The 69,427-nt window shown below is 41.3% G+C and overlaps 2 protein-coding genes across 3 annotated transcripts; both read left to right on the top strand.

Annotated features, from left to right (window-relative positions):
- The first annotated feature begins 13,553 nt into the window (after window positions 1-13,553).
- On the top strand, window positions 13,554-14,635 carry LOC130928001 (transcription factor Adf-1-like). The gene is made up of 2 exons (XM_057854166.1): window positions 13,554-13,871; window positions 14,252-14,635. Exons 1-2 carry the CDS (start codon window positions 13,554-13,556, stop codon window positions 14,633-14,635), a joined length of 702 nt encoding a protein of 233 aa, XP_057710149.1.
- Window positions 14,636-26,142: 11,507 nt separating this feature from the next.
- Window positions 26,143-61,352, top strand: LOC130928547 (zinc finger protein OZF-like). 2 transcript variants are annotated; one of them, XM_057855242.1, is made up of 3 exons: window positions 26,143-26,533; window positions 40,436-40,546; window positions 58,092-61,352. In XM_057855242.1, the coding sequence occupies exons 1-3, from the start codon at window positions 26,398-26,400 to the stop codon at window positions 59,411-59,413; spliced, it is 1,569 nt and encodes a 522-aa protein (XP_057711225.1). In that variant the 5' UTR covers window positions 26,143-26,397; the 3' UTR covers window positions 59,414-61,352. The 2 variants fall into 2 exon arrangements, with proteins under 2 accessions (XP_057711225.1, XP_057711226.1); XM_057855243.1 differs by lacking the exon at window positions 40,436-40,546.
- Window positions 61,353-69,427: the final 8,075 nt, after the last annotated feature.

Raw genomic sequence — 69,427 nt, 5'->3', positions numbered from 1 at the left:
ACTACAGTTAAACAAACTAAATACTATGAAAAACCTATGTTATTTGTCAATCTAAACTTTTTGCTCAAAGTTAACAATCTAACATCATAATAATGACCGCTACAGCCCAGAACTCACATTGCAAGTCTTAACTTCATATGTGATCTGACCAGAAGCCCCCCAACTCCCGTAGTTATTCACAACAAAAGGCGTGTGTGTGGCTTACCTGGAGTCAATGTCGTTAAAAATCCCAGTCGACGCATTTTCAGCAAGATCCTTCAATGGAGCCTGGAGAAAAAGCCATTGTCTGACGTAGCCACGAAGGCTTAGCAAGTTGCATGCCGTTTTGGCCAAATTCCTGCCCTTTTTCTCCCTTGGACAGATGAGAGATGCATATAGCATCGTTTCCATGCCTTTTGACTACATTTCGAATGCGGTTTTCTTATCTTTTGTTCATCTTCGCTCGTGTCGTAGCTTGACACGGTCGCCGCCATGTTGTTTGTTTTCCAAACCCATAGCAACAATCCTCGTCTCCTGTTAGTGCACGTGATCTAAAATGGCTTCACACACTGACGATACGACTCCGCCGTATCAATATCACTGCGCCACGGGGAAAAAAAAGACCGACACAAAAACGCTAATTACTAAAAAATGACTGGAAACCGTGAGTAGGACTTTTTTTTTTGTACTAGTTGTACATATGTATATTATAATGCAGCGGTCATGTAGATCCATTTCAGTGGAACGAAATCTATTTTCTAAGCACTTTTTCCATGGTGCCAATACAGCCTATCTGCTGCTGTAGCCCATCTGCCTCAAAGTTCGACATACTGTGCTTTCAGAGATGCTCTTCTGCCTACCTTGGTTGTAACGGGTGGTTATTTGAGTCACTGTTGCCTTTCTATCAGCTCGAACCAGTCTGGCCATTCTCCTCTGACCTCTGGCATCAACAAGGCATTTCAGCCCACAGAACTGCCGCTCACTGGATATTTTTTCTTTTTCGGACCATTTTCTGCAAACCCTATAGATGGTTGTGCGTGAAAATCCCAATAGATCAGCAGTTTCTGAAATACTCAGACCAATCTTTCTGGCACCAACAACCATGCCACGTTCAAAGTCACTCAAATCACCTTTCTTACCCATACTGATGCCCAGTTTGAACTGTAGGAGATTGTCTTAAACCATGTCTAAATGCCTAAATGCACTGAGTTGCCGCCATGTGATTGGCTGATTAGAAATTAAGTGTTAACGAGCAGTTGGACAGGTGTACCTAATAAAGTGGCCGGTGAGTGTATGTATATATATATATATAACAGAAACGGTAACAGTGGCAGTCAGCTACCATTGTAATTCTTTTTAGGTCATTCATTGTCAGACAGAAGCAGGACGGCACAACGTTACGCTAAAAAAATAAGTTGAAAATATAAAAATGGCTTACCTCTTTGTCCTCTGAAAGACCATGCCAACCGTTTACTGCATATGAAATGTGAATGGATTCACCAAGCTGGTGTTAAAGTCCGTGAAGTTGACTCGGTCTTCACATTTTTTCCTCCCGAGTTTTTGCTTTCCGGAATCAATGAAGAAAACATCCTTCATTTGTCGTAATGTTTAGAGTCGTTTCTACAAGTTCCAAAAAAGCAGTGCGTGATCGGCATGTTTGTTTTTGAAAGATTACCGGCGAAAAGTAGCACATATTACGTTTCTATGTGAGGGCGGGTCTATAATGTCCCACTTCGGCTTTACTTCCGCTTTACGATGCAACGTCACGGTCTAAAAATAGCATGCGTACGGTACGCCATTCAGATTCTACACTGAGAATACCTTTAAAATTACGCCCTTTATGAAAAATCTGATTGGCAATGAATAATTATTATAATTATTATAATACTATTATATATAGTACTATACTATAATATTAATGCTAGGTGTTTTTTTAAGAATTGTTTTGAATCATGTTGGAAAGGCAAAGTCAGTGTTCTGAATCTGTCTCCATTACATTCTTTTGCACTAGTTAATTCTATCAGCATTTGAACTCATTGTTTATTTGTGAGTTATTATTTTTATTTACGTGTTTATTTGCACTTTAATAAATAACCTAAGTGTTCCAAAATGTTTATGTGAATTGATAAGCGTCAACAAAAATTTCATTGCTAAATTTGTAAAAAAAAAAAAAAAAACATTTTTAATTATTAATAGATTAGTCGACTAATCGTAAAAATTGTCGGCTGACTAATCGGGAGAAAATTAGTCGTTTGGGACAGCCAGACCTCCTTGCTAAGTTAATGGTACCTCCATGTGCGTTTGTGTGGAAATGTAGTTCACGGACAACAACAACAAAAAAACAAAACTAGTAAAAACTCTTTCCACGGCCATTAGAATTTCCCCCACTCCTTGAAATCGGTCCGTTGACAGAAGTACTCATATTGTTGTGGTAATGTAGTACGTATTCGGGCCAAAAAAAAAGGAAAAAAGACTACGACGGAGGTCTGCAACCCGCGGCTCTTTAGCGCTGCCCTGGTGGCTCCCTGGAGCTTCTTCAAAGATTTTTGAAAATGGAAAAAGATAAGGAAGGGAAATATAAATATTTTTTCTTTTTAAGACTGTTTCTGTAGGAGGACACTGCATTACCACTGTTGTATTGAGACGTGAGTGTCTGCACTTCACTCGCGGCGACGAAAGGTCTTGTCTGAGGATAATTCACCTGTTGCTGAGTGTGGTGAGAGTGACGACGGTGCTGCGCACTAACGGAAGATAGCAACGTGGCTAATGAGCTCGTGAGCACAATGGCATCCAATATACCAATGATGAACTGGTCTGAGACGGATCTAAGTGAAGCAATAATGCTGTTTAAGCAGAAAATGTGCCTATATTTGGATGATGAGGGAATCACAGAAGATGTTAAGCGTGCCAGAAAGCTATGTAGAGGCATTGGTGATGATAGATTAAGAAGACTGCGTGCAAGTGGGCTCAGTGATAATAAGAAAAACCCTCAAAAGTTGTGGACATTTTTTTAAGATCAGCTCAAATTAAATGTGAACTTTAGGATTCACAGACTCCCCCTAATGCAATCAGATGAGACTATTGATGATTTTGTGACCAGAGCGAGAACTTTGGCACTGAAATGTCAATTCACTGACACCGAGCTGAATGAACACCTGATTGAATTGATAATTGCTAGTACACCGCATGATGCACTGAGGAATGACCTATATAGGAAACCCCAAGGTTACTCTCTGGCTGATGTATTAAAAGAAGGGCGTAAATATGAAGCACTATCAGCTGGTAACGCACAACTGACCCAGCTTGGGTTATCCAAATCTGAAAAACTGGAAAATGTTCATTCCATACAAAGGGGCCGAACATGCCCGAAATGTGGTACAAACCATCAACCGTGTCAATGTCCTGCGTTCCATGATACCTGCAAAGCATGCGGTGGAAAGGGTCATTGGGCTCGATGCTGCAAAAACAAGCAACTACGACAACAAAAAGTCGACACGGTGAAAGGGGGCAGGTCACGTCCATCCCAAAACACAGTGTCCCAGCACCAGACTTATAAAAAAGGGCACAAGTCACTGAATGAGTCCAGAATGGATATAGTTGACAGCTACGACACAGAAGGACAACTATATCAGCACGAATTCCACTCTGTGACTATTAGTGACAAGAGCATGTACAGCATTGACAGCAGAGAACCTCGTGAGGAGGCGTATACTGCACTGAATGTAAAACCACCAGACGTTTCCGGGTGTGGACACACACTTCGTCTAAAATTGACACAGGTGCTTCCGGAAATACTCCACCACTTTGAACATTTATACAAATGTATGGAAGTGGAGCAGGAGAACTTAAACGACTGAGGAAAAATACCAGGAGGCTTTCCACCTACAGTGGGCATTGGAATCCTTGCCTAGGTACCATTAAAATTCCATGTCAGTACAAAAACTCAAAGTGGGTAAATGCATTGTTTTATGTTGTGGATGTACCAGGGCCAGCAGTAATTGGACTGTTAAATATAGTGACTTTGCATGTTGACATTTTGAGAAATGAAAAAAACAAAGATTGTGAAAAACTGGTCAAAATATCAACCTGCGATGACCTAATAAGGTGTCAGGGAAGTTCAGTTTGAACCCCGAGAAAAATACCAAAACATAGCTCAAAATGAGAATGACGAATCAAACAGCCAAGGATTGCCTTCTTCGAAGATTTTTATATAACATGATATATCACGGGTACAGACGCGGAGTAACACACAAAGCGCCTCTCCGCATGTGGACAAAAGAGAGATACAGGGTATCCCTCTATTTATGGGTTGACACCATAGAAACAAAATCGAAAGTTAGTAAAAACATCTCAAGTTACAGAAAAACATCTCTCATAGGGGAAAATCCACCTTCAGCTATAACCTTGAATCAGCAGCTGTGGCCAGGAAGAAGTTTGATAAGCCATAGTTGCCACATTGTATTCATTCAGGGCATATTGGAAACAACAGGAACATGACAGTCCATATTTGGGCATATTGACTCCGTCTGCAATCGTCAAGGCTATGAGGAGGCCCATTCAAAAAGATTACAACAGATTGTTCTAACAATGACACTCTATGCCAGGGGTCGGCAACCTATGACACGCGTGTCAGCACTGGCACGCGAAGGGTTAACCAGTGACACGCGAGGGCATGGCAAAAAAAAAAAAAAAAATGCGTGTTATGTTTATTGTCGGTTGTATCTTTATCACTTGCTCAAGCGCCCCATCTTGTGGCCGTTTTATTTATTGGTTCTAAAACAATAGAAGAAAAATGCAAATAGGAAGTTCTTCAAATGGGATTCAGTGTGTTACATGTCAGCTCCACTCTCACAACTTGAGTGGCATTTGTGTTCTTTAGAGCAACGTCTGTGAGTATTTTGTTGTCAAATTGAGAATTACACTCTTTATATTGTCTTTAGGTTGCATGTTTGAGGGGAAATGTGTTTGATATTTCTAATTAAGAACTACTGAATACAGACTAATTCTGTTTGCATATATGGATGGCATTTTTGTTATTTGCAACATTGTTGCTGATTGCATGTATTTTTTCATTGTTTTGGTTTCATAAAAAAGAAAACAGACACATAAAGGATTACTGAAAACATCCGGAGTGTGAACCTTTTCATGTTTAGCTGTTTGGATAGCGGAAGCGAGCCCATTTACAATGTGCCTTTTTACCGGAAATTAAGGCATTTTCAGTTGCGCGCCCTGTTATTTAGGGGCTTTACGGGACCGCCCCTCTCACCCACTCTGCCTGTGGCGTTATATGCGAGCAATAATGGATTTTGAGCACACCTCCAGCTCTTCCCCAATTTCTCGACGCCTGCGCTTGTCGTTTTTTTTTCTCTGCGCGTTTAATTCAGCCCACGCTACTAACATGTCACGAAGCCGACCAATCAGAGAGCTGGCGGAAGTACACTGTGTTACCAATTGGACTTTTTGGTAATTGCAACTCTGCACCGTAGGGTGTAGTGGACAGGCGAATAACTTGGCTTGTTGTCGTCGATTTGCCCAGTGCTTATTACTTCAGAGAGGTGGTGATGTGTATAAAAACACAGTGACACGTTGGATGGTATTTTGCTGGAGACTTTTATTAACAAAACTAAAACCAGCATGGGACACAGCCACTTTTCATGGCGCTCTTCGCACAACTCTCTCAAAACACCTTGCTCCCTGCCTCTCTTTTTCTTACGCTTAACTAGTACGCTGGTCATACTGTAGGGGAGAGCGGCCCCTTGGGGGTGCCGGTAACAACTGGTTGGCTGGTTACTTCCGCTTGCTCTGTGCATTATGCCTCGGGAGCGTTGTGTGTGTGTCGCACAACAAGTGTCAAACGCAACTACGAGACGAAACATGAAATTCATGAAAAACAGGGCCAGGGATCACATTAAGGTAGGCATCTTTTGTATTTGTTATATAAAGTCTAAAATTGTGCATAGAATTCACTGTTAGTGAAAAAGACAAAGTAGTCGCCTGACTTTGAAGGTTAAAACAGCCCGCTCTGTACTGTGAGAGACCTGCACTGAGAATCACGCTCTTTCCCCTTTTCTTGCTGGGTTGTGTGTGTGTGATATGTTTACATAGGATGATGCTCAAGTTTTGATATTTTCTACAATATACTTTTATTTTTTAGTTATTTGATAAAGAAGAATGGTAGTTGTAAGATTTCAACGTATGTTCATGTTGTTTTCTTTGGTGTAAAATTACAGCTCTGTTGGATATAAAAATTCGGATGTGCGTCATTAATCTTGGTGTGGCACACTGATTGACAAGAAAATTTGAAAGTGGCACGCCACACCAAAAAGGTTGCTGACCCCTGCTCTATGCTATAATGTTCTCATGCAAGCATAACAAAAGCATTCAACGTATAATATAGAATAGTTGTGTTTTAAGCATGAATAAATCCTCTCACAATTCCCACCTGTTTATCATGATTATAAACACAATACATGACATGACACTCATTGCTTGAGTAGGAAAGAAACCCATCAAAAAAACTTGGCAAAGGAAAAAGATGGAAACCAAACTCATTATACGCTGTTTCTTGGTCCTATAAATGTATGTACATTGCACCATCTAAAACCCCTGAAAATGCTTTTCGGTTAATCCTTCATAAACCATAAGCTTATCTTAAAGTTTACACACCAGTAAGTTCATCATCACTAACAGAACCTTCAGTGGGTGTTGGGGTGCGTGTGGGTGCTCAAGTCCCTCTTTTCTTTGGGTGCGGTGTCATCCTCAACGAAGTCTTGGAGGTCTGGTCGGGTGCCCGGCGCTGGGCCGTAAGAACACCTTGTTGTCTCACGTAGCGGGGTTGTGAGCCTCACATACCCACAACACCCGTTCCTATCACTTGACCGCTGTAGGTGTGGCGATGAGAACCATGTAGGGGCCTTCCCAATGTGGGCTGGACCAGGGGCCTTCTTTTGATGGCTTTGATGAAGACTTGGTCCCCTGGAGCGACAGGCTTGGCTGTGGTCTTTCGTAGGAGCGGACGGGCTGCCAGCAAGGCGGAAAACCCTTCCACCGCTCTTGATAACTTTAGGTGAGGTCGGGACATTTGGAATCAGGGCCTAGGGACTGGCGTCGCTAGGTCCTTCTGGGAACCGGCAGAGCTTGCACTGGGATTGATGAGGCTACCCTGTGCGTTCGTCAACTTTCACTGCAGTCGGGCTGACGCCAACCATCTCATAAGGACCGTACCAGCGTTCACTGTCCCACCTGGCACGCTGCAACACTTTCAGGAACACCAAGTCACCGACCCGCACCTTGATAGTCTGTGGATCAGAACATTCTGGCAGATCATTGTTGTCTCGAACTTGTCTGGGATCAAACTGTTTCCTTATGTGAGCTGGAATGCTGCCAGAACAAATAACAGGTCCTGGGGTTAATCTGGATAATTTCAAAAGGTGGCAAAGTCTTCCCTTCCGCACCAGTCTGTTATTAATTTGTCCCAATTGTCATTTCCAATAGTCCGGCAGACTGGGGTCAGTACATGCAATGTTTTTTGTTTTTTTCCAAGTCAATGTTTAACAGTCTGCCCACTTCCATTACACCCTCAGCTCTGAAGTGGGGTCCATTGTCACTTCGGACAATGGCAGTTATGCCAAATGTTGGGATAATTCTATCACACATTGCATTAATCATTGTTCTTTCGTCCTTATGTGCGCTACGAAAAATCTTAACCCATCTAGAAAATACATCTATTATCACCAGGCAATATCTTTTCCCCAATACTCTATTTAACTCAATATAATCCATGTGTAATGTATGAAAACACTGTTTGTAATGTATGAAAACACTGTTTGAAAAAATTTTGTGAGTATGAATTGAATTGAAGCCATACGTATTATCATAGTGTCTATTAACCAACTATTAACCAACTCAGTCCTCCCCCCAGTAGACACTTGACAATCGTGTGGCTCAATTCAGCTGCCCATTTGATCAATGATTTTGGTAACCATGGTTTTTGGTTAGGGCCTACATATCGGCCGTCGATAATTGTTAAACCTTTCATTGCCCATTTTTGCTTTTCTGTTTGCGATGCTCTGTTTTGATAGCCTTTAAATATTTCATCTATTAGTTATTGCGGTTCAGTTTCAGCCAATAGTTGTATTTTAGCTTTATTGTGTTAATTTAAATCCGCCATCTCGGCTGCTTAATCTGCTAGTCTTGTTTCCGACTGACACGTTATCAACGACATTAGTTTGAGCTTCGCATTTACAAAGGGTTAACGCTTTCGGTAGTTTGATTACATCCAGTAATTGTTTTAACAACTCGACGTGTTACCGTTTTTCCGCTTGATGTTTTAAAACCTCTTATGTTCCATTGTTTATAAAATTGATAAGCTGATCCGAATGCATACTAGCTATCAGTATAAATGATCAATAAATATTGTTTCGCCTTTTGTCAAAGGTGTTTCCCACACATCTGGTCTAGGTTTGTAAATAATTTCCGACTATGCAATGCAATTATGTAGTTCGCCGTCGGTTTCTATTGGTAACAGAAATGCCATAATTGTTTGCAATATCAATGCTGAGACCACGCATGGCACCTTAAGAGTTGACGGATGGAAAAGCACCACCTCCCCTGAGGCCTGCACAGCCAAAGCTGCTGCAAGAAAGAGCTCGGACACAGGGAGATGTGGCTCTAGCCACCGGATCAAGTTGAGTTGAGTAAAATGCTGCTATGGGTCTCCTTACTCACTTTGCTTCTGGTCTTCGCCAAATATTTTAATTAAGCCAAAGTGTCTGTTCTGCAATTGTCTTTTGTTGTTCCCGCCACCATGATGTCATCCACGCATACATGTACTCGGCTGCCAAATGGTGGGGTAAAATTACTCCTTAATGTAATAGATTGGAAATATCCCATGATTGATAAAATTCATAAATATGTTAATTAAAAAGACATTTAAAAAAGTGGTAAAATGTTAAAGTGCTAAAGAAGGGGTTAAAAACAGATTTTGAAATGGATAACAGTATTAGCATTTATTGAAATCATTTTTAAAATAACTGAAATGATGTGAGACCTGCTCTCCTAGTTTAGCCTCTGTGAGAAAAGTGATCGGCGATCGACTAGTAGTGTCTGCTGAATGAAGGAAAAGCTCGCCACTCTGCCTCATTCTCCTTTGAGCTATTGGAGGCAAAACATTGTGGTTTGAGTGTTCATTTTGATATCCCTATCCAGGCTGCAACATTAACACATCAGGGACATCATCAAGGACATTTGGAGGGGGATTTTGTTATCAACTGAGGTGCTTTTAGCAGGCCAGCCAATAGTCTTGCATGTTTACAATCGGAATACTCAGTCAACAAATTATTCCAAATCTCATATCAAAAAAACATAACCTAATCTAACAGCATGATCTAAACAATTGACTCATTATTCAAAACAGGAAACCAAGTTAAATTAGCTTTTATAAACTCTACTTTAAAACATAACCACAAAATAAAGCAAAGGTCAGTTCAATGAAAGTACACAAGTAAAAACATCAAAAATAAAAGTAATGTATTTAAAGTCCAAAATCAAAAATTAAACTTATCTTGGGAGAATTGTAATCATATACCATAAATTCAAGAATAACGAACAACCCATCTCTAAAACCCCATAATATTACTGTTATCATTACTATTACCGCATCAAAAGTGTTATGTTTCATAAGTAACCCAAAGTTGCAGAATTACAATCCTCCCAGTATAATCATTTCCACTTGGCAAAGAGTGCCAATATTTGCTTCCCTTCCCAAATTTTTCAGTTCCGTCTTCTGTAATTTACTGTAATTACATCCCATTATTTATGTATATACCATACATTATAAATTTTTCCGTGGTCACTCATTACAAAATTGGCCACTAATCCCCTCTATAATTACGTATAAACAAAATCCAGAATTGTCTCAACTATTTGGGTCACAGCCGAACAAAGATAGCCAAATTCTATCAGCATGTGATCCAAAAGTAACAAGCCTAAGCAATAGTTGGCATTTTCAATTCCCTAAAAAATTTAAGTCAATTTTTTTTTACTTTAAAAAACAACTCATGACGGTGATAGTACATTAGTAGTCCTACCACACCTCAATGTTCACTGATGCATCAAGATGAATTATCACTTTATCACTGTTCCCATTAACGTAGTTTGTCAACACTATCAATCAGTAAAATTTGTTCATAAACATATTTCAATTTTTGTTGTTGTTGATAAAACCCACAAAAATAAATGTTTGGATCTTTTTTGTTTTGAATGTCTGGGCGGGAATTGGAACACAAACATTTGTTGATCAAGCAAATGCTTTGTAGACTCCTTTTCCTCCCAATCATATCTCGTATAAACCTTCTTCTACAGCTATAATTCCTCTCGACAACAACTGTTAATTAATCAGTTAATCAAATGTTTAAACATAGTTTAATCCATGAGCTCGTTTATGATCAAATTCATTATCCTTACTGCTGACTAAACCATCAATATCATTCTTATAATAAAAAAAATGTATTTCTTCCCAAAATGTTTCTCTTTTAAGAGCATTCTATAAGTTACAATTGAGCTCAATAGTCTATTTTTATCTGTAATGAAATTCCATTTCAAAAATCATTTTTGTTTTCTCTGTTTTCCCAATTTTTTTCCCCTCAATTTTATCCTAAATAATATAAGGGAAAGGCTGGAATATTCCCAGCTACAATAACAACCTTCCTTATAATTAATTTGGGCAAAAAACCAGCGGATGCCGTCGAGGACCCCATGTTGCAAATAGGGGCCACCAAAGGGCCGCACTCCTCATGTTGAAAAACATCAAGTTTTTTCTAATTTTGCGCAATAGACAGTCAGCTATTTACGCAATAAACGGTCAGCTATTTACGAACAATTTCCTCACTTATCGACGCTCCTCTCACACACCCAAAACTTTCTCAGCCCTACTTTCTCAGCTCCTTCTTGTCACTCCGGACTTCCACCAAACAACCAAACACATTCGCCACCCATCTTTACTTAGACTTACGGTTACCTCTGTCCTCAATACAACTTACTCAAACTTTCAACAGCACTATTCAACAATTATCACGATCCACACAGAGTCATGAAAGAAAGCCACAACGCAGTCTCAATCACTCTCACCGAGACAATAACATATGCAAAGTAGTAGTTCAGCAGATGGAATGCTTCCCATAATTTCACCCACTCAAACAACAGCCACATAACAACAAAGCTCCCACTTACTTCGAAAAGAACCCACATAACGATATCAGCTAAACAGTAAACAACCATAAACATTCACAATGACTTATCATACAAGACAGTACAATCACAAAAACAAATCAAAGTCACCGTACATTCTACTAGTAGTTCACACCAGACCAAAAAAAAAAAAACATACAAACAATTTGAGCTCAATGACAACCTGTCAACACAAATCCATGGACCGTCCCTTTGTTCGTTGGTGCCGATTGCGTTTGGATTAATGGTAAATGGTTTTATACTTGTATAGCGCTTTTCCACCTTTCAAGGTGCTCAAAAGCGCTCTACACTACAGTGTCATCCACCGATCAATGCAGCAGACTTATCGACTTCCTTCGTACGCGGGCACACCTCTTGTATACAAGTACCGAGACTGGTGGGCTAACCGAGTCTTTCTAACCAACCTGGCAAAATGCTTTTGTCAAACGTCGGACATACGCTTCCGATACGTTTCCTATGTCATGTATTTAAAAATACAGACAAGTAGACTTCTTGTGGTTTTTAAGCCTTTACCACGTCTATCCGACCTGAAGGTCTCACGTGCATGGGACCTACATGGTTTTCCCACGTATCCACATGGGGCCCATAGGTTTCCCAAACGTGTCCGAAATACAATTAGACTGTGGTGTCGACGACCAAGTCTATCCTGACGAAGAAACTCGTCTTGCGTGGGACATACGTTCCCAACGTATCCAATTACACGGGACATAAAAATCCCAGTGTATCCTGTTGTATACAACTTAACCTGACAAAATAAATTTGTCTCACGTACGTGTCCAATTACACGGGCCTTCCCAGTATATCCTGTGTTAATTACAACAATTGACACTAACCTTGTTCAATCCTGGTTCCTGGTTGACTCATTCTCAAGTTCAAATGCCGTTTGCAATTCACCGATGGAGGACGTCCGCGTCCTGTTCCCCGGAGGTTGTAAGGCTCCGGGCGGTGCGCACCTGTCGGACGTCGTCGATCATCCACCGGCGAAGGGCGTTGGCATGCGGCTCGGAGGACCAAGTTAAAATGTCTGGGAAGTTCAGTTTGAACCCTGAGAAAAATACCAAAACATAGCTCAAAATGAGAATAATGAATCAAACAGCCAAGGATTGCCTTCTTCGAAGATTTTTATATAACATGATATATCACAGGTACAGACGCGGAGTAACACACAAAGCGCCTCTCCGCATGTGGACAAAAGAGAGATACAGGGCATCCCTCTATTTATGGGTTGACACCATAGAAACGAAATCGAAAGTTAGTAAAAACATCTCAAGTTACAGAAAAACATCTCTCATAGGGGAAAATCCACCTTTAGCTATAACTTTGAATCAGCAGCTGTGGCCAGGAAGAAGTTTGATAAGCCATAGTTGCCACATTGTATTCATTCAGGGCATATTGGAAACAACAGGAACATGACAGTCCATATTTGAGCATATTGACTCCGTCTACAATCGTCAAGGCTATGAGAAGGCCCATTCAAAAAGATTACAACAGATTGTTCTAACAATGACACTCTATGCTATAATGTTCTCATGCAAGCATAACAAAAGCATTCAACGTATAATGGTTGTGTTTTAAGCATGAATAAATTCTCTCACAAAAGGGAATTTCCATACCAGTTTGATGAAATTGGGAGCTTCAAAGGTATGGCAAAATTACTCCTGAAAGAGGATGGGGAGCCATTTATTGACCCCCCACCCCCCCACCACCCCTCGCGAAAGTGCAGCATACACATTAAAGACAAACTTAGCGAGGAGTTGAACAAACTTGTGTTAGAAGATGTACTACGGAAGGTTGAACAACACACTGATTGGTGTTCCAGTTTGGCATTCAGTACCAAAAAAGATGGAAGCCTAAGGATATGCCTTGACCCCCAAAAACTCCAGCCTAAAAAGATGTCCACACAGGATACCGACGGTGGAAGATCCAAACCTCAAGTTTGCAAATGCAAAAATATTCAGCAATCTGGATGCAAAAGCAGGATATTGGTCAATACACTTGGAGGAGGAATCGCAACTTCTGACCACGTTTAGCAGTCCATTTGGCAGATACTGCTGGAAACGCTTGCCTTTTGGACTCAAGGCCGTGTTATTCTTCCGCGTCAGACCTACGCCGTCAAGGAAGAACCGAGTTACGACCCTACGCCGTAGCCTGACGCGCGCCTCTCGATTTTTCTAACCTTCGTGTCCCGTAGACGTGAATGACGTGGCGAAAACGGACTGTGATTGGTCCGCTCAGACTTGTTTCCGGTTCAGACTTGTTTCCGATTCAGTGCGAAATTACCGCCATTTTTAAACATTGTTGTTGTGCTGCTAGTGCTACACGCAAAAATGAATCCAGTCGACGAGATGCTGATTGAAGAGGTCCGCAAGTACGACCACCTCTATAATGTGTCGTCAACGAATTATAAAGATTGCCAAATGGCGAACAACTCATGGAAGGAGATAGCGGCAACTCTGGGGTTGGAGGTATCGGAGTGTACGAAGAAATGGAAGAACCTCCGCGACAAGTACGTGCGAGTGCGAAAGCGAATGGCCACACGAAGCGGTGATCCAGCCAGCCAAAAAGTGCCCACATTTTACCACCTGATGTCCTGGCTGGCACCAAACGTCAAGCACCGGGAAATGGATTCAAATTACGTGGACGAGGTATGTGTGTTTATGCCTTCTATTGAGACGAGAAGCATGCGTGGCAAAAAGGTCCGAGTAGCTTTCGGCCATTTTGGAAAACAACAAACTGAGAACAAGCTCAATTACTATTAAAAAAAAAAAAAAATTAAGTGTTGAATTGTCACCTGATCGATTATACACTAGAAATTAAGTAACTGAAAACGAGACTTGGTGCTTTTTGCTATAGTGAAGTACAAAATGTTTTACAAATGTTCTGTGGCTACAGCAGTCTCATTTAGGAAAAAAATGCAGTTTTGGGGGTTTTCCAAAATGGCCGAAAGGTGCGGACCCAAAAAATCAGTGGTGTTTTTAAACCAACACATTGTCTAATTTAAAGCTTTCTCTCTTGCATTTAAAAGGTGTCACCAGGCTCATCATCCAAAGATGAAGGGGAATTTTCCTCATCATCATCATCAGCGCAGTCCCAGTGCTCCACACCGGACCTTCCATCTCCATCCGCATCCCCTGTTCCTCCTGCATCCCCTGCTCCTTCTGCATCCCCTGCTCCTTCTCTTGCCCAAAAGTCTCCCCTGTCTCGCCCAAAAAGGAGGCGGGATCCAACGGATGAGTTGCTATTCAAGCACCTTTCCAGGCTTGAGAAAGTGAGGCATGAGCTGAGGCAGAGTGTAGATGCATACACAAGGTTTGGGCAAACTGTGGCCGAACTTGTGCGGCAAGCGCCAGAGGACCAGAGGAGTGCTCTCATGGTAAAGATTCTCACAGTGATCCACGAAAGTGAATGACTAGCCAAGCTCTGGACTTTATTTTACTTTTTTTTCCCACCCATGTTTGCTGTGACACATTTTACTTTTTCTACTACATAAATAAAGCACATGTCAAAGAATTATTGTAATGTTTTATTTTTAACAGTTCACACAATAGATACACTGTCACTCATTGAGAGTGCCACGGCACGCAATTTCATTTTGCCATTGCAAAGTTCCCTGAGGTGACTGAAAAAAAGCCATCAGGTCATTTCGAACGGCTGTCGCAGCTCTATTGGAACGAGCCCTGGACAACTGAGCCGCACTCACAGGTAGTAGATTGGAGTCGTCGGCTACCACTCTTCTCCACTCACCGGGCTGCACTGACCCAGATGCATCAAAGTCAACAAAGCTGGGTGGGATGTATCTGCTGTCAGGCGTGCTCACTCCATCGGTGTAGGTCAGGTAGTTGTGAAGGACCACACAGGCTTTGACAACAGCAACAGCTTTTTCAGGAAGGAAATCTATAGTCCTCCCAAGAATTCTCCACCGTGCAGCCAAGATCCCAAATGTGTTCTCTATCACCCGCCTGGCCCTGGAATGGCGGTAGTTGTAGATCTGTTTCTCCAGACTCAGTGTTCTTCCTGTAGTGGTACAAAAAAAAAAAGTACAATAACAAATACTTCTATACACATACCCGGAAAAGGACGCATCATGTTGCAGTGCAAGGGAAAGGCTGCATCAGCAACAATCACATGAGGGATGAGGTCTGCAGTCCCTGGAAGTTTAGCCGGTGGTGGAAGATTGAGTTTATAGTGAAGCAACATTGATCCAAACTTGCTCTCTTTAAATAAGCCACCATCGCTCTCTCTTCCATATCCTCCCACATCCACCATTGTGAAGCGGTATCTGTAAAACACATTCATTGCATATTGTTAATGTGATTACCTTTCAAAATGGCCTCAAATACGTTTATTAGTTATGTGGTTCTTACCTGGCATCGCATGTTGCCATCAGCACAATTGAGTGAGTCTTTTTGTAGTTAAAGTACTCGCTTCCTGAATGAGGAGGTGCTTTTATGGTGACGTGTTTTCCATCTAGGCTTCCAACGCAGTTTGGGAAATTCCACAGCCGCCAGAAATCTGATGCTATGGCTTCCCACTGGCTGGTTGTAGGACACGGCAAAAAATCGGGCTGGAGGGCTGTCCACAATGCTTCGCAGACCTCCGACAAAATGCCGGACACGGTGCACGACGCTAGTTTGTAGCTAGCCGCCACAGCTTGCTGGCTTCCACCCGAGGCTAGAATTCGCATTGCGACTGCCAGTCTCTGTCCGGCATCAATAGGCATGCTGTGCGTTGTCTGGTGTGATCGCAAAGGCCGTATACGGCGAAGTAGGTCATCAAACCGGTCTTTTGACATGCGAAAGTACCGAAAGTGCATTTCTGGATCAAGACGCAGTGGGCAAACCAGTGATGAAAATTCGCCAGTCGTCAACCTAGACTGGTTCAGTGGTCGAACATGCCACCTACGCAAACATCTTCTGCGTCGCCTGCGCCTCAACAAGTGCAGGATCACCATTTCTTGTTCAATGTTGAGGAGCTGAGGAGCCACATCCGAGCCTTTCATGTTGGTTGGCATGTGGTGTAACCGGAAGAAGACTAGAGGAAGTCGACAAAGAAGACTTGAGGAAGTCGACAAGTGTCCCCCAAACTGTACGATTACAACGCCACACCCCTCTAGTGGCTTGGCGGTGAAATACAGAGCAACGCGTCACCCAGCTGGAGAACTATCATATGTCGAATGACGCCGTAGTCGCTACGCCGTCAACGCAACGCGGGAGTATAACTCAGGCTTAAGTGTGTCACAAGACATCTTCCAGGCCAGGATGGATCAAATCCTCGAGGGGCTTGATGGTGTGATCAGTATTGCCGATGACATTGTTGTGATCGGTAAAAGTGAAGAACACGACAGAAACCTGATCAAGTTGATGAATAGGCACAAGATGAAGGTATGGTGTTCAACAGTGACAAATGTTCAATTAAACAGAAAAGCATATCATTCTTTGGAAATTTGTACACAGAAGATGGCATCAAGCCTGATGTGGCAAAAGTGAGAGACATAAAAAAGATGCCTAACCCCCAAAATAAAGATGATCTACATAGATTCATGGGTATGCTTACCTACCTTGCAGCTTACATACCAAAATTTGCAGAAAAAGCACACACCTTAAGAGGACTGCTAAAACATGATGCATTGTGGATTTGTGAGGCAGATCATCAGATATGTTTTGAAGAGCTAAAATCTGCAATTTCTGAATATGAGTGTTTGAAATACTATGACGCAAGCACACCCCTGACACTTGAAGTGGACACGTCACAAAAAGGTCTTGGAATTGCACTGGTGCAAAATGGCAGACCAATTGCATTTGGATCAAAGACGCCGGTCACGATACAGCAACATAGAAAGAGAAATGTTGGCAATTGTCTACAGAATGCAGCAATACCATACTTACCTGTATGGCAACTCATTCGTAGTAATCACTTGCCACGTTTACATGGAGCCAAATATTCCAATTACAATCGGAATATTTGTTCAAACCGAATAAATGTGTTCCATATAAACACCTTATTCGGAATGAACAGGCCCAAACCGAATGGAATTTCATTCCGATTCACAGGGGTGGAATATTCCTTTTCCCAAACCGATTAGAAGTAAAATTATATCATGTAAAAAGGGAAGCGGAATGGTGTCTGGTTGCGTTCTTACTGCGCATGCTCCGTACTGACGTGGTGACGTAAGTAACGTCACTTGCAACATGGCTTCCAAGCACACGCACAGCGCACCCACACAACTTTTTAAATGAACGGCGTATCATTCTGAAGTTTTGTTTCCACTCGAAAAGTTAAAAAAGCAGCTGATCTGACGATCGATCTCCATGTTTTGCAACGTGGCGCTTTGTTTTGATTAATCTGCGCATGTCAGACGGCAGTTGTCAAACGTCCTTTCGGAATAAAGGCAGTCACATGTAAACGCTGGATCGGAATAGATGAAGTGACATGTAAACAGCTGATGTGAAATTTCCATTCGGAATGATTTGAATCGGTATGAATAAAAGTCAGAATGTAAACGTGGCTACTGATCACAAGCCATTGGTCACCATTTGTGCAAAACCTCTTCATTCAGCACCACCCCGACTCCAACGTATGCTGATTAAGACCCAAGGCTACAACTACGAGGTCAAATACAGACCTGGAGCAGAAATGGTCTTGGCAGACACACTTAGCCGGTTGCCAAATCCTGAAAATGATCGCGACATACAACTGGATGAACGCCTAGATGGAGTAAGTGCTAAAATAGAAGATCCAGAGAAAAACTCAATTGCAAATATCAACTTTTCACTTGAAAAACAAGACGCGTTGCGCAAACTGACTGCTGATGACCCAAAACTAAGGGAGCTGAAGGAGATTATCCACAAAGGATGGCCAGAAAGCATAAAGGACCTTCCCAAGGAATTGCGCACATTCTGGTCCTTTAGAGATTAACTTGCTATGGAGTCTGGAGTCATCTTCAAAGGAAGACAGATTGTTATTCCTGAGCCAATGTGCAAGGACATCTTGAGCCAACTCCAAGCGGGCCGTCAGGGCATTGAAAAAATGCGACGTCTTGCGAGAGAAAGTGTTTACTGGGCTAAAATGAATGAAGACATTGAAAAAATATGTAAGTCATGCATTATGTGTGTGTAGAGCATCAAGACGCTAACCCTAAAGAATGTCAATAGCTTCTGACTTGTTCAAGGTCAAAAGTCGACAATTTCTATTGACTGTGGACAGATATTCTAAATATCCGCTGGTGGATGAAATATCTGTACCAGTGTCCAGCCATGCAGTTCGCACTGAGAATACAAAAATACATGTCTTTGTTTGGGCGTCCAGATGAGATTCTGACAGACAATGGACCACAATACACTGGGCATGATTTTAAGAATTTGATGACATCTTGGGGAGTGAAACATACTACAAGCTCACCCAAGTTCCCACAGAGCAACAGATTCATCGAACGGCATGTGAGACACATCAAATCCATTGTTAAGAAAACAATTCAAACAAATGGAGAACTGCATGTTGCCTTGCTGCAAGTGAGAGCAACACCTGCTCAGAGTAAGTTGCCATCACCTGCAGAACTTCTTTTTGGCAGGCCGATCACCACCCTGTTGCCAAGCCGTACAGATCCAGACAGAGAAGGACATAGACAACATCTAAATCAGAGAGCTGCTGACATGAAGGTACACCATGATCGTGACACTCGGAAGGAACTTCCTGTACTATAGAGCGGTCAGCACGTGACTGTCTGGAACGAGGAGAGACGAACATGGCACTCACCAGTTGTAATCCAGAAATGCTGTGAACCACGGAGCAATATCGTCCAAACTCCATATGGAAACAGACTCAGGCACAACAGGAGCCACCTTCGTGGACCATACAATGCTGGAATACAACAGACAGAGAACGTTAAAAAAATCCAATTTGCAGAACCAATAATGAAGGATGAAGACCACAAGAAAGCTGATGACAAAAAACAAGAGGACACACTGATCGGAGGAAATGACACAAAAATGCAAATAACTACAAGATGTGGAAGGCGTGTTATTAAGCCTGCACACTACAATGACTATATTTGACGATTGTTTAAAAAAAAAAAAAAAAAAAATCTAGTACAGCTTGCATTGTGTGGAATGTTCAACACCATTGCTTTTGCAAGGTACTAAGTGGAAATTGAGCAGTGTACTAATTTATGAAAGAATTACCAGGTTACAATTAACACCAAAATATGGTTTGCATGAAAAAAATATATATATTATAAGGAGCACAGATTTCAGTTGATTGATTGTATTGTTGAGCATGTTAATTAATCCATACAATTATTTTGTTTTGGTGCTTTAACTAAACAAGGGGGAGGTTGTGATATGTCTGGGACTACTTTACCTCCCTAGGCGGAATGATACGTAACTGTCTAGTATGTTACCAGCGTAGGTACACATTGTTGCTGTTGTGCTTGGTACTGTGACAAGTGGATGCAGTAAAGTGAGTTCGGAGTTAAAACAAAGTCTCATTATTGAACCCATATAACACAACAATATCCACCGGTGAATGGGAACCTTTTGAAACCCCAAAAAGGCGCACCGCTTCTCCCTCTTACAGCAAGATTTTTCTGCAGCAGGTTGGCTGGCGTGATGCGGAAAATAAACGTATTAATCCGCAAAATCAGCTGAATCCTTAGTCCTTCTCACACAACAGTACGGCTGTATAGTGAAGAGGACTCCTTCTACCGTATACGTCACAGCGCCCTCTTTCTCAACTCGAGACTGTTGCCGGAAGTCACTCATTTTCATGGCGCGGGATTAAAAAAACTAAATAAATATAGCGATTGCTTCCACACACATCCAAGCGGTCCATTTCATTCAGGAGCATAAAATACCGCGTGTATTATGAAATAAACATGCTTTGTCGTGTCACAGGCACTTTAAAGTCGTACTCTTACTACAAGAAAAAAAAGATATTATTACGTAGGGGTAATGTAGCTGAATAATAAGGGGCTATGCACTTAATGTACATGTATCATAGCTGGGAGCTCCGACAAAGCATCAGTAAAATCCTTCCATTAATTATAATTTGATGTAGATGAGGTAAAATGTAACAGATTTCCTTATTTTGGAAACTGATTCTAAAACACAGCTTTCATTATCGTTGACTTTAGTGGAGGCGGCAAAGCGCTACGGAAAGTACGTGGCTACTTATTCAGCTACATTACCCCTACGTAACAGGATGACTTTTTTTCCTCACAGTAAAAATACGACTCTAGTCTCGTAGTCCTCTTTTCTTTATACGGCTTAATACTTTGTTGTACAAATTGGACAATGATTATTAAAATTGTTTGAGCTTTAATCATTCAGGCCCTGTCGATGAAAATCTCTCGACTCTGCTTCGAATTTTAAAGTGCTTGTACTTCACTGTGCTTGTTAACATTATTCATTATTAACTACTTGTTTTTATTCAGTCCTAGCATCCTCTTCCCTTTGTTCAAAACAAGCGTAATTATAATATTAAAACACAAAACTAGGGTTGTAACTAAAAACAATACTTCGTGACCAAGTTGATTCTAACATACACTGCCTTTTCTGCAATACCTGAAGTATCGCCGTGGCAGATCTGGCCGCTTCTTTTGTGTGGCATACAAGGCTGCACAATTTGCGGGACAAGCGGTCAATTACACCGCTAAAATGGGGGTTGTAAATGAGTGGTTGTATGGCAACCCATGCTGTGCCAAAGAACGAGAAAAACAGTCAATGTATGCAACATGGCAGTGATGTGCGTTTGTCTTTTTTTAGTTTAACCCTTTAACACCTAAACCTATTTTTTTTCCCAAATCTGCACACCTTTGATGTTGCCTTTATATTTCAAAGGGAAAAAAAGTCATAATTGCCAGATTGGGTCCTTTTTTAGGACACCATAACCTTCATGTCCAAACTTTTGCTTTCTTCAACCAATTATAATCAACATTTTGGACCCAAAAAGACAACAAAAAAAAATCAAAACATTTTTGTCAAAATTTGTAATATTGATGTCCCATTGACAACCAAACGTGCTTGACGAAACGTTTTTAAGTGTGATATTTATTCAACTTGTTAGGATAAACATTCAACATAAAAGAATGAGACTGAATAGTTTTATATTTGATAATTTAACAATGAAAAAGCAGGTATGGTCAAAGGCAAGAGTGCAAAATAGTGGCTATACACAGTGCCTTGCAAAAGTATTCGGCCCCCTTGAATCTTGCAACCTTTCGCCACATTTCAGGCTTCAAACATAAAGATATGAAATTTAATTTTTTTGTCAAGAATCAACAACAAGTGGGACACAATCGTGAAGTGGAACAACATTTATTGGATAATTTAAACTTTTTTAACAAATAAAAAACTGAAAAGTGGGGCGTGCAATATTATTCGGCCCCTTTACTTTCAGTGCAGCAAACTCACTCCAGAAGTTCAGTGAGGATCTCTGAATGATCCAATGTTGTCCAAAATGACCGATGATGATAAATAGAACCCACCTGTGTGTAATCAAGTCTCCGTATAAATGCACCTGCTCTGTGATAGTCTCAGGGTTCTGTTTAAAGTGCAGAGAGCATTATGAAAACCAAGGAACACACCAGGCAGGTCTGAGATACTGTTGTGGAGAAGTTTAAAGCTGGATTTGGATACAAAAAGATTTCCCAAGCTTTAAACATCTCAAGGAGCACTGTGCAAGCCATCATATTGAAATGGAAGGCGCATCAGACCACTGCAAATCCACCAAGACCCGGCCGTCCTTCCAAACTTTCTTCTCAAACAAGGAGAAAACCATAAAAAGTCTCGTTTAAAGTTTGCCACAAGCCACCTGGGAGACACATCAAACATGTGGAAGAAGGTGCTCTGGTCAGATGCAACCAAAATTAAACTTTTTGGCCACAATGCAAAACGATATGTTTGGCGTAAAAGCAACACAGCTCATCACCCTGAACACACCATCCCCACTGTCAAACATGGTGGTGGCAGCATCATGGTTTGGGCCTGCTTTTCTTCAGCAGGGACAGGGAAGATGGTTAAAATTGACGGGAAGATGGATGCAGCCAAATACAGGAACATTCTGGAAGAAAACCTGTTGGTATCTGCACAAGACCTGTGACTGGGATGGAGATTTATCTTCCAACAGGACAATGATCCAAAACATAAAGCCAAATCTACAATGGAGTGGTTCAAAAATAAACGTATCCAGGTGTTAGAATGGCCAAGTCGAAGTCCAGACCTGAATCCAATCGAGAATCTGTGGAAAGAGCTGAAGACTGCTGTTCACAAACACTCTCCATCCAACCTCACTGAGCTCGAGCTGTTTTGCAAGGAAGAATGGGCAAGAATGTCAGTCTCTCGATGTGCAAAACTGATAGAAACATACCCCAAGCGACTTGCAGCTGTAATTGGAGCAAAAGGTGGCGCTACAAAGTATTAACCAGGCATGCAAACTTGCCACCTTTCGGCGAAATTTCGCCGTTTTGAAATCAAAATGGGTCATTCTTCTGAATCACGTAGATCCGAGAAAAAAAATGGGGCGCTGGGGGTCAGGGGCGTCTGTCAACGAGCGAGTGAAACTTAACTTCCAAACTGTAGTCCATGCTCAAAACTACACTCTAGTCCGATGACCTAGACCTATCACCGCCACTCTCTTCTCGTGACAACAAATGACTGACAATAGTGAGCACAGTTAGCACCAATCAGCAATGAGGAGGCGGAACCCCTCCCCATCCCAGCTTCTCGCCCGGACCCGTTGGAAATTGCGGCAAGGTAAGGGATTAATGTCAAAAATGGTTAACTTCTTAAAGCTAAAAGTTTGAGTGAAGGCCTATAATACTCTTCATAAATCATTCAATCGTGTTGTTCGATCAATTCCTGCGCTTGTAATGGTGTCTATAACACAAGTATTCGCTTAATTTCTTGATAACTGACTTCAGATAGTCCTCGATATTTCACCGCCTCGTAGAACGCGGTTACTCGAGGTAGCGCTAACTGTGGAGGGGCTAACTAGCGCCTTTCACACAGGGCTTTGTAAGTAAAGTTAGCGAACGTCAGTTGGGATCTGAATTGTCGCCAGTTGGCGTTGTGACGAGTTATTTAAGGCCCCTTTGTAAAGCGCTTGTCAACGATAAAAAACAAAAATCATGAGCAATGAGGTAACTAGAGCAGGGGTTCCCAACCTATTCCACTAAGGCACACTGTGGGTGCAGGATTTCATTCTTACCAAACAAGATGACAACACTTTTTCCCCAATCTGGTGTTTTACAAGTGCAATCAGTTGATTGCAGTCAGGTGTGGCTTGTTTTAGCAGAAGCCTCATTGGTTCAACTGTCTCTGCTGGATCGGCTGGAACAAAAACCAGGACCCACAGTGTGCCTTGAGGACTGGGTTGAAAACCCCTGAACTAGAGTGATGAACTAGTGCCTTCCATACAAGTCATGTTCAGCGCTTTGTCAGTAAAGTTCTGAATGGTCACCAGTTATTTTTGACAACGAGTTATTTAAGGCCCCACTATACTTTCCGATAATTACATAAAGGGAAGAGTTTTGCCTTGTTGTGGAGGTCGTTTCATTCGTTTAGCCCAGGGGTTCCCAACCTATTCCACTAAGGCACACTGTGGGTGCAGGATTTCATTCTTACCAAACAAGATGACAACACTTTTTCCCCAATCTGGTGTTTTACAAGTGCAATCAGTTGATTGCAGTCAGGTGTGGCTTGTTTTAGCAGAAGCCTCATTGGTTCAACTGTCTCTGCTGGATCGGCTGGAACAAAAACCAGGACCCACAGTGTGCCTTGAGGACTGGGTTGAAAACCCCTGGTTTAGCCATCGAGAGTTTATCAAACCGGAGAGCTCCGCTACAGGTTGCATTTGAAAGTACCCCCATTCCCGCGTTCTTCGTACACACCCCCGTTCATAAAACAGCCTACAGGTGTACGTCTGTTTATCCAGTATGATGCCCTATCAATCGAAGTTAAGGACCATGGGACTAATTGCTTTGGTTGAATGTAAATAAAGTTATGATCACTACAGTTAATGCTTTTGAAGACTTGTATTTTTTTTTTATTCTACAGTGGGGAGAACAAGTATTTGATACACTGCCAATGGGTTTTCCATTGGCAGTATATCAAATACTTGTTCTCCCCACTGTATCTATCTATCTATCTTACACATAATAGTTAAGTGAATGGAATTTATACTGTACCTGTACATTTATATTTTATGCTGTACAGCTGTTCTCTGCTTAATGCAAATGGGACATACTGTATATTTTATAATTTAGATTTTGTATAATTTGATACTTAATGCGTCTTATATGTTCTGATTTCAGGATGAGAGATTGACTTGTATATGTTAAATTATTATGTACTGTTTTTAATTCGAGATGTCTCTGGTTGCACTATGAAATGCACTTTTCTGCGCATGCCGTGTGTCCATGTTACTTTGTCACCTTTTTCACCCCTAACCAGTTTGCATGCCTGATTAACGCAAGGGGGCCGAATAATATTGCACACCCCACTTTTCAGTTTTTTATTTGTTAAAAAAGTTTAAATTATCCAATAAATTTTGTTCCACTTCACGATTGTGTCCCACTTGTTGTTGATTCTTGACAAAAAATTAAAATTTTATATCTTTATGTTTGAAGCCTGAAATGTGGCGAAAGGTTGCAAGGTTCAAGGGGGCCGAATAATTTTGCAAGGCACTGTAATGTGGGAGGCAAAAAAAATATGCATACCCCTGTATATGTCTTTACATTTCACTTCAGAGTAATGGCAATTTTGTTGTGCCAGTTGATGTTAATCAAGTGTTAATTGTTAATAAAATTAATTTAAGGTAATTGGCTCCAAGTAAAGGTTGTCATAATTTTATCGCATCAGGCGGGTCGGCTCTCAAGCTCAATGAGGACCAAGTCGCATCTCCAGGTCCTCCTCTGAGAACCTGGGCAAAAAAATTATGTGCACCCCTGTTTATATTCTATATTTTATGTTGTATGATTTTAGTTCCTATTCCTAACAAAAGGACCACAGTATTGCAGGAGCAAAAGAAATGTGAGTCAAAGATTGCATCGGTAAGTTAATTTTATCAATGGATTGTTTTAATTTGTTTACCAAAATATTGTTATCCACTGTAATTTTACTCAAGCTTCAAGTGTATGAAAAACGCATAAATGTAGTTTCTTGGATTTCTTTCATCCATCCATTTGACAATATTACCAATAAATTCATTTTTTTTTTAATAATGGAGTTTTATTTTTGTTTTATATTGCACTCAATATAAAACGTTGTAAGATTAGTCACCATTGTGTAAGGGCATACGTCACTATTTGTAAGACTGCCAACGGCCTCGGGTTGACTGGTATCTCATCCGCTACGATATTAACTCATGTTAGATAAGGGATTATAAGAGCTCAAAAATATTATGATGTTACTTAAACATTGCTCTCTAAAAATGCATTAGCTAATGTTAATTAAGTGAGCTTTATAGTAAAGTATTGCCTAAGTTGTACTTCTACAGTGTTTTGTGTTGACCGACATGTAATTTATATGTTTAATCGTGGATAAATAGGCTGATAATGTGAATGAAAATAATACAATCGTTCGATTTCATCCCTGCTGACCGCCAGAGGGCGGTGCTGACCGCACTAAATGATTTCTTTGAAGAACTACACTTCCCAGGATCCTTATAGGCGAAATGATATCGCTCCTATCCCACTGTTGATTTTTTTTCCCCAAATAATGTCAAAATATAGATTAACTTGTTTAAGAGAAACATTTTTATCTTGAAAGGAAAGTTGTAATTTGGGCTGTTTTTGTTTTTTTATTTTCGAACGAGGCGGGTCTTACGGTGTGATAGGGCTGGAGACTCTCTTTCCCAACATGCAATCCTGGTAAAAAAAAAAAATAAATAAAATTTTTTTAAAAAAAAACATGCAATCCTGGTCGGAAATGCAAAAGATAAGACTGGCCATGGTGGAACGTATGTTTCTTGTTTTTCCTCGGTTTCAGTCACTTAACTAAACCTTAGTCTCGACGACGTGTTTAGCATTAGCCACATTACGGACTCAAACATCAGTTTTCGAGTCTTACCACTCGATGATGTATTGCGATCTATTTTTAGCCTAGCCTAGCCTAGCTGACCAACTGCTAACAAAGCTGCAAAGCACGTTGTCAATCGTTCAGAAATCAAGTCAGGAAAATGTCATCGAGAACGACACCGGCTGCAGTAAAGTTCCAGGAGGAACTTTGTGGAGTAAAAGAGGAGCCCCCACATCAGCAACCCTCGACTGTGTGCGAAATAATGCACGTAAAGGTTGTTCTTCACAGACTAGAAGGTTGGTTCACGTTGGGTGATACGTATTGTATATTGTACATGACGGAAGACCGATCCCGGTGATGAGAATTCATTTTTCATTGTAAAAGCAGTGCTATCAAGGCATTCGAATTTTTAATCGCATTTTACATAGTTAACTGGTGGTTAACTTTTCTGTGTGTGTGGGGGGGTGGGGGGGGTGCGTATGTGTACACACACATGTGGGGGATATCTATATATCTATACAGTATGTATATTGACCCCCCTTCCCTTCCCATGACCTCACTTATCGCTGTTAGTGGTTAAAAAAAAAACGCAAAAAAAATGTCACCCCGGTGTTGTACCGAAATCTGCGATCCGTCAGAATCTGTGACGAAGGAAGGCAATGTTGCCGACAACAGCGACGATGAGTTAACGAAGAAGGCCACATACCCCGGTAACACACCAGAAACGTGAACGTCGAATCAACGATTCCGCCGCGATAACGCACCAGTGACGCTCGGCGTCAATTTCCATAGGACGCGTTTCTCGAGCGGCTCGATCGGTTCACGCGAGGATTGCAAGATCGCGCGACAATAGCGGGTATTTAAAGGTAATGAAACAACAACACTTTGCCTTTCAGACCCCGCGTATTGGACAGCTTTCTTTTTGAAATGAAGAAAAAAGAAGTCATGTGCTAAAGCAAAAAGCAATCCTAATTACAAAGATTTTAACTAGGGTTGGGAATCTCTGGCATGAAGCCGATTCGATATGTATACACAGGTTACGATTCAATTCAAACACATTTTTAAGGCCGATTCGATACAGTTTAAGAACGATACGGTTCGATACAGAGTGAAAACGATACGATAGTAAACATTTGTTGTGTGTGTTCGTACAGTATTTTAAACATATAAAAAAGACCACATTTCTAATAGTAAAATTAAACAACAAAATTTCATACCAATGTTATGTTTTATTCTTTTATGAAAAAAAATTAAGGCTTACTATATGACTGTCATTTTGTTGGATGGGATTGATAGTAAAACTCCAGTGACAGACAACAATAAAGTGCAGTAATTCAATTACTGTATTTCCTGGTGTTTCGAACACAAGAGGTAAGTAATTTAAGTGCAAACTTTCAACGTAAACATCTTACAAACAAAAAATATTAATTATATGCAGCAGCTCTAGAAAAAAAGAATTAAACCTGCAATGTTCAGACCTGTTAAGTTTCACGATTTGGTCGGGAGACTCCCGATTTTGACCCCAATGCTCACGCCTCACGATTAGAAAGCCAAATCTCCCGATTTTCCCAAAATGTCAATTTTTTTTTTTTTTTTTTTACGTTTTTGTTTGTCACCGTTTTGTAACGATACCATTCGGCCCGATTCGGAAAGTGACCAACAACGAATAGCCTGGCCGTCTCCGACTTCCCTGCCCTCACTCCCCTTCAGAGATGGAAAAGCCCAACCAATCATCTGACAGGGAGGGAAGAGGCGAAGCACCACCGACTTCCCAAGATGCTGGCACTAATAAACCGGCTTTTAGACTGGTTCAAGTCTTTATTTTGGAAGGAAGAGATGGAGCTGACCCTGGTCGGCCTCCAGTATTCGGGAAAAACGATGTTCGGCAACGTAATTGCCGTAAGTCTTACCTGCCAGCGATAGCTAACTAGCCTAATGCTAATAGCATTAGAGCTAATGATGGGAGAACGATGAGGAAGAAGTCGCTGCTTTACTCTGTTTTCGTGGATCAAACATCATGGAATATTAAACCACTGCGGTCCTACCCCCACAATATATGAATTTAAGTGAGAAAGCGTATCGTTACTTACTTGAAGTTTAATCATTTAGATTCGCTATTATGCTAAAGCTAAAGTGTATACTATACACTTTATTACATTATATCATTATTACTGTGCTTAAACAAAAAATATAAAGTTTCAATTCTAGGTTACAATTCAATTAAAAAACTGCCATGACAAAGATACTTTTAAAAACAAATATGATTAATTTTCTAAATGATGTAATTAATGTTTTTAATCTTGCTGATTTAGTCTGACGAAACCCTAATTGGAGTGATGGATGATGAGATGAAGAGGCTGCTGAGGAAGCTGATGTCCAAATTTGTGCAAATGGATGTGATCAGGAAAGCTGAGGATATCCTAGATGTTGATTACAGCAACAAGGAGAACTGGCATGACACAGGCAACATAGCAGTATCACATGATGCTAGACAATACATGGAGCAAGTTGAAGACTATCTCTGATGCCACCAAAAAGAGGTTCTTTGACAGTGTAGTTAATTTTTACACAAGTGTTGTGAACAAAATGAACTTGAAAAAAAACGGTTGCATTTTGTCTTAGCGATTGTCGCGCGCGCGCGCGTCATCAGGGTTGGCAAACAAAAATCTCCCTATTTGCAATTTCTACAACTTAACAGGTATGAACGTTATCATAAATAAATAATAAATTATGCTTTACCACTGGTGTAATTGGGGGAATAAAAACAGCATTTTAGACAGACAGGTCAATAATCATTACTTTAACCTTATACACAGCAGAGTCTTTCACTTATGCCTGTGCTTCCACATTTTTTTATTCCTCATCACTGTCCATATCTTTTTTGAAGGGCAGATTTTATCTTGAGGAATATCAACAAATCCACATGTTAATGTTTAAGTAGACTGCTTTTCGTGGAAAAAAAATCTCCTGAGAGTCGTGCTGCCCTTTCCACCATTGTAGTAGGTTATTTTTCAGGGTTAGAAGCTCACGATCTCTGTACCGCTCCATGCTTTACACTAGCTCTGTCCCTGTGACCCATGCGAACAGATCTGGCTGCCTTCCTCACTTCAAAGTCCGACTTTTGTTTTTCCGGGGTGCGAAAATCAATCGCTGCATGTCGCTGGCGTCGGTGCTCAAACTGTCCATTGTTTTAGCACGTTGCTTCGTTGCCACTACTAGTTTCATTTTCGTTTTGGGCTGTGAAGAAAACGCTACGCGTTACAGTGGTTTTGTTAGCTCTCGCGTTGTTATGACACGCCCGTGACGATCGGGTAATGGCGATTCGTAGCGGTTCTGCCGAAATGCATGGGAAGTTGCGGCAACCACGACCGTGAGTTGTGCTTGTCCATATTATATCATGCGTGCGGTCTCAATCTAAGTGTGCTGTGTGGGGAATGACACAAGCGCAGCATGTGAAGTAAAAGAAGCCGATTCTTGTGCTCGCGATAGCCGAATTCTATCTCTACTATCGGTTAATTGAATATTTAATGGCTATTTACTGTTGAATGGCAACTTTTATTATCGATACAGCTGTATCTCTCACCTGTAAAACCGGATATCCGGCTTGTATCTGTTTATCGTTCTCAAGCCTAATTTTAACATGTATTTTACAAATTAAATGCCTCAATCATTTTTTTTCTTATGAACATTTTTCTAAGCTTTATTGGTATTTTTTCTCAAGTTAAATCACCACGCAGAAATTAATAAATTTAATTGTGTAGCAGGATTTGTGTATTATTCATATTAATTACAGGTGTTTTAGCTAATTTGAATTTATTTTGTTTATATGGGCTATTATTTATTTTATTATGTATTTATGTTTTCCAAATGTGATGTAGTATTCATTTATATTCTATATTTTATGTTGTATTATTTTAGTTCCTATGTGAATATTAGTTCCTACTTGTTTTGTTGTGGTAGGAGGGTTTTGTATTGAATACGGGGGTACTGATGCGCCGAGATTAAAAGCAGAGTTGATACTGTCCTGCCGTGTCGGTTATTATTATAGCAGAGAAAACAGCAGTAAACCAACAACAAGTAAACTGTGACCCGATCTACCCGCAGCATTAAGAGATCTGATGGACTCGAAAAGTAAGTTACGATTGCATATTATTTTGAAAATCGACCGGATCCACCGTATTTCTACACGAGTGACTTCCGGCCTGCCCGATCCTACCTAGTAGTATTGACGCAGGGGGGCCGCGTCAAATAAAAAAACTCTGCTGTTCTTTTCGCGTGCGACGCGTTGAGTGCTTCTGGGACACGTCCAACACGCGGCCGCACTGCGACTGGTGTGCATTGGCTGATTGACTTTAACGGCCGCATTTCACTGCGTTATCGCAGCGGGATTGTTAACGCGACGTTGACGTTTCTAGTGTGTTACCGGGGTGACGCTAACGGTGTAATGCCATTTGCTATGTAAATCAGGCTATACGCTCGCTACAAGTTGCCCAGGCTTATTTTCCCTTTCACGGAATAAAAGTCATCATATTTAATCATGACATTGCCATGATTAATGTTGATGTTGGCAACAGAAAAACCGATAGCAACGACGAAGAGGAATCAAAAAAGACCACTTACGCTAACGGCGTGAACTGTCATTTGCTCTGTCAACGAGGCTCGCTACAAGTTGCCGAGGCTTATTTTCCCTTTCACGGTATAAATGTCATGACATTGGATCATGACCTCGTTACTAAGAAAATGTCTGCTTTAAAAAAAATTGCATGTTTCATATGAATTTTTGACATTGTGAAATAGTTCTTTATCATCATGAGGTTACTGTGTAAATATCTCATTACTGTGTAAATATCCCATTAAATAAATAACATTTAATGTATGGCTTTTGACGTTGTGAAATTGTGCGCTTTTCTAAATTAGGTACTGTATTGTATTTGTGATAATATGGAATTGTCTGACTTACACTTTTACTCTTTTAACTTATTACTCATCCTTACACACACATCTATTCACAATTTTAAATGTATAAGAGCAATGACATAAATGTATATGCCGTGGTCAGTGATTGATCTCACTGTATTTTCCTTATGCTCTTGCCCAAGTCCCCGCTAAGGCTCTTTACTGATTTTCTGACCCCACCCCATGCTACATCTCCTTTCAATTAGACCCCCTAAAAATTGGGTTAATCGGCTTTCGCAAGGGTCAATGTTAAGGCGCCACCTACAGTTGAGGAGAATCACAATTTCAGACAGCCACATCTGCACCTATCGGAATATGTGATGATGAAACGTACAGACTCTGAGGGTCCAGTTGAGATGAGATATAGTTGGGGGGAGTAGGGATAGTGTCAGAAGATCAGCAAATAGCTTTTAGAGTGACTTGATTGTTCTTAGACACAATAGAGAGGTATCACTATTTCCTACAGCCACATCTGCACCTATGAGAAAACGTGACAATAAAAAATAGTATCTGGAGGTCGTTTTGAGGAAATATGTGTTCAAACGACGGTAAGAGGATGTCAAGTAAGTAAGGAATAGCCTTCGATGGGCTGGGAAATAGCGAAATCACACACTAACTACCACATTTACATTTACTGGACTGTCTCAGGAAATTAGAATACACAATATTCTAATTTTTTGAGACAGTCCTGTGTATATATACAGGACTGTCTCAGGAAATTAGAATACACAATATTCTAATTTCCTGAGACAGTCAGGAAATTAGTGAGACAGTCCTGTATATATACACAGGACTGTCTCAAAAAATTAGAATATTGTGTATTCTAATTTCCTGAGACAGCCCAGTATATCATTGTCCTTATACAATAAAAATTGTGTATGCGTGAATGAGGAAGGAAGAATCATAAATTCATAGAATGAAAGTAATTTATAAGTGCGGATCATTTCATAATCTCAAAAATACAATTCAGTAATGTAATTTATTAGAGCACAGAGTTTCACAACGTCAAAAGTCATACAATAAATATAATTCATTGAATGGGATATTTACACAGTTACCTCGTCAGGAGGAATAAGAATAATAATAGCAATTTATTGCAGCTCACTATTTCACAATATCAAAAGTAACTAATCTATTCAAGCAGAAATTTTCGAAACGTCAAAAATTCATAATTTATATGTGATTTTTTTTCAAGCAGACATTTTCTTAATGACAACGTCATGATTAAATACTGTGACGTTTATTCCGTGAAAGGGAAAATAAGCCTGGGCAACTTGTAGAGAGCGTATTGCCTCATTTACCTAGCAAATGGCAGTTTAAGCCGTTAGCGTAAGTGGCCTTCGTTTACTCATCGTCGTTGCAGTCAGCAACATCGCCTTCCTTCATCACAGATTCTGCCGGATCGCAGATTTCAGTACAACATAGGGGTGGGTGATATGGCCTTAAACATGTATCACGATAAATGGAGCAGATTTATCTCGATAACGATAAATGACGATAAAGTCGTCCAAGCGGACTGTTATATAATTTGAAAATCTGAATCAATGCATGAAATACAGATTAACAGTTTCTTGTTGATTTAGTTACCAGCATTCAATTTGATATATTTAACAAATGTACATGCAGTCTAGACATTAGGTTTATACAAATGAATTGTGAACAATAAGAATTCAAGTATGAGCATTTATAACAGAGTGTATGGCTTGAACAATGTACATTGTCAAAATCGATATGCCTGTGCAAACATGTCATTGTAACACAAATGACTTGCAGCTCGAACAGTACACGTCAAAAAGACAATTTATTGTTAATGGCTGCTGTGACATAATTATTCAATACAAGTGTTTACTTTATGGTTTCAGGGTCCCCCCCCCCCCCCCCAGTGCATTTTTTAATAAATGCACACATACATGAACCCCCAAACAGACAGACAGACAGACACACATTAAAGCTATATTGATCTTCTGCAAATGAAACACTTAAGATTTTATGATAGCAATAATGACACAGAATTAAGCACATACAGAAAAATAGCTGGGGCCATTTGTGCTTTATGCTGAATGCTTTACCATCACAAAAGCTATCAGAGAAATCACACACAGTCAGATACAAAATAACGCGACATAGTAATTGCTAGATGCAGTCCATGCCCAATCCACTCATTAAATTCAGCCGTTTCGACAAGGTTGGAGCCGCTATCCGACTCCATCACGTTCATTTGTAGCGTTAGCCGCTAGCGGCCGCTAGCGTTAGCCTGTGGCCTGGCTACCGGTAGAAAGCACTGAAAGCACCATCTCCGGAAATTGTGAGAACAAGGGAGGACAGCTGGTGAAAGCCCGTCTGGATGCCACCAAGAGTCTATTAAATGTCGAGTGAAAGTTTGGCGAACCTCCCTTAAGCCACACTCCATCACGTTTTGCTTGTAGCATTAGCTGCTAGCGTTAGCTTACCGGGCTTCTGTTTGATTGGCTTCCTGATGATCACGTGACTCCCTACGTAAGTACATTCACTGCTTTCTTAAAGGGGAATGAGCATAGACGAACAACAGAGTCAAAGCGGGATGAAAAGACTATTTTCTTGTTTTATTAATTTACCGAATTTACCGACATGGTCAAAATTACGTCGGTCATCGTGAAGAATTTCGGTGACGGTAAATTTTCGGTTTACCGCCCAGCTCTAGTACAACACCGGCAATGCATGGGAGAAAATGACAGTAAATATAAAATAAGCGTGGAGGGGCTGAAAATGAACATTAAGTGAAGGGAAAATGTAGCTCTCCATGCGCGGAATCAAACTTTTTTTTTTTTCACAGCGGCCTTTCCTAAAACTTGGTCGCAGGCATGATGCCACGATGTATGATGCTCTCAGTGCAATCGGTTTTGTTGCCTCATTTGCTAGCATTTAGCCACATACTATGCAGAATGGACTGTATTGTAGGCTCCTCTTCTGGCTCTTTCCCTGTAAAAAAAAAAGCTGTCCAAAGACATCAACGCTCGCAGCACTCAGCCAAGAGCAGCTAATGTTACTGTTTACATTGCAGGGTTTATACTCAGATTTTTTTGAAGCTGTGGTGGTAGTGGTGTGCTGCATTGGAACCGGTCAGCCCCACCAGGTCGTGCCGAGGCAAAATTGTTTCATGACAAATGAGAATTTCTTTATGAACAACATTATTTTTTTTCCCAATAAAAATCATAGAAAATGTTGAATTAATCGAACGAGAATAAAAGTCGAAAGCATCTTGTGGTTTAGAATCGGTTTTACAAATAAGGAAATCTCTAATATTTTGCCTCATCTAAATCAAATGATAATCAAGACGGATTTATACTAATGCATACATAGCTCTCAGGGAAGGTACATGTATGCAAAGTGAGTAGCGGCTTACAGCTACATTACCCTAACATAATAACATGACTTTTTTTGTGGGAGCAATAGTACGACTTTAATATAGTAGTTCTTTTTTTTTATTATTTGGCTCTAATTCTCTGTCGTACTATATCACCACAACAATAATAGTTTAAAAGTACATTAACGGACCCTCGTACGTTGACAACTTTTATCTTTCCAAAATACTTATCTGAAATTGCAATCAGTGACGTCGGCAACGAAGAAATGCTTTGCTAGCACGCGACGATTCGGCTCAAAGACACGCCATAAACAACTTAAACGTTACGTCAATGTCAATATTAAGTATTGTATTTGATTGCTACTTCAGACAACTTCTGGCAAATAGTGCATAAATAATGAGCTAAATATATTCAGATAGACGTCATTTTAAATTATACAAATTAAAAATGATGAATTAGAATGCATCTTATAGATCTAGAAAAAACAAACATCTCATTTGCAAGACGTGGCGGCTTTTATTATGGTGTGGCGGTGACTTCATTGACTGACGTTGGAGTGGTATAGACCCCACTCACCAACGTCACACAATGACGTGTCGCTGTATTGGTCCGCCATATTGTCCGTCATTGTGTGTCCGAATTCTCAATGGTCTCAATTTATCGTGCAATTTATAGTGCAATTCATGGAAGCCCCGGTGCTTTCAGACGCTGTAAACTCATTGGGTGTGTTGCATAAAAGGCGTTATGTGGAAAAGCTTCGGTCGATCCATTCGCCAGATCCATATTTGATGCCTAAATCGATATTTTTCGAACCGCTGTCTTCGTCGTCTCTGGCTGACATCTGCTACCTTGATATCTACAACTATCTTGTCCACAGAAACTCAGCCTATTCTCACGAAACTTTGAAAAACTTTAAGAGCAGCACTCTAAGCAACATTACCCCGTGTGACCCTTTACTTCCAATTTTCTAAAATGGTGACAATCAATAAAAAAAAAAAGTTGACTGCGATGGCTGACGCTTCAAGGATAGGTGGATATTGGACTATTTCTTCAATAAAATACGCAACAACTGTGTCTGCCTCATTTGCAAAGAGACAGTCGCTGTTTTCAAAGACTTCGATGTGACGCGATATTACCAAACAAGACACGCTGACATGTACGACAACATTACAGGGAAGATACGCAGCGAGAAATGAAAGCAACTTGAAGCTAGTTTAATTTCACAGCAGCAGTATTTCGCAAGAGCCCGAGTGTCGAAAGCGAACACCACAAAGGCGAGATTGTTGAAATTATGAATTAAAAAAAAAAATAAAGCAAATGTGACACACAGAAGGGCTTGCTAAAATTTGTTTAAATATATTGTTCTACGTAAATCAGCCAAGGTAGTCCCCCACATTTTTACCACACCAAATCTGGCCCCCTTTGCGAAAAGTTTGGACACCCCTGTTTAACTAATGATCCGTAGATGAGGCCAGCTTCTTTCACTTGTTACCAGCTAAATATTATTCAAAAAATAATGATGGTGGAAGAAATAAGCGTCTTGAATTTGAAACTGTATGTTGTCGGCGATTAGCCTCGCAATGATCTTAATTGTGGTTGTCAGTAGTGACGGGATCTGTCGTTCACTTGAGTAAACGAATACATTCCGGATCGTTCAGTAAAAAGATTCGTTCAAACGAATCGTTCAACGAATCGTTCGCCCCCCTCATCTCCCTCCCCGCCCAAATGAATCGTTCGGTTAGTGAACGGGAAGTGACGTTGCCGAAGGAATCACCAAAGACCGCTTCGCAGTATAACTGAACGGGAAGTGACATTCTTGGTCCCTCCCTCTCTCTTGCACACAGGCTCCTCATTGACCGCTCGTCGTAGTTTCAGTAATGAGTGACAGGCAATATCATTCTGCTTTCACAGACAGCCTCGTCTCCCTCCCGCTGCTGCAAAAGCGAGGGAGAACTTCCGCGTCGTCTGTCCTAGTTCTATGGGCTCAAAGTCATGGCTCGTGCTTGCATTTCGATTGAGGACACGGTTAAACATTTTCCTTTTGTGGGGGGAGCGGGGGGTGGGGTTGGGGTCGGGGGCGCACGGACTTTCTTTAGCATGTTCTTGATCACATTTACAATGCTGCTACCAGCCAACGCAGCATGCTTGCTGTCACGAAGATAAAAATAAATCGAAAGTTTAATTTCTAAATATGGAACGACCAACACATCATATTTACCTCTCGCTCTGTTGTATTTTTGTTTTTATGCTCATCAGTATTATTTTTAGTTACTATTGTTAAAACTATAAGTGTAAATAGCTAGTTGTCGAATGTGCTGCTCTGAAATAAAGACAATACTACATTTTGATATTTTACAGTTTAATTGCAAATCAATATTAAGATGATCGTATTGAATTTTTGCACTGGTTATATAAATAAAATAATCCGGTCAGCTCCCCTGTCGTCCCCACATCTCAGATCGTCAAATGCTGACGAGAAATGATTGCTTGCTCCTTACGATGTCGCCTTTCTACCCTCATTAGTCTGTTAAGAAAAATATAGACATATTGCGACATCTCCCGTGTCCGCGTGCGTTGTTTTGGGGAGCTTGAGTAGCGCATGATGGACGGATTGACATAATTTGTCAAACCAACCGACACGCTCTGACACGAAAAAAAAAAATAAAACACTCGGAAAAAATTGACATATATATACAGTTTCATTGCAAATCAGTATTATGGTGATCGTATTGAATTTTTGCACTGGTTATATAAATAAAATAATCCGGTCAGCTGCCCTGTCGTCCCCGCATCTCAGTTCGTCAAATGCTGACGAGAAATAATTGTTTGCTCTTTACGATATCGCCTTTCTACTCTCATTAGTCTGTTAAGAAAAATGTAGACATATTGCGACATCTCCCGTGTCCATGTGCGTTGTTTTGGGGCGCTTGAGTAGCACATGATGGACGGATTGACATAATTTGTCAAACCAACCAACACCTGACACGAAAAAAAAAATAAAACACTTGGAAAAAAGGGACATGTATATACCGTTTCATTGCAAATCAGTGTTATGGTGATCATACTAAATATTCTTTTTTTTCTGTGCACATATGAGGTAAATATCGCTGCCATGAAGCCTCCTTATAGTGACAGTTCTTTGCCCCCTTCATTGCCGTCACGCGACCGCAGCTCAGCTTTTGCTTGCCTCGTAGCTACCCGTGTTTTAAATTACTGTAAATTTGATAGTATGTCGTAATAGGTAGTCGCGAGTCTGTTGAGAAAAAGTAGTACACTAAACCATGCTCGCTAGATTTGTGTGGTGTTTTTGTCTTTTTGAGCTGCATTTGATAGGCTCCACGACAAATATGTGACAAAGTCCTTTCCTTTCATTTTTTGATTCATTCACTGCATAGTCATTACTGGAAAGTCAAGTTAGCAGCAAGCTAGGTCAGGAACCGGAGGACCGAGTCACTGAACGGGAAGTGACAAAACTCAGTCTTGCCCCCCTGCCTGCACGCTGGCCGCTCATTGGCCACACGTGGAAGTGAGTGACATACGCCCTGATTCTGTTTCCGGTCCCTCCCCTGCCCGCGATGAGGCTGGCGTCTGATTGGTCGTGTGCGATGTCAGAAGACGCTGCCGCTTGCTCAACGCCCTCCCACGCAGTGAACAAGCACCAACTTCATAGAACGAATCAGTGCAGATGGTGATTAGTTCGGTCTCGTTCACCCAAACAATTCGTTCAAAAAGAACGAATCGTTCGCGACCGATACAACACTAGTTGTCAGCCCCAAACCCCCTAAATATATATGTTAAATGCATCTTACCAGATATAAAATGACTACTACATAATCTGTGGTGATCGTTTGGTGCCCAGTTTTCTCGTCGAATTGCAGCAGTCCATCCTCCTCTCTGGGTCTGTTGGGTCTAAAACTCCTTCTTTAACTTAGTTTATTTACCAAGGCAAGCTGACAAAAGGCAGGGCACGGTGAGATAGAGTCAGACATTGGACATTTTTCAACCTGCTGGTTGGGAGAGCCAGGAGACACGTTCCGCGACCGATGTGTCTCATCCAAGTCCCTCTCCAAACTCTCCCGCGCTGCTAACTTTTATTGAGGGCTTGTTGATGGGCGGAATACAGTTACAACACTGTTGTCCAACGTGGCAGATTCGGTCGGGCAAATTCCTTATTCTAGTCAGTGATTGAACAGTCACACTTCCTGGTTAAAATTTCCTGATTGAATTACTTGAGCAGGCAAGATATCATTGTTTTGAACACACATTTGCACTCAAAGTACTGTAGCTTGGTGGAAAAGTACTGAGACGTTGTGTGATGAATCAACATGTGTGTATCTACTTATCAGCAGGATGTGAACAATCACCCGTAAGCACATGGTGATGGCTAAAACTGTATTCTTCATAATAGCTTGGGAGTGCGCGTATAATAGCTGTGGGAGAGCAAACTGGCATATTTGGCACCCAAAAATAAGCTTATCTTACAGGGTCTCTCAGTATACGGTAGAACTTCAAGTCTCTCCGTCTATCTTCTCTGTTACTGCAACCAACCGCCACACACGCCTTCACCATTCTGATTATTAATGTTAACGAGCAGAAAAACACGCCATAATAGGAGGAATTTACGTAGCGGTAATGCGTAAACACAACGAGCTGGACAATATGGCGCGGAGGCGTGGTTGTGACGTCATGTGAGTGGGGTCTATAGGTGTGCAAACACCCCTGTAATGGTGGGCAACCACTAGAGGACGACATACACAAATCACTAGTCGGATTAGTCATTTGTGTTAACATTTGTTCATTTATTTCAGTTTGTATTTCAATATTTTTTCATTTATTTGAACATTTATTTCATTCTTGCACTCTCGTTCCCCTTGTAACTGCATGAAATAATTTCATATTTCATTGGCTCATCAATCTCGATGGACGAGGTTTGAGTTTATCAGGTTTGAACAAGTTTGTAAATGATGCTCAGGGTCCAAATTTTCTGCGTCAGCGTGTTCTGCTAAGTCTAATAAATCCCGAGAGACCTCGTCACAGCAATCACTGCCATTTGGTGAAGGTAAAATAAAAAATAATTTTATTTCACGCAGTATGGGGGAACAAGAGTGCTAGAATGAAATAAATAGAAAGTGAAATAAATAAATGTTGAAATAAATATACATGTTGAAATAAATAAATGCTGAAATAAACAAAATGGAAATCAATAAAATGTGAAATATACGAATAAGAATGTAAATAAATACATAAATATTGAAATTAAAAAATAAATATTGAAATAGAAGCATTTTAATGACATTTTAATCATGTATTTAATTTTTGCACATCTGGACCGCCATACAAAGCCGTCGAGTCGCACATGGGAGGGGAAAAATGCCAGCGCCTCAGTGTTTACAGTGTACTAAAATGAGTTCTTTTCTTTTTCACAAATTGTTGGGGCATGTTTTGGTCTTAAATTATATTTGAAGGTCTTAAAAAGCATTCAATTTGACTTTTAAAATGGTGCTATAACCCTGCAACAGATTTAATCATCAATTCGTTGTTGCAGGCTTCGGCTCAATGGGTTAGAGTTGTGAGCCCTGTTCAGATTTATTTTCACTTTCCGTGGATTAAATTCAAAATGGAAACGGTGTCGAATCTTTTGCAATGTTTTAGGCATTCATTTCAGAACGTAAAAGCCATTCATTTGCTGCTCTCCGCACATAAGCAACATATGACCTGGGCTCTTTTATGCTTTATTCCTTTTTAATGTAGCACTTTGAATTCATTAGTGTTGGATTGGATGACAACAAAACATGAATAAACAAAAAAATGGGCAAGGAGGAATTTTCTCTAACAGAAAACAACTTTGGGGACACAAGTTTGCAAAATAAGAAATAAGATTTGTTTGTGGTCTTGCAGATCTATATGTTAGCCAAGCCCATCGTCTTGAGCACCAGGAGTCTGCATGCATCAAGGGGGAGGAGGAAGAATCTCCAGACATCAAGGATGAAGAGTCTGTTCACATTCAAGGTCATTCCAAGCATTTTTTTTCTTAAGATGAGGCAGAAATCAAATATGGTACCTTCTCATAAGTACAAAAAGGTCTTTCAGTCGTATATAGTGGATTTGCATCCTGTAGCTGTTAGCAGTGCAACGGTTTGCGGTTCAAAACCGAACCGTACGGTTCGCCCTGTACGGTTCAATACGCCTTTATAAACCGCGCCTTTTTGGTTTTGTAATTACAGTAATTTATTCCGAACGCTTGTGGAATGAATTGGTCAAACTCTGTGTGCCTGTGTGTGACGTGAAGCGCAGCTGTGGAGAAATTCCCGCCCCGTGAGTAAATGTCCAATCGCTGTCAAGCACCTGTGTAATAGGAGCCGAGTAACGCCCTCTCTCGCTTACGAGCGAGGTGAAAGTGAAACAAGAAAGAAAACAAAAAAAGTTATGGCAAGCGGAGGAGTCGACAGACCGAATTTTGAGGAAGCACCGGCTTCTTTCAAATCTGCGGTGTGGCAACATTTCGGTTTCCCCGTGGACTACAATGCAGACGGAGAGAAAATATTGGAAAAAAATTAAAAAATTTGCAAGCATTGCTCAGCACTTGTTCCCTATGCTAACGGCAACACTTCTAACATGACTCGGCACCTCAGCCAGCATCACCCACAGACATCGCTTTCTCAGAGCAGGACAACCCCGAAGATGACACCAGTGAAAACACACGGGTCGATAGAAGATGCGTTCCAAAAGCCTTACAATATCAGGTCAGAAAAACACAAGAAAATAACCCACGCAGTGGGGATGTGCATTGCAAAAGACACGCAACCATATTCCGTGGTTGAAGATGCGGGCTTCGTTAATTTAATTGCAACGCTTGACCCGCGTTATATTGTTCCCTAGGGGACATATTTTTGCCAACAACATAATCCCCGTCATTTATGAAATGGCACGCAAAGCCATCGAAGATGATTTCGCGAAAGCACATAGTTTCGCCCTGACCGTTGATAGTTGGACGTCCCGTGCTACAGAGTGTTACTACCTAACTGTGACGGTCCACTATAATTCATACCTGTCAAGTTGTACAGTGTCGTCATAATTTGTACAAGTGAGCACTGATTTTTAAATGTGTACGCCGTACTTTAGGTTCAAAATCTGCACGTTTTTCGTGCATTGCATTTTTTTTTCTTCCGTTTGGATTTGGTCACCGTTTCTGTAACGAGACAATGTTTGTTAATACGTTGGTTGAAAAGCCAGACAGGCAGAGGGAAGAGTGTTTGTTGAGACGCTGTAGCAAACGCGATGCTAGGCTAAGTGGCTCCAATAGTTCCTGACTGTGGCCGACATCATACAATTTACGCCTAGATAACGCATGCATATAGAACTACATGCGAAATGACACTCGGTAGCGTTAGTAAACAGCCGCCATTTTAGAGCAGTAAACTTCTCAGAAAGGCTCTGTTGTAGTAAACCTTCCGAGCGAACCTAAGCAACTTCTTATCCAAAATACTCCTAAATCGTCAAAATCTTGACTTGAGTATATCTTTAAAGGATGAAACAGTTTTAAAATTTTCACGTCGAAAGTAGACGGAAGGGAACTAAGGCAAAAACGGGAGCCATTTTATCAACTTTAACGGTTGATTCACAGCATTAAATGACCTCCAAACATAGCAAAGGTTACTATGTTTTTGTTTTTGTTTTTTTTTTTTTTTAATGAAAAAAAAACATGAAAGGTATCACCAGTTACTTTGCCAAGTAACTTTTTTACTACTGTGAGTGTATTTCAGTAGTCAGTCACTACACTTGCCAAAGAGCTAAGAGGCATTTTAACAGTCGAAAATTTTTACGTTTTAAGTGTTTATTTCATTTTTTTAAAAGCAAAATAAAGGCAGTTTAAAAAAAAAAAAAAGCAAAACGCAAACCGAAACCGAACCGAAACCGTGATCCCAAAGCCGAGGTTCAAACCGAACCGTGGGCTAACTGAACCGTTGCACCAATAGTAGCTGTGCAATGGACTCGTGAACCGACGTAAGGTTTGCGCCACGGCATCGACGTGACTATTGTTTGAAGATAAAGAATTATTTCTATGAAAACAAATTTGCTTTGTTTGAAGTGATTACATGATGTAGATATACGTATTACTAAACTTGAGAACGATAAACCGATACGACCGGATATCCGGTTTTACAGGTAAGAGATACAGCTGTATCAATAGTAAAGTTACCATTCGACAGTAATTAGCCATTAAATATTCAATGAACCGATAGTAGAGATAGAATTCGGCTATCTCGAGCACAAGAATCGGCTTCTAATGCCTAGTTCAATGCATTATTTAATATGATAATAATTTAGCTTTTACTTCACATGCTGCGCTTGTGTCATTCACCACACAGCGTAGTTAGATTATGACCGCACACATGATATAATATGGACTTGCACCACTCACAGTCATGGTTTCCTCAAATTCCCATGCATTTCAGCAGAACCGCTAGTAGTCGCCGTCATTAACCGATCGTCACGGGCGTGCCATAACAACGCGAGAGCTAAAAAAAAAACACTGTAACGCACGCTCCGTAGCGTTTTCTTCACAGCCCCAAATGAAACTAGTGGCAACGAAGCAACATGCTAAAACAATGGACAGTTTGTGCACCACGCCAGCGACGTGCAGCGATTGATTTTCAACGCACCCAGGAAAACTAAAGTCAGACTTTGAAGTGACGAAGGCAGCCAGATCTGTTCGCATGGGACAGAGCTAATGTGAAGTGTGAAGAGGTACAAAGTTTTTGAGTTTTTAACCCTGAAAAATAACCCACTACAATGGTGGAAAGGGTGGCATATGGTTCCACGAAACGCAGTCTATTTAAACATGAACATGTGGATCACTTGATCTTCCTCAAGAAAAATCTGCCCTTCAAAAAAGATACAGTGATGAGGAATAGAAAATGTGGAAGCACAGTCATAAGTGAACGACTTTGCTGTGTATCAGGTTAAAGTAATAATTGTAGACCTGTCTGTCTAAAATGCCATGTTTTTATTCCCCCAGTTATACCAGTGGCAAAGCATAATTTTTTTTTTTTTTTATGATAACACTAGCAGGTTTAATTCTTTTTTTCCAGAGCTGCTGCATATAATTAATATTTTTTGCCTGTAAGATGTTTACATTGAAATTTTGCACTTATATTACTTACCTATTGTTTTCAAAACACCAAATACAGTAATTAAATTACTGCACTTTATTGTCGTCTGTCACTGGAGTTTTATTTTATTATCAATCCCATCCAACAAAATGACGGTCATATAGTAAGCTTTATTTTTTTTTCATAAAAAAATAAAAGATAACATTGGTATGAAATTTTGTTGTTCAATTTTGCTATTAGAAATGTGGTCTTTTTTTATATGTTTAAAATACTGTACGAACACACACAACAAATGTTTACTATCGTATCGTTTTCATTCTGTATCGAACCGTATCGTTCTTAAACTGTATCGAATCGCTCGGCCTTAAAAATGTATCGTTTTTCAATCGAATCGTAACCTGTGTATCTAGATATATATCGAATCGGCTTCATGCCAGAGATTCCAACCCTACGTATTACGCGCAACTACAAGTATAGAACAGACCCTGAGTAGCACAAACAAGAGCGTAACGCTGTGTCAAACACACTAACGGCTGACATCTGGTCACTCCAACCACACCAAGTCAAGTGGAACATTTAGTCATAGGGATGTGACAATTAAAGGTTTGTGAATTTTTTTATTCTTAGATTATTCGCGATTAAGCCGCTAAATATTCGAGAACAACTTACAAACATCCATATTCCGATTATTTAAATAGGCTAAGTTAAGCGGAACTAAAAAACAGTCAGCGCGGTCTTTAGGACGAAATGAGGAACAGACCCAGAGTAAACATCCATCACAACTCATGCCACGAGATAAAAAACTGCCAAAAGACACTACAAACAACGCCTAGTTGCTACAAACTTCGCCCACATAATGCTACAGTAGATATCAGATGTTTGTAGAAGTAGATGCGAAATGACAGACTCGCCGGCGTTGGTAAACATCCCGCCATCTTAAAGCAGTAGACTTCTCAGGAAGGCACTGCTGGAGCAAACCTAATGAACTTTTTGTCTAAAATACTCTTAAATCGGCAAAGTCTTGAATCTATCTTTCAATGATGAAACAGTTTTAAAACTTTGACATGTCGAAAGTAGACAGAAGGGAAATTATGGAATAATGGGAGCAATTTTAATAACTTTAACGGTTAATTCACAACAATAAATTAATTATATGTTGTTTAAAGCTGCTGATACAGAATGGGGACTTTAGTATTTTGTTTACTGTTTTTAACTGTTAACTTGATACTGAACTATTAGTTTATGTAAGCCTGAGAGGATTTTTGTACTATTTTTGTAACTAATGTACGAAACATTAAAACCAGGGCTTTGTGCATGAATAATTGATTTATAATCGAATTGTACCCTCTAAATCGTCTTCGAATCGTGAGGTGCCCAAAGATTCCCACCTCTTGTGAAAATATATCAAAAAGGTGATATATTGTGATACTTTGCAGCCCAAAAGGTTATCAATATGCTCTCACCTAGAATCGAAATTTCGTTTTGATGATGATGAAGCTTTCTATTTCAAGCATGCACAAAGAAACAGAAATACAATATAACTCAGATAAGTAGTTAAGGTAGTCAGTTTGGTAGTACGTAGTTAGGGTAAGTACATACATATAAACAAAAATAGTATGTCATTCTTTTTTATTGCAGATAATGATCGCAATAAAACATTTGGACAACATGATTCCATTTCTTGATTTATCGAAAACGATGTGCGAAGCAGGTGGTGCCGGATCTATGGGGGTGCCGGGGTGGGCACGGCCCACCCAGACGTGAGTCGTGCCCACCCAATCAAAATGTCGGTGTTCTGTTATGCATAAAAGATTGATGGGTTTTATGATTGAATACCTGAGTTTTATTGCTTTTACGTTTTATTAGCATCATCTAGTGCAGGGGTCCCCAACCTATTCCATAAAGGCCCGCTGTGGGTGCAGGATTTTGTTCTGACCAAACAAGATGACACCTTTTCACCAATCTGGTGTTTTAGAAGTGCAATCAGTTGACTGCAGTCAGGTGCTGCTTGTTTTAGCAGAAACCTCATTGGTTCAACGGTCTGTGTTGGATCAGTTGGAACAAAAACCAGGGCCCACAGCGGGCCTTGAGGACCGGGTTGGAGACCCCTGATCGCCTTAATTTACTGCATCTCATGCGCACTTTATTTGAAAGAAACTGCAACACGGAAGTGAAGTTGTTCAGTAGAGAATCACACGACGACGGTCGCAGTCAGTTCACGCCGTCTCTGTGACCACTTTGCCTTGAATTTGAGGTTGCATCGCTGGTATGTATTGTTTAAATTAGAGCTGTCCCGACTAGTCGACGTTGTCGACGTCGTCGATGACATAAATGCGTCGACGGGCAAAACATACCGTCGACGGGTATTGACGGGTTAAAAAAAAAATTACATGCGGATAAAGTTTAGAATGGCGGGCGCTCGCGATGCAAGCGGTTGTTACTAACACCCCTAAGGGGGCCGCTGTTATTTCAATGTGACCGGCATTGTCAGATTGAGCAAAGAGGAAGAAAGTGGGCGAGCGAGAGAGAGGGAGCGAAAGAGAGGGAGTGAGATCGGTGAGTTTGGAAAAGTGCGCGGCTAGCGCGGAGCCTTCAGTGGCTGGAGCCCCTTTGTTTTTGTTTTGGACAATAAAAGTATCGGTAAAGAGCCATCCGACGCCTCTCGGTGTTTTTATGAACGCCGCCGCCTTCCTGAGGAGGACATGGGCCGAACCAACGACAACGAGCCAAGTGAATCGCTGGTTCGCTCCTCATTATGGCGAGGAGTTGAAAACACCGCAAATTACCAAAAAGGGCAGAATTGGTGACACATGAAAGTGGCATAAAGCCAAAAAAGCCGACCAGAATAGCCATAGCCTGGAATAATTTCAAGGAAAATATGGAGGGTGCCACTGTGTGTACTCTTTGCTAAGCTGAGCTCGTATACCACGGTAGCACGTCAGCTATGAAGGAACACTTGAAGCGCCGTCACCCAAGTATATTTTTCAAGACAACAAGAAACAACAAGCTAGAGGATTGGAAGTCCATACAACTTTGTAACGATTTTTTAAAATGGAAGTTACCTTTATGTGCGTCGTATCAACGTGCATTTTTATTTAATAAAATAATTAATGTATATATAAATATATATATATATTTATTTTATTATTATTAGATTTATTAGGATCATGGAAGCTCCCACTTGGGGAAGCTATATACATACATCCTGTATATACATAATATAATGAAAATATATATATGGAAACAGCACTGGCCTGCTTACTGTAATCTATGACTGCACTAATGTTAGTTACTTTATATTATAAAGTATCATTGTGTATATACATATAGTAGTATACTATAAAATTAATTCTATATATTTAATTTTTGTTACTGTGAGTATGTGTGCCTCTCATTCAAAATAGTTGTGGTAATATTTCAGTGTGCCCTCTACTTTATCTATTTTCAGTTTAAAACAAACAAAAGTTGAACAGTTTTTCCCCTTCCCCAAAAAATGCGGAATGCACACCAGAAAAAGCATCTGAACTCACACAAAGTATTCTGAAAATGGTTGTCCGGGACATTGCAATTAATTTTAACATTTAGAACAATATAGACAATGACATACCACAAAAAGAGTAAGAATTGTTTTGACTCCTGTTTAAAGAGGTGAAGTCTCAGTGTTTCCGTTTGCATTATTTTTTTTTGCACTAGTTAATGCCAGCATCATTTGACCTCATTGTTTGTGATTTATTATTGATTTATTAATATTATTATTATTTATTATATTGATTTATGTTATTTATTTATACGTTAATAAAGAATGTAGGTGTTCCAAAATGTTTTTTGTGAATTAATAAGCTTCAACAAACATTTCATTATGAAAGTAGTAAAAAAATATATATATATAATAGATTAGTCGACTAATCGTAAATATAGTCGGCTGACTAATCTGGAGGAAATTAGTCGTTTGGGACAGCCCTAGTTTAAATGCGTTTAAAAACGTAAATATGTGAACTGTGTGTACTTCAGTGCAAAAAAGTGAGACCGACTCACTTAGCATGAAACTTGTGATATGCTAATTACCCACGAGTTAGAGGGTCGGCCAAAGGGCGTCTCCGACGCTCTGCTAATTGTTTATTCATATTTTCACATGCAGTTTGCTACAGATAGGGCAGTACATACAGTGCCTTGCAAAAGTATTCGGCCCCCTTGAATCTTGCAACCTTTCGCCACATTTCAGGCTTCAAACATAAAGATGAAATGTAATTTTTTTGTCAAGAATCAACAACAAGTGGGACACAATCGTGAGGTGGAACAACATTTATTGGATAATTTAAACTTTTTTAACAAATAAAAAACTGAAAAGTGGGGCGTGCAATATTATTCGGCCCCTTTACTTTCAGTGCAGCAAACTCACTCCAGAAGTTCAGTGAGGATCTCTGAATGATCCAATGTTGTCCTAAATGACCGATGATGATAAATAGAATCCACCTGTGTGTAATCAAGTCTCCGTATAAATGCCCTTGCTCTGTGATAGTCTCAGGGTTCTGTTTAAAGTGCAGAGAGCATTATGAAAACCAAGGAACACACCAGGCAAGTCTGAGATACTGTTGTGGAGAAGTTTAAAGCCGGATTTGGATACAAAAAGATTTTCCAAGCTTTAAACATCTCAAGGAGCACTGTGCAAGCCATCATATTGAAATGGAAGGAGCATCAGACCACTGCAAATCTACCAAGACCCGGCCGTCCTTCCAAACTTTCTTCTCAAACAAGGAGAAAACTGATCAGAGATGCAGCCAAGAGGCCCATGATCACTCTGGATGAACTGCAGAGATCTACAGCTGAGGTGGGAGAGTCTGTCCATAGGACAACAATCAGTCGTACACTGCACAAATCTGGCCTTGATGGAAGAGTGGCAAGAAGAAAGCCATTTCTCAAAGATATCCATAAAAAGTCTAGTTTAAAGTTTGCCACAAGCCACCTGGGAGACACGCCAAACATGTGGAAGAAGGTGCTCTGGTCAGATGAAACCAAAAGTGAACTTTTTGGCCACAATGCAAAACGATATGTTTGGCGTAAAAGTAACAAAGCTCATCACCCTGAACACACCATCCCCACTGTCAAACATGGTGGTGGCAGCATCATGGTTTGGGCCTGCTTTTCTTCAGCAGGGACAGGGAAGATGGTTAAAATTGACGGGAAGATGGATGCAGCCAAATACAGGAACATTCAGGAAGAAAACCTGTTGGTATCTGCACAAGACCTGAGACTGGGACGGAGATTTATCTTCCAACAGGACAATGATCCAAAACATAAAGCCAAATCTACAATGGAATGGTTCAAAACTAAACGTATCCAGGTGTTAGAATGGCCAAGTCAAAGTCCAGACCTGAATCCAATCGAGAATCTGTGGAAAGAGCTGAAGACTGCTGTTCACAAACACTCTCCATCCAACCTCACTGAGCTCGAGCTGTTTTGCAAGGAAGAACGGGCAAGAATGTCAGTCTCTCGATGTGCAAAACTGATAGAAACATACCCCAAGCGACTTGCAGCTGTAATTGGAGCAAAAGGTGGCGCTACAAAGTATTAACGCAAGGGGGCCGAATAATATTGCCCGCCCCACTTTTCAGTTTTTTATTTGTTAAAAAAGTTTAAATTATCCAATAAATGTTGTTCCACCTCACGATTGTGTCCCACTTGTTGTTGATTCTTGACAAAAAAATTACATTTCATCTTTATGTTTGAAGCCTGAAATGTGGCGAAAGGTTGCAAGGTTCAAGGGGGCTGAATACATTTGCAAGGCACTGTATGCGATTTCATATATTGTGCATATTTTGATTGTGTTGTTTTGTCTGTTTTCTTTAGTTTCACCCTTTTGAGTTTTAATAAACCTGCTTAGACAAAGCCACATCTGCAGAGTCGTTCATACGAGAAAGGTGTTCATAGCCACGACTATCGTGACGGCACAGTCAGGAATATTTATTGTAGCGTCGCACTAGATATAGAGAACGCACGGAGAGTTGGTCTAACCTATTTTTTTATTGCAGAATTAACGGTTACTGTTGGCCGCAACCACGCCGAACAAGCAATCACCAAAACAAGGTGTTTTTCCAACCAAGTTTGTTATCCGCGCGCTTCCTCTCTCTCCTCCAGACACATTCTCGCAGTCGGACATCCGGACATTAATGACGTCACCAGCCAAAACAAAGCGTCGCCATATTGAAATGGGGGCAAAACACGAGTCACAAGCAGTTGCTCTGTCGGGCATTGTAGTCCAAATGCGTTGAACTTTTGTCTTATTTGCGGACTTTTTTTCCGTCCGTTGCGGGTTGTAACACAAGGAAGAGTTCGGAGCCACATTTGAAGTAGTGACGAGATTTGTCGTTCACTTGAGTAAACGAATCCATTCCGGTTCGTTCAGTAAAAAGATTCGTTCAAACAAATCGTTCAACGAATCGTTCGCCCCCCTCATCTCCCTCCCCGCCCAAACGAATCGTTCGGTTACTGAACGGGAAGTGACGTTGCCGAACGAATCACCAAAGACCGCTTCGCAGTATAACTGAACCGGAAGTGACATTGCTTGGTCCCTCCCTCTCTTCCATATTGACCACTCGTCGTAGTTTCAGAAATGAGTGACAGGCGGTATCATTCTGCTTTCACAGACAGCCTCGTCTCCCTCCTGCTGCTGCAAAAGCGAGGGAGAACTTCCGCGTCGTCTGTCCTAGTTCTATGGGCTCAAAGTCATGGCTCGTGCTTGCATTTCGATTTAGGACACGGTTAAACATTTTCCTTTTGTGAGGGGAGTAGGGGGCGGGGGCGCACGGACTTTCTTTAGCTGGTTCTTGATCACACATACAATCACATATACAGCATGTTTGCTGTCACAAAAATAAAAATACATCGAAAGTTTAATTTCTGAATATGGAACGACCACCACATCATATTTACATCTCGCTCTGTTGTATTTTTGTTTTTTTGTATTAAGATGATCGTGTTGAATTTTGCACTGGTATTAATAAATAAAATAATCCGGTCAGCTCCCCTGTCGTCCCCGCATCTCAGATCGTCAAATGCTGACGAGAAATAATTGTTTGCTCTTTACGATGTCGCCTTTCTACTCTCATTAGTCTGTTAAGAAAAATGTAGACATATTGCGACATCTCCCGTGTCCGCGTGCTTTGTTTTTGGGCGCTTGAGTAGCACATGATGGACGGATTGACATGTCGTCATAGGCAGTCACGAGTTTGTTGAGAAAAGTACTACTCTAAACAATGCTCGCTAGATTTGTGTGGTGTTTTTGTCTGTTTGAGCAGCATTTGATAGGCTCCACGTTAACAAATATGTGACAAAGTCATTTCCTTTCATTTTCTGATTCGTTCACCGCATAGTCATTACTGGAAAATCAAGTTAGCAGCAAGCTAGGTCAGGAACCGGAGGACCGAGTCACTGAACGGCAAGTGACAAAACTCAGTCTTGCCCCCCTGCCTGCACGCTGGCTGCTTATTGGCCACACGTGGACGTGAGTGACAAACGCCCTGATTCTGTTTCCGCTCCCTCCCCTGCCCGCGATGAGGCTGGCGTCTGATTGGTCGTGTGCGATGTCAGAAGACGCTGCCGCTTGCTCAACGCCCTCCCACGCAGCGAACAAGCACCACCTTCATAGAACGAATCAGTGCAGATGATGATTAGTTCGGTCTCGTTCACCAAAACAATTCGTTCAAAAAGAACGAATCGTTCGCGACCGATACAACACTAATTTGAAGTTCTTCATTCTTCCTCGTGAGAAGAAAAGGACAAGCAAATGGCTGAAAGCAATCAATCGAGGAACAGTAAAAGAAGACTGTTCAGTGGACCATTCTCGCCAGTAGGAACCTAAATCAAGGCACATTTACGTTTGCAGCCGACATTTTATTAGTGGTGAATAAACTTGAATCGATTTTTTTTTTTTGCCCCAATTAGCTGCTAGGATTCAATAGACTAGGCAGTGGTTATTATTACCGTAACCAACAACTCGCAAAGCGTTATTTTTCTTTTGCCGTCAACTGCTCTGATCGGTCGATCGGTATTTTATTGGCCTGGTGGGAATTGGTTATTTTGCCGTGACGTGTTCACGACTAAGTAACGCTTGGAGGCGAATTATCGGTTATGGCAGAAATAATCACTCCGTATATACTACCAGTTTTCTGAGTTCCACACAGTACATATTCCACGTAATTGATAAAGGTCAACTTACTTTATGAGGTAGTTGTAGATGTTTCCGAACTCCACTGCAGGCCATTCCTTTGGATTGTTTTTCCAGCTATCAGCTGCGACTTTGTATGGGCAGATTTGCAGGCCAATACACGCTAATTTTAAGTCGTATCGCCTCCTCGCGTCTGTCGGCAGTGACTCGTGATAATATACCCTACCCACCGACGTCACAAAACCACGTGCTCGCTGTATGGTTCCGCCCACTTGTCCGTCATTTTGTCGCTGTATTAGCATTGGTTTCAATTGATCGAGGAATTTAAAATGCATTTCATAGAAGACCCGGTGCTTTCTGATGCCGTAAACTCACTGGATGTGTTGCATAAAAGGCGTTATGTGGAAAAGCTTCGTTCTATACAGTCGCCAGATCCATATTTGATGCCTAAATCGATGATTTTTGACCGGCTGCCTTCGCCGTCTCTGCCTGACCCTGATATTTACAACTATCTTGTCCACACAAAATCAGCCTATTCTCACGAAAGTTTGAAAAACTTTAAGAGCTTGGAGGCTTATAAATGCTACGTTGCTGGTTGGGTGAAACAGGTCCTCATACACGAAAATTCGGCAGGAATCTTGTGCTCGGAAGGTGAGTTACGAAATTTTCAATTCAAAATCTTTTGTTCTTGCTAACATCCACTGTCAAGTCTAATGTATTTCATGTCATTTGTCAATGGAGCTAGGGCTTTTAATGTTTATATGGTTTAGCGATAGCACTCTCACTACATACATACGTGTATGTTGTCGGCGATTAGCCTAGCAATGATCTTAATTGTGGTTATTTGTCAGCCCCAAACCCTCTAAATATATATTAAATGCATCTTACCAGATATAAAATGACTACTACATAATCTGTGGTAATCGTTTGGAGCCCAGTTTTCTTGTCGAATTGCAGCAGCCCATCTCGCTCTCTCCTCTCCGTGTCTCTCGGAATCCGGTAGAACTTCAAGTCTCTCCGTCTATCTTCTCTGTTATTGCAACCGACCGCCACACACGCCTTCACCATTTTGATTATTAATGTTAACGAGCAGAAAAACACGCCTGAAATAGGAGGAATGTACGTAGCCGTAACAGGTCAACACGATGTGTTGACGGACAAGTGGGCGGCACCAGTCAGGAGAGCGGAGTTGTGACGTCACGTGGGTAGGGTCTATAATAAGTCATGTTTATGCCGTTTTTATGAAAAAAGAAGCAAAACACAGCTGAAATATATGAATTTTAGACAACGTTTGTCTACAGATGTTTATCTGTGCGTGCCCCCATCTCAAAATGGTGACACGTTGCTATGCGAGATGACGCCGACTGCGAGAATAAGTAGATAGATGAATGGAAAAAATAAATAAAAATAATGCAGCCTCAACAGGACACAAGCCAGTGTCCTACTTGCGCCGGTCCCAAGCCCGGAGAAATGCCATCCATCCGTCCATCCATTATCTTCCGCTTATTCCGGGGTCGGGTCGCGGGGGCAGCAGTTTCAGCAGGGAAGCCCAGACTTCCCTCTCCCCAGCCACTTCAGCCAGCTCCTCCGGCGGGATTCCAAGGCGTTCCCAGGCCAGCCGAGTGACATAGTCTCTCCAGCGTGTCTTGGGTCGACCCCGGGGCCTCCCGCCGGTGGGACATGCCCGGAACACCTCTCCAGGGAGACGTCCAGGAGGCATCCGAACCAGATGCCCGAGCCACCTCAACTGGCTCCTCTCAACGCGGAGGAGTAGCGGCTCGACACCAAACCCCTCCCGGATGACCGAGCTTCTCACCCGATCTCTAAGGGAGAGCCCGGACACCCTGCGGAGGAAACTCATTTCGGCCGTTTGTATCCGTGATCTTGTTCTTTCGGTCACGACCCACAGCTCGTGGCCATAGGTGAGGGTAGGAACGTAGATCGCCCGGTAAATCGAGAGCTTCGCCTTTTGGCTCAGCTCCTTCTTCACCACAACGGACCGGTGCAGAGTCCGCATCACTGCGGATGCTGCACCGATCCGCCTATCAATCTCCCGCTCCCTCCTACCCTCACTCGTGAACAAGACCCCAAGATACTTGAACTCCTCCACTTGGGGCAGGATCTCATCCCCGACCCGGAGAGGGCATGCCACCCTTTTCCGGCTGAGGAACATGGTCTCGGATTTGGAGGTGATGATCTTCATCCCAACCGCTTCACACTCAGCTGCAAACCGCCCCAGTGAGAGTTGGAGGTCACGGCTTGATGAAGCCAACAGCACCACATCGTCTGCAAAAAGCAGAGATGCAATGCTGAGGCCACCAAACCGGACACCGTCAACGCTTTGGCTGCGCCTAGAAATTCTGTCCATAAAAATTATGAACAGAATTGGTGACAAAGGGCAGCCTTGGCGGAGTCCAATCCTCACTGGGAATGAATTCGACTTACTGCCGGCAATGCGGACCAGACTCTGACACCGGTCGTACAGGGACCGAACAGCCCTTACCAAGGGGCTCTGTACCCCGTACTCCCGGAGCACCCTCCACAGGACTCCCCTAGGCACACGGTCGAACGCCTTCTCCAAATCCACAAAACACATGTAGACTGGTTGGGCGAACTCCCATGCACCCTCGAGGACCCTGCCGAGGGTGTAGAGCTGGTCCACTGTTCCACGGCCGGGACGAAAACCACACTGCTCCTCCTGAATCCGAGATTCGACTTCCCGACGGACCCTCCTCTCCAGCACCCCTGAATAAACTTTACCGGGGAGGCTGAGGAGTGTGATCCCTCTATAATTGGAACACACCCTCCGGTCCCCCTTTTTAAAAAGGGGGACCACCACCCCGGTCTGCCAATCCAGAGGCACTGTCCCCGATGTCCACGCGATGTTGTAGAGGCGTGTCAGCCATGACAGCCCTACAACATCCAGAGCCTTTAGGAACTCCGGGCGGATCTCATCTACCCCTGGGGCCTTGCCACCGAGGAGCTTACCAACCGCCTCAGTGACTTCAACCCCAGAGATCGAAGAGCCCAACTTGGAGTCCCCAGACTCTGCTTCCTCAAAGGAAGGCGTGTTGGTGGAATTGAGGAGGGCTTCGAAGTATTCTCTCCACCGACTCACGGCGTCCCGAGTCGAGGTCAGCAGTACACCATCTTCACTATACACAGTGTTAATAGTGCACTGCTTTCCTCTCCTCAGACGCCGGATGGTGGACCAGAATTTCCTCGAAGCCGTCCGGAAGTCGTTTTCCATGGCCTCACCGAACTCCTCCCATGTCCGAGTTTTTGCCTCGGCGACCGCCAAAGCCGCAGTCCGCTTGGCAAGCCGGTACCTGTCAGCTGCCTCCGGAGTCCCACTGGCCAAAAAGGCCCGATAGGCCTCCTTCTTCAGCTTGACGGCATCCCTTACCGCTGGTGTCCACCAGCGGGTTCGGGGATTGCCGCCACGACAGGCACCAACCACCTTACGGCCACAGCTCCGATCGGCCGCCTCAACAATGGAGGTGCGGAACATGGCCCACTCGGACTCAATGTCCCCCACCTCCCCCGGGACAAGGGAGAAGTTCTGCCGGCGGTGGGTGTTGAAGCCTTTTCTGACAGGGGATTCTGCCAGACGTTCCCAGCAGACCCTCACAATACGTTTGGGCCTGCCAGGTTTGACCAGCATCTTCCCCCACCATCGGAGCCAACACACCACCAGGTGGTGATCAGTTGACAGCTCCGCCCCTCTCTTCACCCGAGTGTCCAAAACATGCGGCCGCAAGTCCGATGACACGATCACAAAGTCGATCATCGAACTGCGGCCTAGGGTGTCCTGGTGCCAAGTGCACATATGGACACCCTTATGTTTGAACATGGTGTTTGTTATGGACAATCCGTGACGAGCACAGAAGTCCAATAACAGAACACCGCTCGGGTTCTGATCAGGGGGGCCGTTCCTCCCAATCACGCCCCTCCAGGTCTCACTGTCATTGCCCACATGAGCGTTGAAGTCCCCCAGCAGAACGAGGGAGTCCCCAGAGGGGGCACTCTCCAGCACACCCTCCAAGGACTCCAAAAAGGGTGGGTACTCTGAACTGCTGTTTGGTGCATAAGCACAAACAACAGTCAGGACCCGTCCCCCCACCCGAAGGCGGAGGGAGGCTACCCTCTCGTCTACTGGGGTAAACCCCAGCGTACAGGCACCAAGCCTGGGGGCAATAAGTATGCCCACACCTGCTCGGCGCCTCTCACCGTGGGCAACTCCAGAGTGGAAGAGGGTCCAACCCCTCTCGAGAGGACTGGTATCAGAGCCCAAACTGTGTGTGGAGGAGAGTCCAACTATATCTAGTTGGAACTTCTCTGCCTCACACACCAGCTCGGGCTCCTTCCCCGCCAGAGAGGTGACATTCCATGTCCCAAGAGTTAGCTTCTGTAGCCGGGGGTCGGACCGCCAAGGCCCCCGCCTTTGGCTGCCGCCCAAATTGCTACGCACCCGACTCCTTTGGCCCTTCCCACAGGTGGTGAGCCCATGGGAAGGCGGACCCACGTTGCCTTTTCGGGCTGCGCCCGGCCGGACCCCATGGGAAAAGGCCCGGCCACCAGACGCTCGCCTTCGAGCCCCATCCCCAGGCCTGGCTCCAGGGGGGGGCCCCGGTAACCCGCGTCCGGGCAATGGAAACTTGGATCCTGTAATTTTCTCCATCATAAGGGGTTTTGTGAGCCATTCTTTGTCTGGCCCCTCACCTAGGACCTGTTTTCCATGGGTGACCCTGCCAGGGGCTTAAAGCCCCCAGACAACATAGCTCCTAGGATCATTGGGACACGCAAACCCCTCCACCACGATAAGGTGATGACTCAAGGAGGAGCCCGGAGAAATGCAGAAGGTAAAAAAAAGCCTGCATTGGGGGTGCCCCCTCAAGTTTTCTTAGTGCCCACTCTGGTGGGTAAACCTACATCCGGGCCTGGAAGCAGGTCAATAAATCACAATTTATAAAATAATTAGAAAAATATTAATGAAAGTTGAGCATACGAGGAATATGTTATAAGACAGCAGAGCTTAAGAGAGCTTTTCCAAACTTTCACCCATCATCACGGAGACTCTCGGCGGAATCCAAACGGACTTTATCCCAGTGTCCTCGGTAATTCAAGCTCCAATAGCGTATCTTAAAGTTGCTGTGGTTAAAAAGCTCATAGTTGGATCTGGGGATCGAGCTGACGGTCCGCTTCGAGGCGAGCCACCGCCTCCAGCCCCAGCTTTGTTCATCATGCCCCTACATGGTGTCAACCGGAAATATAACTAGCCAACGATAGCACCAACAAATTAAAAGTTAGTGCAGGCGTTCAATGTATTTCTTGTTGTTGTTTGTGCATCCATGAAAAAGACAAATGCAAAGAGTCTGTAACTGGCCTGTTGAGTGTTTTATATAAACTCATTGGCTGCCATTGACGATGCTAGTCGTCAAATCCATTAAAAGTGGGAGAGTTGGCAAAGAATGTTAATTTTCGCTGCCAACTTACAAACTGAAAACTTCACAGCAGAAGGATGAAAAGAGTCAAACGTTTGGATGTCTATTACCGTCAATGCAAGTGAAAGAGTTAACTATCAATCAATGGGAAAAAAATGGGCTCCGTTACACTGTTCTGATAATCCAAAGTACAACCTTAAATAAAGTTGGTCAATTAAGATTTTTTTGTCATTTTCAAACCTATGGGGAACAGCGACACATCTTTATACTATGTATTATTAGACAATCCAAATACAGTTTAAAGGGCGTGCTGCGTGATAAGAAATAAAAACTACGTGCACAACTATCAAATGTCACGCATTGTTAACATATGACGGGTACGATGGCACAGTTTCACGTTGTCGTCTCGTCAGACGTAAATTTGCAATCTTTTCGTCACGTTAAAGTCATCAAACATGTTTTAGCTCGTCCTCGTGACGTCATAGCTATGAAAAAAATCGTTGACGAAAACAACACTGTTTGATACCTGAAAGTACTTCCAAACCGGGCCAGGCGTTTTTGCAAGACGGAGTCAGTTAGCATGTTGCTTCTCGCCGTGTTTTAATGACATCATCACAATGGGACTAAGGCTCTTCACAAGATTCAATGGTAAACTTTCAGTCTTCAAAACATTTAGACCGAAATTGCATTTTTAGCTATTTTTGGCCGATAATTTTCGGCGCTGAATTTAAAGTCACTGTACTCATCTTCCCCAAGTTTTGCACAAAGAAAAGACTGGCCGATGACACGGTGGTGGTCAATAAAAATATCGGTGGTTTTCTTGTTTCTTGCAGGTTTCAGAAAATATATTGGTGCTGAGACAGAATCTCCTGGCGTTAACGAGTATGTTGAGCTCCCCCAAATCAAAGAGGAGGAGGAGCCAGAGCCCTGTCAACAGAGGCAACTTCCAATCAAAAAGGAGGAGGAGGAGCTGCCATATGGTAAAGAGGAGATAGAGGAGGAGCATATCACCATGTTGACTAGTGAGCCCTTGAAGAGTGAAGATGGTCCGAGTGAGGCCGGCAGAGGGGCGAAGCCTCCAAGCAAGGGGAGTAGCAGCAGCTCAACAGAAGGATTGCAAGCAGACATTGACATTGCTTCATCAGACAGAGATGGCGCCACGTCACACTCACCTTACAATGATGATGGTCATAAGACATCTCACGGTGACGACAAACTCTGCAAATGCTCTCAGTGTGGGAAAACCCTTGCTACCAAGCAAAGTTGTCGAAGACATATGAGGATCCATACTGGTGAAAAACCTTATGTTTGCTCAGTTTGTGGAAAGAGTTATGCTCATTCAGGAGACTTAACAAAACACACAAGAACCCACACTGGCGAAAAACCTTTTTCCTGCTCAGTTTGTGATCAACGATTCGCTTGGAAGCAACACTTAAAACGACACACAAGAACCCACACTGGCGAAAAACCTTTTTCCTGCTCGATTTGTGATCAAAGATTTGGTTGGAAGCAACACTTAAAACGACACACAAGAACCCACACTGGCGAAAAACCTTTTTCCTGCTCGATATGTGATCAAAGATTTGCTCGGAAGCAACTCTTAAAACAACATACAAGAACCCACACTGGCGAAAAACCTTTTTACTGCTCAGTTTGTGGTCAAAGATTCACTCAAAAAGATAGCTTGAAAATACACACAAGAATCCACACTGGAGAAAAACCTTTTCCCTGCTCGATATGTGGTCAAAGATTTGCTCGAAAGCAACTTTTAAAACAACACACAATAACCCACACTGGCGAAAAACCTTTTTCCTGCTCAGTTTGTGGTCAAAGATTCAGTCTAAAACAACGCTTAACAACACATGCAAGAACCCACACTGGCGAAAAACTTTTTTCCTGCTCAGTTTGTGGTCAAAGATTCAATCAAAAAAATAACTTGATAATACACACAAGGATTCACACTGGAGAAAAACCTTTTCCCTGCTCAGTCTGTGGTCAAAGATTCACTCAGCAGCAACACTTAAAAGAACATACAAAAACACACACTGGCGAAAAACCTTTTTTCTGCTCAGTTTGTGGTCAAGGATTTGCTCGTATAGAAACCTTAAAAAAACACAAAAGAACCCACACTGTCGAAAAACTTTTTCCTGATTAGTTTGTGATCAAAGATTTGCTCGGAAGCAACTCTTAAAACAACATACAAGAACCCACACTGGCGAAAAACCTTTTTCCTGCTCAGTTTGTGGTCAAAGATTCACTAGAAAAAATAGCTTGAAAATACACACAAGAATTCACACTATATAATAATAATATTATAGGCCTGACAATAATAACCCTGATATTTACAACTATCTTGTCCACACAAAATCAGCCTATTCTCACGAAAGTTTGAAAAACTTTAAGAGCTTGGAGGCTTATAAATGCTACGTTGCTGGTTGGGTGAAACAGGTCCTCGTACACGAAAATTCGGCAGGAATCTTGTGCTCGGAAGGTGAGTTACGAAATTTTCAATTCAAAATCTTTTGTTCTTGCTAACATCCACGGTCAAGTCTAATGTATTCCATGTCATTTGTCAATGGAGCTAGGGCTTTTAATGTTTATATGGTTTAGCGATAGCACTCACTACATACATACGTGTATGTTGTCGGCGATTAGCCTAGCAGTGATCTTAATTGTGGTTGTCAGCCCAAAACCCTCTAAATATATATTAAATGCATCTTACCAGATATAAAATGACTACTACATAATCTGTGGTAATCGTTTGGAGCCCAGTTTTCTTGTCGAATTGCAGCAGCCCATCTCGCTCTCTCCTCTCCGTGTCTCTCGGAATCCGGTAGAACTTCAAGTCTCTCAGTCTTCTCCGTCTATCTTCTCTGTTATTGCAACCGACACAAACGCACATCGAGGTACTATTAACTTTGCAAGGAGAGGTACTATGAGTCATTTTTCGAGTGTCCCAGAGCTCGCGAAATTTGGGGGGAAAAAAGCGCATTTATCAAAGTTTGGTCAGCCGTAATTGCGTATATCCGTCAGCCGAAACAGTCTGATCGCAAAGATAAGTACACCTGCCCCTCGTTGTCGAAGTTGGCGCGCCGGTGTTGTGCCGAAAAATCGCCACTCCGCGTGAAATGTCCTCCCTGACGGTAGTGCCCATGCATCACTCTTACAAATAACTTTTTCTTACCAATCGATGGACACGGAAACGACTTTCTTGTACCGTGAATATGTATAATTTTACTCTGCTTGAACTAATAAATCTTGTACTGTTACCGGCGCTCTGAAAATAGAGCAAGGCTTTATTTTGGGCCCCGCCTCACCACGCAAATTCAGTCAAACTTTGCTCCAAGACGGCCGTCCACCGCTCATTTTCGCTGAAAAGTCCGATCCAAACTATTGTAATGCGGATGTTATTTCAATGTGACCGGCGTTGTCAGATTGAGCAAAGAGGAAGAAAGTGGGCGAGCGAGCGAGAAGGAGCGAGATCGGCGAGTTGGAAAAGTGCGCGGCTAGCGCCGAGTTGAGTGGCTTCATCCCCCACGTTTTTGTTTTGGTCAATAAAAGTGTCCTTAAAGAGCCATCCGACGCCTCTCGGTGTTTTATGCACGCCGCCGCATTCCCAAGGACGAGATCGGACGAACCCAGACGAAACGACGACAACGAGCCAAGTGAATCGCCGGTGAGGAGTTGAAAACACCGCCAATTTCCAAAAAGGGCAGAGATGGTGACACGTGAAAGCGGCCTAAAGCCAAAAAAGCGGACGAGAATAACCAGAGCCTGGAATTATTTCAAGGAAAATATGGAGGGTGCCACTGTGTGTACTCTTTGCTAAGCTGAGCTCGCATACCACGGTAGCACGTAGGCTATAAACGAACACTTGAAGCGCCATCACCCAAGTATAATTTTCGAAGACAACAAGAAACAACAAGCTAGCGGATTGTGAGTCCATACATCTCTCTAACGATTTTTTTAAATGGAAGTTGCCTTTATGTGCGTCGTATCAACGCGCATTTTTATTTAATAAAATAATTAATATAATTATATATTTTTAAAAATTATTATTAAATTTATTAGGATCATGGAAGCTCCCACTTCGGGAAAATATATACATATATCCTATACATACAGTGGGGAGAACAAGTATTTGATACACTGCCAATGGGTTTTCCCGTTGGCAGTGTATCAAATACTTGTTCTCCCCACTGTACATAATATAAAAAATATATATGGAAACACCACTGGCCTGTTTACTGTAATCCATGACTGCACTAATTACACTAGTTATTTAATATTATATATATACTATATATATAATAATTATAATATAATATAATAATAATATATTCATTATATATTTACATATAGTAGTATGCTATAAAATTAATACTATATACTTAATTTTTGTTACTGTGGGTATGTGTGCCTTTCATTCAAAATAATTGTGGTAATATTTCAGTGTGCCCTCTGCGTTATCTTCAGGTTAAAACAAACAAATGTTGAACAGTTTTTTCCTTCCCCCAAAAATGCGGAACGCACACCGGAAAGAGCATCTGAACTCACACAAAGTATTATGAAAATGATTGACCAGGACATTGCAATTCCTTTTAACATTTAGAACAATATAGACAATGACATACCGCAAAAAGAGTAAGAACTGTTTTGACTCCTGTTAAAAAGGTGAAGTCACAGTGTTTCCTTTTACATTTTTTTTTGCACCAGTTAATGCCAGCAGCATTTGACCTCATTGTTTGTGTTTTATTATTGATATTTATGTTATTTATTTATACGAAAATAAAGAATTTAGGTGTTTCAAAATGTTTTTTGTGAATTAATAAGCTGTAACAAAAATTTCATTATTAAATTAGTTTTAAAAAAAAAAAAAATATTAGATTAGTCGACTAATCGTAAAAATAGTCGGCTGGCTAATCGGGAGGAAATTAGTTGTTTGGGACAGCCCTACATATAAGACTCCTTTCTCTTATCAACACCCTGTAGAATTAAAGTTCAGACATGCAAAATGAGAAAACACATCTATATTAAACACTGTAACGTTAGCACCACTACACTGAGGTAAATCGGGGGAAAAAGGCAACCTACTTAAGCCAGCTATAAAACATTAGCAGTCGTCTCGTGAAAGCAAACTTGCGGTTAAAAGGTGACACTTCAAACATGAAAAATCGCTGGTTAACAGCATTTGCAAACAAAACAAAAAAAAGAAAAAAAGAAATGAATTCTATTACTGGCATCCCCTGCAATGACAAAAAGTGCTTTTTTTGCGGAATGTAAAGCTGAAGTTAGCTGTTTAGCGAACGTACGTCCAGTGAACATTTCAAAATAAAAGCATGTCATGTTCGTCATATAAATAACGATTACTGGAGTTAATCCCACATACTTCAGAATTCAGATTCTACACTAAGAATACCTTTAAAAAGACACTCTTTATGAAAAATCTAATTGGCAATGAATAATTATTATAATTATTATAACACTATTATATATAGTACTATACTATAATATTAATGCATGGTGTTTTTTTAAGAATTGTTTTGAATTATGTTGGAAAGGCGAAGTCAGTGTTCTGAACCTGTCTACATTCCATTCTTTCACACTAGTTAATTCTATCAGCATTTGAACTCATTGTTTATTTCTGATTTATTATTTTTATTTACGTGATTATTTGTAATTTAATAAATAACTTAAGTGTTCCAAAATGTTTTTGTGAATTGATAAGCGTCAACAAAAATTTAATTGCTAAATTTGTAAAATAAGAATATATTTTTTTAAATTAATAGATTAGTCGACTAATCGTAAAAATAGTCGGCTGACTAATCGGGAGAAAATTTGTCGTTTGGGACAGCCCTACTCTCCTTGCTAAGTTAATGGTACCTCCATGTGCGTTTGTGCGGAAATGTAGTTCACGAACAACAACAACAAAAAAACGAAACTAGTAAACACTTTTTACACGGCCATTAGAATTTCCCCCCACTCCTTGAAATCGGTCCGTTGACAAAAGGACTCATATTGTTGTGGTAATGTAGTACGTATTAGGGCCAAAAAAAGGAAAAAGGACTACGACGGAGGTCTGCAACCTGCGGCTCTTTAGCGCTGCCCTGGTGGCTCCCTGGAGCTTCTTCAAAGATTTTCGAAAATGGAAAAAGATAAGGGAGGGAAATATATATTTTTTTTCTTTTTAAGACTGTTTCTGTAGGAGGACAACCATGACATAAACATTCTTTCAATTCATTAATATTGGAATGAAGTTAAACTTGAGGTGGCATCGTACAATAAAGTAGTCATGTGGTGCGTCATTCTCTATAGGATCCACTGCAGGGAAAATAAACATTTAACCATGAAGGCTCATTATGTATTTGTAGCCAACATAGTCATTTTGATTGTAGGCTAATATAGCTAATATCGATACATACAGACGGTGTTATTTTTATTATAAGGCTTATACAAGGCTTTTAATTTTTTTGCGGCTCCAGACATGCTCTATCAGTTTGTTTTTTTGGGTCAAATATGGCTCTTTTAACATTTTGGGTTGCCGACCCCTGGGTCACTACAAGATGTAAGTCGTACTATTTCTATGAGGGAAAAAAAAATTATTACGTAGGATAGACATGTCCAAAGTCCGGCCCGGGGGCCAAATGCAGCCCGTGGTCAAATTTCATCCGGCCCCCAGCCTCTGTCATAAAATCAATCATGTCTGGTCCGCACACAGACTTAAAAAAATGGTCAGCAGTACTTTAACCAGCATATGAAGTACCTTACACACTAAATGCTGCTCCTCATTTACCCACTAAAAGGCAACAGCAACATTACCTCGTGTGAGCCTTTACTGCCAATTTTCTAAAATGGCGACAATCAACAAAAAAAAAGTTGACTGCGACGGCCGACGCTTTAAGCATAGGTGAAAACTGGACTATTTCTTCACTAAAATACGCAACAACTGTGTCTGCCTCATTTTCAAAGAGACAGACACTTTTTTTTAAAGAGTTCAATGTGCAGCGATATTGCCGAACAAGACACGCTGACATGTACGACAAGATTACAGGAAAGACACGTAGCGAGAAATTGAAGTAACTTGAAGCTCATTTAATTTCACAGCAGCAGTATTTCGCAAGAGCCCGAGAGTCAAAATGGAATGCCACAAAGGCTATTTGCGAGATTGTTGAAATTATTAATTAAAAAATAATAAAGCAAAGGTGACTCACAGAATGGCTTGTTAAAATTTGCTTAAATATATTGTTCTCCGTAAAGGATGTCAGCCAAGGTCGGCCCCCCACATTTTTACCACACCAAATCTGGCCCCCTTTGCAAAAAGTTTGGACACCCCTGACGTAGGTTTAACGTAGCTGTAATCAGCTACGCATTTTACGTACATATACCGTAGCTGAGAGCTACGACATTAGCCTGGCTAATGAAATATTTCAAATATATCTTTGTTCTGCTTCTTGGAGGAAAAAAACATAAAAAGAAAATTTCGCCATGGCATGACATGGTGAGACTGTCCGACTCCGGTGCAACCCACCACCACAGTTTCAAAAAAATCCTAGGAGAAACCCTGCCGTTAGAAAATTGCAATGCGCGCTAATTGGTCCTGTGAAAAATAATAAAACCGGACATTTTCATGAATTTATAAAACCCCGCCTGGTGCCCCGGTCAGGATGTAAAAAGTAGACATGTCCAGGCAAAAGAGGATGTTTGGTTTCAGCCTGGGCGACATGACAAAAATTGTTATCACAATAAAAATGTTCTTATCAGTCAATCGAGAATTGTCACGTTATTTTTTTCTTTCAAATCTGAAGTCTGATTTCAGGGTTTCTCCTACAAATAAGAGATTATGGCGCAGCGCCAAACAAGGATAAAAAACGGCACTCCCTGCAAATGAGATATTTTTCTTTAAGGCCGTTTCAAACTAGCGGCAGCTTAGTGTGAAGGGTTCAGCTGCAACCTATTCGTTGTGTATTGTAATGTCCGTAACAAAGCACGGCCCCCTTAAGACTGGGGAGCTGTGTCGTCGGAGCAAGCGTGTAGGGAGAATGGGCGAGATAGCGGTCACTTGTCATTGCAGCCCGCTGTTATTCGTTATTGTTTTTCTTTATTATTGTTGCTACAATAAAGTGGGTAAGCCAATACAGATTCCTGTCCTTCATCTCCCCATCAAGGGCATTGCAGTATTTTGGATCGGACTTTTCGGGGAGAGAGAGCTGTGGACGGTCGTCTTTGACGGAACACCAAGTGTGAATGAATTTGCGCCAAGAGGCTTGGCCAAGAATGGAGCCTTGCTCCGCCGCGCTAACGTCAACAACGCATCTAATAGCAGAGGGGCAGGCGTACTTATATTTGTGCTATCAGGCTGTTTCGGCGTACAGATACGCAATCATTGCTGACGAAACCTTGATAAATACGCTTTTTTTTTTCAAGTTTTGCGAGCTCTGGGACGCTCGAAAAATGACTCTCTTACCCAGAGGTTGCGCTAGACTTTTTCGTTGTCTGTCATTTTGACTGACAATGTCATAAAAATCTGGTCATAATCTATTTTTACCAGTCACTTACATTTTTAAAATGATAATAATGACATATTCTATAGTATTTAGTTTTCATTCATTTTTAATTATTATTCTGTCCGAATAAGCTTAATGTAGTGCAGAAAACTGGATTCTCGCTGATTCAGGTTGATTTTAGCTGTGTTCACGTCAGTGTGTTGGCCAAACACCACTTAAGGCCCACTCAAAGTAGAGGCAATCACGGCACTTGGACAGGTGGCTGGATTTCTCCTTTTTCTTTAATGCAAATCCTCTTAAATCAACTTTATACAGTCCATTCATCCCAACTGTCCATGTAGATGTGGAAATGGTTATATTCTTGAGTAGGTGTTTGTGGGTATATATGTGTGTATCTGTGTGTGTGGTTTATTTGTACAAAAGCCATGAAAAACAAATAAAAATATACATTGCTTAAATTCAACTTAATTACATTTAAACATGTAGATGGAATATTCAGTCAAGTTAAACTTGAACTATTTTCTACGCTCCAGCTAAGCACTTCCGGTTTTGGGCACTTATTGTGAAGGCGGATTCACTCTACTTCCGGTGCGCTATGCCGCAACTTGTCGCTATTTTAGAATCGCAGCATAGCAACACGCTAACGGACTACCACGCAAAACAATCGGACGAACTATCATAACAATAGCAAAAGGTAATCATAACAAATTGTCTACGTAAATATGAATGCTGCTTGTGATACTCACTTTGCATTTACGCACAGCAATGAACAAACACACAATTAGACGCACGCTCATGTCTATGGGGCGCCGTTTGTAAAGAAGCACATGCTGAAAATTACGACAACATTTTCTCATATTTAGCGCCACACAGTGTTTAAAATGTGGTGTGAAATTTTTTGTCACTTTTTTTTTTGCACATTTACAACATTATTTAAAAATAAATATTTAAGTTGCTAAACAATCAGTATTGTACCTGAATGTTGAAATCCAGAACTAAATGTTTATTTATATCTTAAATGTAAATATTAAATTTATATCCTAAATCTATATGTTAAATCCAAACTTTATATTTATATATTAAATCTAAATGTTAAATTTATATCCTAAATTTATATGTTAAATCCAAACTTTATATTTATATATTAAATCTAAATTTTAAATCTAAATCTTAAATTATATCCTAAATTTAATATTGTAAATCTAAATCTTAAATCATATCCTAAATGTAAATATTAAATTTATATACTAAATGCTAAATTTAAATGTTAAATCTGGAAAAGGGTGAAACTAAATATTTAGCTTAATATGCAAATTCACACGACTGGACACCAGAAGTAACAAAATAAAAGCTTGGAGCAGCTCAGACTGTTTGTTCACGTTGCTTGAAAATGAATATAGCTTACTGAACGGTGGCGGTCGCCTCTTGGACATGAGTCATTGTGATAATAACAATATCTAGGTTAAATACACATTTAGGAGAAACTATTTAAAGAGTATTTTGTGCTTTTCGTGTCACTTTTACGTCCATGAGCCCAGTAAAGTTACTAAGAATAGCCACCAGGGGTCTCTGTTGGACTGAACCGTAGCTCAAGGTTGACCTTTCTCACTTCATTCATTCATTCATTTCTACCGCAAAAATCCCGCGTTTCTCACAGTCGGCGAAGGTGGACTGAAAGAAAATATGTTGGGCGAGTCAAGTTTAGCAGAGACTATCGGCCAAGCCATTCTCACAGCAATACAAAATTTTCCCACAGCTACAGCGTCGGCGACAGCGGCTTCCACTTCACGATCCACTTCGGTAAGTTAAGTGTATTGTGACTGTTCTCTAAATCGCATTTATTACTGTTGGATTCTCATCTATGCTAATTTACCAGAACTTTAAAAAAAAAAAAAAAAAAAAAGCAATGGAAAATGTAGAAACAATCGGTCTTTGTCAGTCACGTGCCCAAACTAGCGGACACGCCCCCATGCGCCATTTTGAGTGTATCACGGATGTAAACAAACCAAAACAGGAGTAGCTCCGACGCCACATTACTGCCTCCAACTTCATCGCTGGATATAAAAAAGTCCCTCGTTTACGGTATCAGTGCTTACATTTTAAAAACTATAAATCTCTCGAAGCTCACGGACATATAACGAATGGCTCGGTGCAGGATCTTCGCATTTCGACCGCAGGACTGCGACAACACAGTCGTCACTCGTTGCTACTCTCAGAAACATGATACAGCTCTTACTTGAACATCCTTGAACTTGAATTGTACCTTGAATATCATCTTAAACATCACATGACTAAAACAGGTGAAGGAACTGTCATAATGACATGCAAATTCATGTATATTGCACAATATATTGTTTCAGTGTTGACATTGCCATGCAAAGATTTGCAATTCTCTCAATGCAGGACTTATCATGTGAAGTGGGACAAATTTACTTGAACACGTTATTCTACTAGTGTTATTTTACTTCATATGCACGTTTTATATTTCCTTGTATTGCTAATTTCTGTTTACCATTGTGCTGCTGCTGTGTTTTGAGAATTTTAGTAAAAATTATAAAACCAAAAACAGTAAACCTGTCAAACATCTCATTTTGTTAGCAAACATTGTATTTCCTATTCAGTGTTTATCTCCACAAAATTGTTTGAATGTAATTAGTAAAAATAAAAATAAATTTTTTTTTAAAAAAAGTACTTTTCATTATCAAAACCAACACTAGTGTTTTACGTACCTAAGAGAGGCAAGGAGTCAAGACTTCAAAACTGTCACTGACATACTTTATTAAACAGGTTTAAGTCATCTACAAACGTATAAAAAAACTGCTTGAACAAACACTACGAAAAGAAAATTGTACTTTACTACTGTTGGGCAATGGCTTATCAGGGCACAGCAGAAAGTGACCTTATCCAACATTGTGGTTTCTTCACCTTCACATGGAAGAATCATGTTTATGGGTATGGTTCCCTTTAGGATCTTATACTTCTGACAAACATTTCCGATGACCCTTTCAACATGGATTCTCAAATGTGCTGACAGTGGCCTTTTGTAAATGCTGGGGGTTTGACATCTGAACACTACATGCCCACACATTCTTGTATGTCAAAACCTCTGTCAACCAAGACAATGTCCCCAGGTAACAAATTATCCACACAAAAAAATCACTGTTCAGGGTTATATATTTGTCACTTGTACGCCCTCCCAAGCCTTTTGATAAGAAACAAATGGCTCCATTGGGTGTAATACATATTAAATACTTCATAGTGTGGTGGTGCTTGTAGCTGGAAAACATTTGGGCACGTGCTTTCAGATTTGATGGGTTTTCTGTGAAAATTTCAAAACGGTCCTGATTGGTGTTGTGCGTCTCATCCTCTGTGATTAGCTGATCACCTTCTCCAGCTTCATGTGTCCCCTCTTCAGTCTGTAGCTGACCACTTTCTTCTCCAGCATCAGGTGTCCCTTCCTCATTCTGTTGGTGACTGTTTATTTCACCAGGCTCAGATGGACCCTCCTTGGTCTGCACCTCTTCAATGTTTGCATCCTGCTGGACCCCCATCTCTGGTGCTTGCAGTGTCTCTTTCCGTAGCTGCTCACGTTAGTCTTGCAGAGCGTGCAGTGTTTGTCGGTGTAACAGATGTGTGTCCCAGATGTAGGGATGGTGCCCAGTCTG

Source organism: Corythoichthys intestinalis, chromosome 13 (genome assembly GCF_030265065.1).
Source record: "Corythoichthys intestinalis isolate RoL2023-P3 chromosome 13, ASM3026506v1, whole genome shotgun sequence".
Lineage (NCBI taxonomy): Eukaryota > Metazoa > Chordata > Actinopteri > Syngnathiformes > Syngnathidae > Corythoichthys > Corythoichthys intestinalis.
This window is presented reverse-complemented; position numbering and strand designations above follow the sequence as displayed.

Excerpts from the sequence above, each read along its gene's own strand:
- LOC130928001 (XM_057854166.1), top strand. The coding sequence starts at position 13,554 with ATGAATCCAGTCGACGAGATGCTGATTGAAGAGGTCCGCAAGTACGAC. Across the intron at positions 13,872-14,251 it reads ATTCAAATTACGTGGACGAG|GTGTCACCAGGCTCATCATC; the intron begins GTATGTGTGTTT and ends TGCATTTAAAAG.
- LOC130928547 (XM_057855242.1), top strand. The coding sequence starts at position 26,398 with ATGTCATCGAGAACGACACCGGCTGCAGTAAAGTTCCAGGAGGAACTT. Across the intron at positions 26,534-40,435 it reads TGTTCTTCACAGACTAGAAG|ATCTATATGTTAGCCAAGCC; the intron begins GTTGGTTCACGT and ends GTGGTCTTGCAG. Across the intron at positions 40,547-58,091 it reads AGAGTCTGTTCACATTCAAG|GTTTCAGAAAATATATTGGT; the intron begins GTCATTCCAAGC and ends TGTTTCTTGCAG.